Source organism: Mytilus californianus, unplaced genomic scaffold (genome assembly GCF_021869535.1).
Source record: "Mytilus californianus isolate M0D057914Y unplaced genomic scaffold, xbMytCali1.0.p SCAF_7, whole genome shotgun sequence".
NCBI lineage: Eukaryota > Metazoa > Mollusca > Bivalvia > Mytilida > Mytilidae > Mytilus > Mytilus californianus.
In genome coordinates, this window is record NW_026262723.1 from 95,100,650 (window position 1) to 95,161,597 (window position 60,948).

The window sequence follows — 60,948 nt, forward strand, 5'->3', positions numbered from 1 at the left end:
CTTAAGTCTCAACAAGAATGAAATTATTTTCCTATTGCCTTTTTGCCTATTAGAAACTCACAATTATAATTTATCAGGTGAAAATTTTATTGACTACATGTGTGTTTTAAAAGGTATTAAGTAATTATAAAAACTATTCATCTGGTCATTAACTGTACCAGAAAGGAAAAAAACACACTAACATGAATGAACAATAAAAAATGATGAAAATATTAATGAGGTTAATGACATGTGTTATAATAATAGAAACATATCTTTATTTTGCAAATTGTGTACAAGTTAAAACATATACGAGGTACTTTTGTACATGTTAAAACATATACGAGGTACTTTTGTACATGTTAATTATAACTTGTATTTTTGCATTGTGCAAGTTATAACATGTACAATATTTCTGTATATGTTATAACATGTAAAAAATCGCAACTTTTACACGACATATATACTCAATAATCAAATTTTCTCCTTACGCCAAAGGAAAAAAGTGAGTTGCATGTTTTCTAATTTTTTTCTAATACGGGAACCACAATTAAACACTTAAACAAAAAAGTTCTAACTTTAAATACTAAAAGTTATTCAGAAGAGTAAAAGAAATGCTGGGAAAATTTTATATCATCCTTTTTCATTCATTTATGCTTTGCATATTTTGTTCTTAACGATGACGCTTATATTCATAATAATAATAATAATAATAATAATAATAATAATTAATAAAATTATAATTATACTTTCCGTAAGAAAGGTCTTGATAATTATAATTCTTTGTTTTGGCATAGAGTTTTAAGACATCATTTTGGGTAAAACGTTCCAATGCATGATAGTCAGTACAGTTGTGGTAAAGTGGTAAATAGTTTACATTCAACCCGTAAATGAATAGTATGTTTACGTGTGTGGAGGGAGGTGAGCATAATGGTTGTTTGCATCCTCAGAGCGCTTTAATAAATACTTCCTGTGCAATTGGTAAAAAAGATACCCATTGTCGTTTGTATGAAGCACAAATGTAAAATGAATAATTTTTCCTTTAGTTATTGTAGAAATAATGGATATTTTGAGATAACTGTATAATGATTTGTTTAAAAGTTGACTGTCAGTGCGATTTTAAGAATAATTAATGCTGTGTTTAGCATTAAAAATACGAAATAGTAGACTCTGTTAAAGGCATATATTAAACAACAGTATTATATATAATGATAATAATAATTCCAAAGTATAGAGTAAAATAACAAAAATATCGAACTCCAAGGAAAATTCAAAACGGAAAGTCCCTTATCAAATTGCAAAATAAAAAGATCAAACACATCAAACGAATGGAAAACAACTGTTATATTCCTGACTTGGTACAGCCTTTTCCTTATGTAGAAAATGGTGGATTAAACCTGGTTGTATAGATAGCTAAACCTCTCATTTGTGTGACAGTCTCATACAATTCCATTATATTGACAAAAATGTGTGAGCAAAACAAACAGACATGATAGGTAAACATGTAAAAAATTTGGGTACATCAGTCAACATTGTGTTATAATCTTAATCACTATAAAAACAAACATCTATGTCAATAAAGAAAAACAAAATAGCATATTGACACTATATTAAATGCACATTAGCAAAAAGGAAAGACAAGAATACAAAAAAGACCATAGCACAATAACCCAAATGGCGGGATGTACAAATACCGATCCACGCCGAAAATGGACTAAACAGTAAAGGTTAAAAATATACGAAGAAAAATAAAAAGAACACTTCAACACGTAATTAAGATGATAAACAACGTCAATACCTAGAATCTATACTTCAAGACCTCTATTGTATTACCACTTTATGAAAAAAATTACAAATGAAGAAAAATTAAACGTTAAATCAGATACCAAGTATAGGAAAAGTCTTGATATAATTGATTTATGATAAACTCCAGGAAACTATTTTTGTGTTCAGACCTTGCAAGACAAAGTATGATGATTTCTCATAACTGTTTTAAGTATTATTTCTTTTGATCCCTAAAAAGTTAGTTAGATAAGCAAAAGAACAAAAAAAAAAATAACAAAGAACAAAGAACACAACAATGTATTACATTGTTCTTGTCTTTGGCTGACAGTTGATAGGATTTTTTTTCACAGATTTATAACAAATTGTGGATATTACTTCCTTTCAGCGAACTCAACTAATACACCTGTCGGGTTTTACACAACTTTAAGTTCCCACACAACTCTTGGACAGCTTCAGATTATAGACTTCGATAAAACTATTACTGATACTTCACACAGCTATAACAACAGCACAGGGGTGTTTACTATTCCAAGGACAGGGCTTTACCACTTCTCTCTTACCATGTTTTCAACTTCTGGAAATCTACATGCCCAGATAGTACAAAATCAACAAATTTTGGGTAGCAATTATGGAACTAGTTCAGGTGTATCAGGAACTATCAACACAGTAGTTCGGTGCATCAAAGGCGATGTCGTATTTGTCCGTCACACGAATGGACAGAGTCAACAGATAATCCACGGTTACGGATACTCGGCATTTTCTGGATTTTTAATTGGTCAATAAAATATAGTTGATGTCTTGTTTTCTACATAAAAAAAAACAAATGAAAGAAAAGAGGTAACTTTGAGAAAATTATGTACAGCGTTAAAAAAATACTGCTTAGTATATGAATGTCTCGCCTAGGAAAGTGTATCCACTAGTTGAACAGTTCTGCAAATGAACGATAAGTACAAAATTTACCATAAGAACTGTTCTAAGTGTACATTAACTTCGATTGGAATATGAAAACCAGGTCTTTATTAATGAAATTCGAAAACGTTATTCATAAATATATTTCTCAAAACCCAGACAGTGCACTCCGTTTGCTTACACCAGGTTATACTTGGTCAAACTGTTTTAGGTCAAGGAATTTTTAATTGGCATTAATATCAGCTGTTATGTCTTGACTTATGGGTATTTACTGTTCAAACGATCTTAATCGGTTTATGAGATTTGAACATCGGTAACTATTGTTGCCTTAAGTTATTGTACCCAGTTTCTAATTATTTAACGGTTGTTGGAAAAATGCTTTTTCACATACTAGAACCTGTAATTATGTCAGTTTAAAAAAAGAAACTATTTTCCGCGTTTCAAGGGAGCTAACTGTGAAAAGATATCAGGGAAATCGGCAAAATTCTTACTTGATCTGAATATAGTGGTTCGTTCATAACAGTACTAGTATTCCAAATTTCAATTATTTGGTTGAGGCTTTCCAAAGTTGTCCAAACAAGTTTTAAGCTATTTTTCCCTTTTATAGGGACAAAATTCGGGTGAGATAAAAGTGAAATCGGTCTAATATCTCCATACCTTTGTAATTTGGTTTATGAAAACAAATATATATAATTGGATCTGTGATCCCTTATAACATATCCTAATTTCAAATGATTTCGTGAAGGTATATTATCGTTCAAAAGAATTGGGCCATTGATAGCTCTATATTGGGGCATAGCTCCGGTAAAACCATCACAAAAATCGGTCAAATTCGTACAGGATCTGTGTTACTAGTGATCCCTTACAACATTTCCAAATCTCTAAAGATTTAATGTAGGCGTATTCAAGCAATCGTCTTTGAACCGAAAAGGAGAATGTATTGTAAAAAGGTTTGAAATAAAAATCATTAGTCCTTGAAATCGCTAAACCACTAAAATTCATCAAGCCTTTTAATATTATGTGAAATAAATCGATAATCGAATAAACCCCCAAGTGTGACTAGGGAATAGAAATGTGGTCACCAGAACTCTTGATTCATCTGTTTTGGGGGTCCGTAGGTGGCCAGTTGCTAGGCTAAATTTCTGTCCCCCAATTTCCTAGTGGCAGTTAAAATTTTTGCCTTTCATCGCGGTTGAGACCTACATCAGGACCAACCTATTGTATAGGTTGTTAATTTGTTCTCGTCCTGAACATGCATTGCCACTGGACGTAAATGGACACTTAAGGTAGATCATAAGTAAATATTTCATGAGATAAAATTTTCTTATACTTTGCCAAAATGAAGATTTTACTATGCTTTTTTCAAAAAATATAATAAAAAGTATGGGTCACCGTGCTATTTTCCAAGCTATGAGTCGTTGAAAATTGCCTAAATTTGGTTAGAATGTTCATGAAAAAACACATTTGTGTGCTTAAAAAAAATCTATGAGATAGAATTTTGAAATAAATTGTGAGAAGATAGGTTTTATAATATGTTTTAAGAAAATGAAAAGAAAAAATGGTGTCACCGAACTTGTTTTCTTACTACAAGTAAAAATAAAAACTTTCCCTATCAGTCCATAATATAATTTTTACTAAGAGTTATCTCGCCTTAAATGGCGTATTTGAAAAAATTGATTCTAAAAACACAAAATTTGACATTTGTTTAAATATTTTGAGTTATACAATAAATCACCAAGTTTTCTTTATATAAATAAACAGTCTAACCAATAAATTGCAAATCTGTCTCCAAATTTGCAGATTTGGGCAAATAACTAGACCGATTTTGTACTGGGATTGTACAATCCAAGATGGCGGTATACCATGAATCTACCTTAAGTCCCGAAAAGTCACATGTAATTTAACTATCATTTCAAAAACATATCGAAATTGACTTATTTGATCTGAACCAAATCCGTAACGAAAAATATATATTTACACACATTACCACATTTACTTTCTGCACTAGGAAATGAATTTTAGTCTAAAACGGTCATTTTGAACCTTAACATCATCTAGAAAGTGTGAACAATAAATAAGTCAGTCATGTTCAGTCTTTCGTTCAATTTTTAGACTTATCCACAGCGGTAAATTCAGTACTCATACAATTAGCAGTCAATTCAGTATGATGTTGATGTGCACATGTAAATAACAAATACTGAACATAGTGAACATAGACTGAACAGGTCTTTATTGACTGCATGCGAATTGTCTGAATAGTACTGAATTCACCGTTGTGGAAAAAATCTGAAAATTGACTGAAAGATTGAAAATGACTTAAGGTGTAATACCACCATTGATTTTCCCCTATTAGTCTTTGTTAAATTTGCACTTTTCAAAAAATTGTGCAGAATTTATCTTTGTTTCAAATAAAGAAATACTTGGCATGAGTGAAGTTTTATCCTGTCCAGTACTATAGACAAAATTTCACATGACATTTCATTGCATATAAGAAAATAACCATCACTGGAAGTTAACCAATCAAATTTTCCCCCTTTTTTAACCTGTGTACAAGCTTTAGTAACCATGTAATCTCAAGTTTCCAAAATATTCTATAGAAACCCCAAATAGAAAAATAATGGTGCTTTGAAATACCCAAGATATATGTTTATGACACAGAAATGTTTTACTGCAATGAAATGTAGGATCAATTACCTACAACTGTCAAATTCAAGGGAATATTTTTTTTCGACCTATTTTCGTATGCAACCGGATGTGACGTACTATGATTTGGTGGTATTACACCTAAAGAAGACTTTTTTGTTAAATAAACTGAATGTGACTTTTTTCCTTTGTAATACTGGTTATTTCAAGCATTCCTGTCAAGTTTTGTCATAATCAGTTCAATAGTTTGAGAAAAATCTAGTATAATGTAAGACGACATCTACAGCGATTCGAGCAATATTTCTTCGAAAAATCCAAACCAAGCCGCATCATGATAGAATATAGGGTGGACCAAAAAATGATCAAATATTTATCTCATCTGCCTACAAACAGCTAAATATGATACAAAAGATGACTTTAGGATGATAAATACTACTAATGGACCTCTTTGTCTTCCTTATAAGGTCTCTTTTTGGTCCATTTATACCTCTCATTTCCTCAAAATTTCTACTTTTTAGGCCAATAAATAAAATATTTTGGGGTAACTTTCACTCATTTATGATAGAAATGTTATGATAAATGATTAATTGAAGTATTCGAGCTGAATGACAACTATCCGTATAAAAGTTTACTGTCTCCATGGAGGTTTCAATAAGTCTTTACGTAAAACTTAAATTTACGCTGCGTTCCAGAGAGGGACATGAAAAGCTTCTCTTTTGGTGAATAATTTGTTGTTACTGCTTTAAAAATAATTTCATTTACTTAAAACTATATATTTATTAAAGTATTTTTTAGGAAAAATTTTCTAGTTTAGCAGAATATAAGAAATAAGGAGAAAAAGCTCCCCAAAACTCTAAGTATGGCTTGTTCTGTTGGCGAATATTCATGGTAAAGTCCTATTTCAAGGAAATTTTCTCACAAAATGTGTTTTGGAGACTCAATCCACTCAGAATATTTCATTATTTGTAATATTTCACTTAAATAGCAAGAAATGTTAACACATGAGAGTTCTCACAAGGTCAAAGGTGCATGTACAGCTTCCCATATTAGGTGTAATACCACCATTGATTTTCCCCTATTAGTCTTTGTTAAATTTGCACTTTTCAAAAAATTGTGCAGAATTTATCTTTGTTTCAAATAAAGAAATACTTGGCATGAGTGAAGTTTTATCCTGTCCAGTACTATAGAAAAAATTTCACATAACATTTCATTGCATATAAGAAAATAACCATCACTGGAAGTTAACCAATCACATTTTCCCCCTTTTTTAACCTGTGTACAAGCTTTAGTAACCATGTAATCTCAAGTTTCCAAAATATTCTATAGAAACCCCAAATAGAAAAATAATGGTGCTTTGAAATACCCAAGATATATGTTTATGACACAGAAATGTTTTACTGCAATGAAATGTATGATCAATTACCTACAACTGTCAAATTCAAGGGAATATTTTTTTCGACCTATTTTCGTATGCAACAGGATGTGACGTACTATGATTTGGTGGTATTACACCTAAATAATCTATTGTTCTGTCTTTTTAGAGCTGTTCAGATCAAAATGACTTTTTTGCATCAAATTTTGTTTACTAGTGTTGAGATAAAAATAAAATAACAAAAATACCGAAATCCAGGAAATTGCAAAAGCTCAAACACATCAATTAATGGAAACAACTGTCATATTCCTGACTTGGTACAGGCATTTCCTTATGTAGAAAATGGTGGACTAAACCTGGTTTTATAACTAGCTAAACCTCTCACTTGTATGACAGTCGCGTAAAAAACATCCTACCAAAATGGCTTCTTGTGTAAAGCATTGGCTCATATCTAAATATAAGTGACACGATATGAACTTGGTGCTTTTGGGGAAGTTTAACACTAAATGCAAGAAGCTTGAAGTTCTACAATTATGTACGACAAAATTCAAACACATACATTGCAATATCTGATTTCCATAATTATGAACATCTGAATGGTCTTTCTAATTCAAGGACCCCAAATAGTAACCTTATCATACTGTCTCCGTTCATTATTTTTGCCTTATCAAAGGACATGACCATGGAAATACAAAAGTCAGATTGACGAAATTCTTAATTTCTGTGCTTTAGTTTATCTCTAACAGCACACATAATCCCAGGGTAAGAATATCCGGTCCCACATGTGTTTATTGTCTTATCTAAATCAACTTAAAATGTATCGGAGTTAAATGGGGGATAAAAAATATAGCCAAATTCATCTTAGGTCAGCTTTGCTTGAGGGAGTTTGAACCTTAGTTTATTCGATGAAGAAATATGTTTGAATATACAACAAATGACGAAGAAAGGCGTCAAAGCAAAAACTTCAAATAGCCTTTCAAGACGTCATAATTATTTGGACTACAACGGACGTGGCTTTCCTGGATTATCTTCTTCAACATTTAGATATTTTATATTTTTCTATATAGTCTAGAGATATCTGCGATATATTTCCCCCCATTAATTCATGTCAACGCCGAAGTGCTAACTAAATTAAATTAAATTAAAATTAAAGAAAGGTATGTGATAAATCATGTAAATACCGAGAAACTGACTACTGGGATGATGATACCCTCGGGTACAAATAATCCACCAGCCAGCAGCGGTAATGACACAGTGCTATATAATATGAAATAACACTTTAAATTTTATGCGTCCGAATTAGCCAAATATTGAAAGCCAAGGGGGTATATAAACTAATCATAATTAACAGGCTTTAAATTTTGACGCGCGTTTCGTCTACAAAAGACTCATCGGTGATGCTCGAATAAAAAAGTTAAAATGGCCAAAATAAAGTAAAATTTTGAAGAGCATTAATGACCAAATTCCGAAAGGTTTTGCCAAAAAACAGCTACGTTAAACTGTTCCTGGGGTAGAAAATCCTTAGTAATTCGAAATGTATAAGTACCGTAAAATTTAAGAAAGTTTTTTTGTAAATCATGCCAGTACAAAATCGCTATAACTGAACTGATGATACCATCGGGAACTAATAGTCCACCACCAGCGGCGGTATCGAAACAGTCCTTTAAAAATGAAAATAACGCTTTATAAATTTTATGCGTCTGAAGCTTATTTTTAGGATAGACCTTCATCAGAAACGCAGAGAGCCAAATATGAGTTCTAGTGCAGATAACATTAGAATGCTGATTTTTCTTATGTTATGTCATACAATATCTCCGAATTGACCAGTACAGGTAAATCAATTTTCTACTAGTAAGTTTGTGGTATTCTTCACGAAGACCGTTTTTGGAAGGTTTTCTTGTTTTTTCTAATAATATCCATATAAGTAAGAAATATGGTAGATACTCGTTATTTTATCCACAAAGAAGACAGGTGGCAAATACATTACTTTTGAATTTTGATCTTTTTTCTTGAGAATGTAAATTCCACTTTATAATTTTAGCTCGAATTAGTATTCGATGAAGAAATATGTTTGAATATACAACAAATGACGAAGGAAGGCGTCACAGCAAAAACTTCAAATAGCCTTTCAAGACGTCAAAATTATTTGGACTACAAAGGACGTTGCTTTCCTGTATTATATTCTTCAACATTTAGATATTTTATATTTTTCTATATAGTCTGGAGATATCTGCGATATATTTCCCCCCATTAATTGCAAATGTTCTTTAACAATATATTTTCCAATTGGATATTTTGAATGTCAATTGTCCTCTGACTATTTTCATTTAGGTTGAGTCCTCTGAAAATAGACATTTAGTATACACGTCACTTATAATTTTAACATGTATAAGTCCTTCATTTGGAAGCATTCAAGATATAATGTATGGGACATCATCTTGACTGTTTTTCGATATGGACACTATCTGTTTAATGTTTAAGTAGATTTAAAAAAGATAGTTATTTTTTTTCTTTTCAGAATTTGCCTGGTATCAGTATTTCCATTCCATAAAGTAATGTTGATATAACATATGTTTCCATTATATAAATGCAGGCACTAGGATCCAAACCATTGTTTGTGTGAAATATAGCAGCCATGAGACTAAAGCTGTTCTTCTACCTTTTACAATATTAACATTGAGATTATCTGTAGTTTCTTTGTTTGACTTTGATCTTTCCAATATGAATTACTGTTTCTGCATTTGGTAATTTTGTGTGTTTTAGTATTAAATCTAATTGGTTAAACCGATTTTTCTTTTTGTTTTCCATCTCAAATAAACTACATTTTTTTGCGGTGGTAATTTATAATGCTCATTGCAACTGTATTCGTATGTCATGATTGATTGATTGATTGATTGATAATCCCTATGCCATGTTTGATAGTATTTGAATGATGGATCTGTACTGATTAAAGAAACATCATCTACACTGGTAATTAGCGCATCACGGTATTTGTTCTATTTGGATATCAAAGCTGGACTACCGCAAAAGATGAATCAATGGGTCGCTGTATAATTTATAAAGAGCGGCACTAAGAATTCCGCTTTGACATACACCCTATCATAGGCGCATCCGGGAGGGGGGCCTGAGGTGCCCGCCCCCCCGCCCCTTTCGTGGGAAAAATTTGGTTGATTATATAGGGAATCACTGAAGCATAACTGGAGAGGGCCCCCCTTACAAAAAGTTCTTGATCCGCCACTGCCTATGAAATTTGAAAATGCACTAGAACAGAGTTTATACGGAATTCTTAATGTATATCACGGTTGGTATAGTGTCCGGCGGAGATCATGTTTTTTTTCGAGTGAATCGGTTCACTTTTTTCGAGTGTACATCAGGTTTTTTTCGAGTGATATTACATGCGATCACCGATTTACTGCTATTTCGCGTATATAATAGTTTTATACATGACTGTTCCTCTTATTCTGAATACTAAACATGTTTTGAGCACAAACGACGCTCAATTTCCTTGAAGTTCACCTTGAATTCAGTGTTGTATATTGTCCGTGTTTTTTTCGAGAGCAACATTTAAAACGTCCGGGTTTTTAAACAAATGGTCCGGGTTTTTCATAGGAAATGTGAATAAGAAAGAAGGCATTCTTGGGCTTAAAAACTGACTTTTTCTAGTTTATAACTGTAATTTAACAAAAGACAATTATATATATTCCCAATAAGTAACAAAAAATATCACTATCTTGATCAAATTTACCCCTTTTCAATTTAATTTTAATTTCTGTTCTGAAAACATTTTACCATAACCTTGCAGTCTGAAGATTTATTAGAAATTACTGAATCCTTTGTAAAACTGTCTTTAGAACCGAGAACAGGGGACTCATGATCTTTTCAATATCATTTCATGCTACATTTTGTTTTTCAGTAAATAATATTTTATGATTTATATATATATTACAGTGGCGAAACGTGGAGTTTTAAAAATAGGGGACTAAAGGAATAAATTCAATGAAATGCAACATACCACAAACATTCTACTAAGGGAGGCCTGGGACCAGCCTAAGTCTTTTTTGTATACACGTAATCCGACCTCCGTATATGTAATTATTTTTGTCTATATGTAAATTGAATTATGTATATACCTAATAAGAATTTTTGACCTTGATTCCACGCCATACCTAGACCATTTGTGATTTAAAAAAATACTTGAGAGAAATGCAATCTAGCTACCATGTTGATATGGAAGAAATGAAGACCTTTGTACATGGCTTTTGAAATAATATTATCAAAATAAGATTACATTGAAAATAAGCACTGATGGCTTATCATCTTATTATATACCTACTCAATGATCTTAATCCATAGTGGGCTATATTGCATTCACCCTGCCTGTCTGTCCTTTTTGTCTAACAAATATTTCCGTCACACTTGTAGCAGGTACTGCTGAACAGAATGTCAATGACTTCCTATTTGGTCAGCAGCAGGTTGGCAGGGATGAACTGTAACGTGTGAACACTTATCAGATATGTTAGATACGCAATCCTGTTTGCAGTATCTTTATAATTTTTTCAATATGTTGGATGAACTTAAAAATATGAATTCAGATTTGACAAGCAGTTCACAAGTGATGAGTTGTAACATGCGTGCCCTTTACTGATCTGTCATACTTAAAGTGGGGATATGCCTAGCACGACAATGCAGACAATTTTGTTTGATCTCTGCCATCCTCAGTTATAGTCTATGGATTGAAAATTTTGCATAAATAATATGTTAAAAGATTGATTCAACATGACAACATTGAAAGTCAATGATATTTGGTACACATTTGTATGAGGTGGATGACACACTTTTAAGATGTGGTATGTAGGGATGTTGAATAAAAGGTGAGATCTGGGAAAAAGAATGGGAACAAAATACAAAACAAAGCAGAATATGGGAAATGAGCAGACTCTTAATACGAGTTATATCCATTTATTGAAAATTATTTGGCTTACAACCCCTCATTCCGTTTTTATTTAATCATTGTCCATTGTAACACTTTTTTCCAAGTTTAAATGTTTCTTGATTGGTCAAATTATCAGGACCAACTGACGATGAGTTAGCAATATGCTTTAGCATCTACACAATACAGATTATGATCAATTGGACTCTCTCGGTCATGGTCGATTGACACTAAAATGTAAAGGTTTGATAAAGTCAATTTACGATGGTCAGAAGTATTCATAATACACCTTAGATATTAGGTCAGTTGTAATCAACTGCTGAGCTTGTATTTTAACAATTTTGCTTTGTTCATATAAAAGCTATTGACTAATTTGTTTCAACTCAATTTAAATCTGATGGTACCAGTCTTGTAAGGGTATAACTTTGATGTGAGTTTGAAGCCTGGTCAGGGCGAGGGTTCGACTCAAATCTTGGTCAAGAAAAAGTGCCAGTTTTCATGCCGAGGGTTGGTGTTCTCTCCTGGTACTCCTTCCTCCATCAATAACAACTGGCCCTCATGATAAAGCCAAGGTTGCTGAAAAGGGGATGAAACACTTAACAAATTAAATAAAAATGTTCTAATATTTTTCTGCAGTATTTTTTTTCTGTTTGATTTAAAATTTATGCTGAAAATTGAATCTGAATGGAGAAAAATGTCTTTGTGTTTTTTTTTAAAGATTGGCAGTTATGCATATAGGCTTGGTAAAGAAGCTGTCAATTACAAGACTGAAACTACATTCTTGATTTTTGAAAAATGAAAATTATGTTGTATCAATAAGCTACTCCAAATTAACTGAAAGTATACCATAGTTATCAATTTTTATACAAAACACCATACAAAAGACATGTAGAGATAAAATGTTTTTCAAGTAGCGTTAAGTATGTGATCTTTAATTCAATGAAGAATGGAATGATTTTTCTTCTTTGTATACTTCTTATGTCAAAACAATATACTGAATATTGAAAACAGTGTTCAGTTGAATATGGAGCAACATATCAAAGTTTTTTTTTAGACTTAGGCTTACATACAAACTTAAATAAGAAAAGATTTTCACAAAAATTTTGAATTTTTCATGCTTCTTTGACCACTTTTTCCATATTCAATATTGCACCTTTAAGTCATAATCTTTGGCTAAAAAGTATAATAAATTCCATGCCTCAAGTAGAGTAAATGCCACACTTTCTGTACGCTAAAAAACCCGCACAAGTCTCTATCCAATATCCATCATTTTCAAGTGACATTCCCTGCTATTCTTCTTATTATAAATCTACTTACCATGCATACTTATACTTAGCTATGGTATGAATTATTCCCCATGCTATGAAGATTTTTACCTGCCTGTCAGTCCGACCGTCCATCTGTCTGTCTGTGTCAGTTAGTCAGTTTCTCTTCCAGAGGTTCACTTGATTTTTTATACCAGATTGCAACCTTACTGGGATATATATTCACAGATAATGAGAGAAAGATCCTTATTGGATTTGAGGTCTCCATGTCAAAAGGTCAAAGATCGTAGTTACTGAAAATTGATTGCACTTTGTGCAGAAAAGGGTTTTTCAGATGCTTTATCAAATATAACATATTGGATTGAAACCTTACATAGATCTCAGTTGATTTTGAGGCCACTTTATCTGAGGTCAAGGTCATGATAAGTTAATAATCTGAGCTTGCTTACTAAAGGTTCTTTAATTGTTAATTTGTTTTAGTCCTGAATATGCATGAAATATCTGCCACTGGAATTAAGCAAGACACAATCAATCAATAGTTATGAGAAATGTATTTTGAAAGTTTAACAATTCATCTAAAACAAGAGGCACACCTGAGTATTTTTCCTGGACAAAAGGGCGAGGGTTAAAATTGTGTAGGTGGTTATGATTAATTTGACACTTAATTAAATAATTTTTAAATTAGATCTTCTTCATTTGGGCTAAAATTTCTTGTAAATAATTATGTTTTGTGAAATCCATATTGTATATTTATTACTTTGTGTTAACACAGCATTTCATTTAATTTGAAATAAAACGAAAATTCTATATAAATTAATTGTTGTGTGTAATGTATGGTACTTCCAGATATTTGTTTTAATATAATGCTTTCTAAATTTTGGTTGCAATGAAAAAAATACATCATCATACATTACTAGATTTGTTATCATTATGACTGATATATTAGGGTTGGAACAGTTTTTTCCAGATTAAGGAAACTTTATTGGTTAATTTCAATGTTTATTAGATCTTTGTCAACACTTAATTACAAGGTTTTTTGTGTTATTAGCTGATGTCATATGAATCAGTTGACTTATTAAACTTTAAAAAAAAAGTGGCACAAATTATGCTGGAAGTTGATGGTCTGTCAAGTACTGGCCTATGATACCTTTACAATGGTCTTCATAATAATGTAGGAATAATAAATGTAACCAATAATTAAGGCGACATGAGTTTACCAATGTTCAAATCTCGCAAATCAATTAAGAAGAGACAAATCAATGTTTTGTTATAAATTAGGCCGTTGATTTTTCTCGTTTGAATTGTTTAACATTTGTAGTGTCAGGCCCTTTTACAGCCATCTATACGGTATGGGTTTTTCTCATTGTTCAGGGCCATCCAGTTGCAGGGCTCGACAATAACGCTTGTCCTGATTGTCCGGTACCAGAGGAAAAAAAGGTCGGACAAGTAAGAGCCATATCAAGCTTGTCCAACTGGACAAGTAAAATCATTCTTTAGAAAATAAATTAAATCCAACTTTGATGATCAAAGTAATAAACAAAAAACATGAAAAGTAGATAAAAACAAATATTAATTTAACAAGTTTACATGCTATCGATAATTTAAAACTGGTTCTTTGGTCAGATACTTTATAACAGATAAAAAGCATACTATTCTCGGAAACCAGTCTTACCAATTGGAATTAGCAGTGACTTTATATATAAGGTAACAAGACAGTTGGGCACCGGCATGGAAATGAATCGGCTCCATGTTTAACAGACAGTTCAGCACTGTTGGAGACATTTCGGGACCAAGACAACCAGTACCTCGTTAACCTAGTTATTCTGTTGCTTTATAATAAATATATGATAAATTTTTTTTAACAAAAATATTTTAAAAATAAAAATGAAGAAATTATTGACCATAGAATTCAGAAATCATATTTTGATCATATTTAGACAAACAATATTTGATTGTGTTTGAATAAACATTTTAATATATTAAAAACAAAGCTGATTGTAGTAAGGCATTAATCATAATTGTAGTGAGGCATTAATCATAATTTTAGTAAGGCATTAATCATAATAATCTGTATTTTATCAACATAAAAAACCATGATACAAACCAAATGAGTGTAGACTGACAGGCCTACTAGACTGTGCCTCATGTGCAGAGTCTGATGAGACTTTGGCATTGATTAAAACTAGAACCTAAGTCCTACATGTCCTATGACTAGGAATGACTAGATTCAGTTGTTCTCTGCTCATATTTTTGAAAAGGATATCTAGAGATTGAAATCAAATTCTGTTCTATAGTTTTAATTAATTTTGTTCATTGAATCAACCTAATATGCAAAAAAGGTTAATATAAAGGTTTATTTTTTGGACAAGTTACAAATCCATTCGGACAAGTAAGTTTTGATATGGACTTGTCCTATTGGGCAATTTGAAAAAAAAAGTTATTGTAGAGGCCTGAGTTGCCTATAATTGCTTACATCAACTTCATTTCTCTAGTTGATAGTGGTCTCATTGGCAATTGTATCACATCTCAAACAAACACTGAGGGAATCACATGGAATCCTAAAGGTGAAAGATAGTATGTGTTGACAGGGTAAGTGTCTCCTGCTATGGGTGCATCGCTTGTCATGAGAATCCACACTCAGTCAAAATATCAGGAATGGAAATAGGACAGGATCTGTAAAATTACAGATCAGACGACTTTTCTGTTATTCAAAGATCTGACTTCGAAAACATTTCATAAGTGAGTGGAAACACAGACACATCATATCAGTCAACTAATTTGGGATGGTGTCAGTAAAACTTATGTAGTGTCCATTTCAGTTGTTCATCCTCATAATCTGTTGAAACAGTTTTTGTGTAAGGAGCATATGAAAATGTAAGAATAATTCTTTAATTTATTTTGTAAATTTTTCTTGTCAGCTGCAATAATTTATAGTCTTTGACCCATTTTAACTAGCTCATCTTGATCAGCATTTCTTTATCTGTCCTTCAAAGGAAACATGGCAAACCTATATTATTTTGTAAAAATTTCATCATTTTCCTATATTGATGTATCTTAAAACTTAAAGTCTACTTGGTCCAACTTGACTTCTCTGTAGAATTTCTTGAAAATTGAATAGAGTTTATTTAATTTAAAAAAGACAATCTTAAGCAAAATTTAACACGTTCCTTTGGTATCTTCTACCTCTTTTAATTTTTTTTTAATTTGCATATTCAGTATTTTATTGGGATCAGCACCTTTTTTTCTGACACACATACAGGTTAATTCTTATAATAGCCCAAGCTTTCAGTGTGTTTTTTTATACATTGAAAGGGGAATAAATCTTGCTGTTAATGCAAGCACTAAAGAAGTTATTTATGCTGTTTATAGACCAAGTTATCTAGTGGAATCTAAATTAACATATAGCTTTTACACAACCAATAAATCATCTCTTTAGTGTATGTAAATGACTCTTCCATGTTTAAATAGACAAGGAACTACAAGTATGATATTTGATGTACTTTACTTTATAGTACAAAGCACAGATGTAAATATTTCAATAAAATTACAAAATAAAAGTCAATTCAAGTCTTGAAAACAAGAAAATTGTTTTCGATCACACATGAAGAATATATAATGTCACTGAGGAAAGTACTTTTCCTTAGACTAGAATGTATACTATTTATATGGAACACCAGGACACACCTATAAATATCTGAACACATTTATAAATATCAATTGGTCAGTTATAGTTTAAATAAGGTCTTGAACTCGAACATTCCTTCGGACTGCATTGGAAAACCCTCCTTTAAAGTGGAACCATATATCAGTGTTGAGCACATTTTTCTTCTTTTCTTCTGCAAAAATATTAATTAATGTATTACTTGTTTTAAAAAAAAGTAGCTTGGTTTTATAAATAAAAAGGAACATTCTGGGTTAAAATCTATAAGACCACAACTTAGCAACAAAAGTTTAACAAAAATAAAAAATCAACAAGTCACCATACTGTCTCACAATCAGGTTTGTTGATCCTTTTTCGTAATATATTTGTAATATTACATGAAAAAAAAAACTATTATTTTGAAACAAAACTTTTTGTGATTTCCATATCTAATCCTACACTCTATTTTTGATCTTATGAATATTGAAAGAAGGTTGTTTCATTATGGGTTTTATTTTATCAGCCAATTAATGATTTTTGCTCTATATAAATTTTGAATCCCATATTTCTCTAAAATAAGTATGGTGAATTTTTTTTAAAACAGAATTTTAACTCTATATACTATTAACTCTTTAAGGAAATTATTTTTAATCTAAGTGCACCTAAACTGATATACTCAATAAAAGTGTAATCTATATTATACTTTTCAAATTTACCTTTCTGTGTTGAATTCTGTGAATCTTGTGTCTTCTGTTTTATAATCCTACCGAAGAAATCCTTTTGCACCTGCATGAAATAATAAAAACTATTGGCTAGATTGAGGATCTAATGTTGTGCAATTTCCATTTTCTTACACATGTACAATGTGTTAACATAGAACTGTTCTATCTGCTTGCTTGCAAAGTGAAAGAAAAACACACAAAACGCAATATAATGGATGTTTTAAGTGAAGAGTACTTATGTTCTATGTCACTTGTTTTTTACTCCTTAATTTACTATCAAAATTCTTTAATACATATTTCTACCAAGAACTCTGACATGCAAAAGATATGCAGATTTCAAGTCAATGAACCATGACTGAGGGGCAGGGATACATATAAAACTTTAATGAAATGAGATGTTATAATGCTATTGACCATTGAATAACAATTATCATTCATAAAAGTAACATTCACATACAACATACTATCAACACATCATGTATAATTCCTGGGGTTAAGTTCTCAGCAAAATCTTAAACATGTCCAATGAAACAACAAAAATGAGGTCAAGGCCAATTCATATGTCAGACAGACATATATCCCTAACTAGATGTGTCAGAATGACACGAATGGCCCTGCTCGCAAAAACAGCTTGAAGCCATTTTTAGGAGTGAAAATTTGAGAAAGAAAGTCTGTTTAACTGTTATTTTCACGAAATTTTTAAAGTCCAAAGCCCGTAATTTCAGCAAAAAATCAATGGAGCAGAACCATACGTAAACTAGATTTGTAACTCATCATAATAGACTCATATACTAAAATTCAGCTCAATATGTGAATGTGTTTAGAAAAAAAAGTCTGTATAACTGCTATTTTCACAAAATGTTCAAAGTCCAAAGCTCATTATTTCAGCAAAAATCAGCAGAGCGGGACTAAACGTAAACTTGACAACTTTGTTGTGGGGCCATAAAAACAAATCCACTTATCTAATATTGTTCACCTGTCATATACAGTTGGTAAGGAATAGACTGAATTCTGAAAACTTAACATAACCACTAGAGTGTGAAAATAAAGTAAGGGCCAAATGATTTACATTTGACAGACATAAACTCCTTACACTCATACATAAATGTACCGAATATTGTTGACTGATCAGATGTAGTTACTGAGAAACAGACCAGATCCTGGAGATGTATTGAGATCACTTAAGCGTGAAAAGGAGGTTATTGCCATTTGATATAAGTCACACAGACATATAGTCCTCAAAACATATCCACATATAAAAATATTGACTTTTCATGTATAGTTACAAAGGAACAAATCAAACCCTGAACCATGAACTGGAGTGTGAAAATGAGGTCAAGATCAGCTGACATGGTTTCACTAGGAACAATCAGGTACACACTTTTGTAAGCTTGGATAACAATTGGGATTGAGGAGGTAAATATTTCAGTAACTGAAATTTGTTAACCTGGTCAAAACCCAAGTCTCAAATACCTTGCAGATGAGACACAAATTATCCTATTCATATTGATCTCTTCTACAGAAATTATAAAGTGAATATTACCATTTGATCTGGGTTTAAAGAGATAGCCTGTAGTTTCTGTTTATGATTAGGAATTACTGGTCCTTTCTTCTCATCAGCATTACTTTTATTCTCTACTTTTTTAGCTGGTGTTGAACTGAAAATAGTCAACACAAATTTGAGAAATAAATTTAAAATCTAACCACCATCAATAAACAAATAATTACAAAAGTAATTTTATATGAAAGTGTTTGTAAGATTAGAGTTTTAAAGTATCAATATTTAACATTATTTCAGCAAAAATTTACTGCTTTTCTCAGATAAATATCCCTCTGTCATTCATTTTGTGACAAAACTTTCCCACTATTCCTTTTAAAGGTATGCAAGCACATAAGATGTACAGAGGTAAACTAGTATACCTCACTCCTTTGGAGGCAGGGTAAAATACTTACACTTTAGAAGATACCCAGTGAAAATCAACCTAGCAGGACATATTTTTGTTTCAGTGTTTTGTGGTTTAAGGCTTTTTAACATTACTTTAATTGCTAATTAATGAGGAAATTTTTTTTTGTTTGAATAAAAACCACGTTTTAGTTTATGCATAGTTATGAACAAATGAAAATAATAGTGTCTCTATGCTCACAGAGATCTGAGGCCTAGTTTTGCACTAAACTTTGGTAGAAGACACTGCATAATTAATCATTATTCTGTCTTTGAAGTGATGTCTTCTTTAAATATGGTAACATGGTATAAGATGTACTTAAGTGATGTGACATAATCCAGACATAAAAAGAAAGTCAAAAGAAATTAAAATGGTAAGTTCCACTGAAAATTGATCATCTGAAAATGCTTTGCATTTTACCGCTTAAACTTAACTTGAACATACTATAAGAATGATTGAATGAATGAAAAGCTAAATCCCCTTCCTAGATTCATTTGTTGAGGGGATAATGAAACCAATCAGGGTAAATAGACAGAAAAGAAGAAAACTATATTTCCTTTCCATATTCCTGGTTATGCAAAAAAAAGATCAAGCAAAAAGAATTGTTTTGAATTGAAAATTAGCTTACTAGTAACTTAACCAAATCTTTCACTCCGGTTCCTTCCAAAAATACATGGGACCAAGGGAAGACACTTTAAAATATCAACTAGGGGTGGGTGTCAAGTACAGTGAAATTTTATGGGAAATTATAAATTTTTTTTTATCTTTTATTTTTTTTTAAAAAGTCAGGATCTTACATACCCCCTAAATTACCACCTGACAGGGGTATTTAGGGGTTAAATTTAGAAAATAATGTAGTATACAATATATCGCTGACTAACGCTATAGTTTGGGGCCTAAAAGGGGTCTTAATGGGCCTACTCCTTTTATTAGATAAATCTCTCTCTCTAACTTTCTCTTATACAATACAAATACTTTTCACTCATCTGTCTTGCTACAATATGTATCTTGACTTACTTTTTAAAGACAAGCATAAATTTGCTCATAGTATACATCTATTTTGTTTTCACTTAACTAAACACGAGGCTCATGAGAGCCTGACATCGCTCACCTGTAATTTCAGTTTCAGGCATTGGACTTATTTGCAGATCTTACTTTGCTAAACAATTTTGTCATTTACACTTTCTCTCTTTCTATAATAATATTAAAGATAATACATAACCCAAAACTGTAAAATTTCTGAAAAATTAACTATTTCTGGACAGTAACCCAGTAATAAGTTGTCCTATTGGTATGAAGATTACTTGACAGGTAGATCTAAACCTGTTTAACACTTTCACCTATGTCAGTTTTGCTCTTACTGCTTTAGTTTTTGAGATGAAAGCCAAAAACTTCATTTGACCCCATGTTCTATTTTGAGAAACTGCTGCCATGTTTTTGAATGGATCATATCCTCGAATATACAATCTATAAACTAGATACCCTAAAAACATTCAATTAAAGTTTTTAAGTATTTGACCAAGTAGTTTCAGAGAAGAAGATTTTTATAAAAGTAATTAGACCTTCACAAAAAATATAAAAAAAAAAACGTTTTAAGGGCAATAACTCCTTAAGGGGTGAAATGACTATTTTGATCATGTTGACTTATTTGTAGATCCTACTTAGCTGAACTTTTTTAACATTTACACTTTTTCTCTATCTATTATAATATTAAAGATAATAACCAAAAACAGTAAAATTTCATAAAAATAAACTATTTCGGACAGTAACCCTACAATGGGTGGTCCAATTAGTCTGAAAATTTCATAGCAGATAGATTTTGACTTATTCATCACTTTAACTCCATGTCACTTTTACTCTAACTGCTATAGTTTTTGAGATAAAAGCCAAAAACTGCATTTAACACCTATGTTCTATTTTTAGTCATGGCGGCCATGTTTGTTTATGGATAAAACTTCGGATACAAGTTATAAACGAGTTACCCTAAGGAACATTCAGTTAAAGTTTAGAAGTATTAGGCCCAGTAGTTTCAAAGGAGAAGATTTTTAAATGTTAGCAAACATGATGAACAAATTGTGTAAAATTGTCTTTAAAGGGCAATAACTCCTTAAGGGGTCAATTGACAATTTTGGTCATATAAAAACTTTTTTGTAGATCTTACTTTGCTGAACATTTTTGCCGTTTACAGTTTATCTTTATCTTCAATAATATTCAAGATAATAACCAAAAACTGCAAAATTTCCTTAAAATTACCAATTTAGTGGCAGCAACCCAATAATGGGTTGTTCGTTTCATCTGCAAATTTCAGGGCTGATAGATCTTGGCCTATTGAACATTTTTCCCTGTCAGATTAGCTCTAAATGCTTTAGTTTTTGAGATATTGGCCAAAAATTGCATTTGACCCCTATGTTCTATTTTTAGCCATGGCGGCCATGTTTGTTGATGGATCAAAACTTCTGATACAATTTATAAACTAGATACCCTCAGGAACATTCAGTTTGAAGGTATTTGGCCAAGTAGTTTCAGAGGAGAAGATTCTTGAAATAGTTTACCATGACTGACGCCAAGTGATGGCATAAGCTCACATGGGTCCCTTCGGGCCCTGTGAGCTAAAAATAGATAATATGAAACAATATTTAGTTAAATATTACATGTAAAGGAGACCAAAATTTTAAACAAATTTGAACTTATTTTTCTTTGCAATATGATGTTCAAAAATTGGTATTTTTTTATTTCTTCTTTAACTCAACCATATTTGGTTTTGTTTCATTTAATGTACATTTATATATATAATTCTTTGTAATTATGACCAACAGATTCATTCATAAACTTTCATGTTTACACATTCTCTTTGTTGAGAACAAAGTTTACAATAAAGATTTGCAATATTTGAAAAAGACTGCCACAATTGAAAAGTTATTGGCATGGGCATTCAAAAAAAAGGTGTTCAATGGTTTCATCGCCAAGTTTACAAAAAAAGTACATAACTTGGTATTTTTTTATTTAATTTTGTACCAGAAAGTATTAGTTGCTATGATTCTATGCAAAAATTTGTATTGAAAGGTTCTTAAATAAACATCTCTACAGGAATTATTGGTTATCATGAAATATTCTGACCATTCTGTTGTATCAATAACCAATAAATAAACAACATTAACAATTATATATTTGCCTCTATAGGTGGTTACTCTGTTTGGCAAATGCCTTCCCTGAGTAAAATGTATGTTTAAATGGAACAGCCTTCAGAAATAAACCGTACTTTATACCGGATATTTCTAAATGAAAAAGATTTATCAATCCTACCTGGTAGTAAAATTTTTGTCATTTCTTCTCATTTTTTCCATTTCAATCTGTAAATATAAATAAATAAACTATTGACACAGAGCTATGTCTCACCTGTATATAATTTTGATTGTAAAATGCATATCTTGAGATTATAAAATGCCATCATTTTAATATGTATAAACTAAGCAAAACATTCAAAATTCAAAGTTAATGAACCATGACTGAAGATGTCAGGCAAAATAATTTCCTTGGAAATAAGATATGCCAACGCTAATATTTGATTTTTGATTTTTGGTGTTTTAACGCCACTTTTAAGCACCGCTTTTGGGCTATTTCGTAGCGGCCAGATTTTATTGGTGGAGGAAGCCAGAGTGCCCAGAGAAAACCACCGACCTTGGATAGGAAAACTGACAATCTTAGTCAACTAAGATTGGAGTAGAGTGCACCCGCACGAGCGAGGTTCGAACTCACAACCTCGATGTTGACTGGCTAGTGATTACAGTAGTAACTACTTAGACCACTCGGCCACCAAGGCCCCGCCAATACTAATACAACTGTATACTAAATATCCTTATTTTAATTTAACCTGTAAAGTATGTAAAACATGAAAGTCAATGATCCATGACTGAGGGTGTGGGGCCAAAAAATCTCCATAGATATGAGATGTGCCAATGCTAATACAACATGAAAGTCAATGATCATGACTGAGGGTGTGGGGCCAAAAAATCTCCATAGATATGAGATGTGCCAATGCTAATACATCTTCATACCAAATACCATTGACTTACAGTTGGTAGTTACTCTTTAACTGACATTTAAACTAAGTAAAATTAGAATCACTTTAAATGGTTCTCTTAAAACTGACTTAACCACAAACTGACAGTTCAAATGTTGGCCAAATCAAAATAAATACTTTAAAATATTATGATCTGCTTCTAAGATGGCAAAATTTAGAAGAAAGCAAAGACAGCTTTGCTCTGAGGCAGAAAAGTGTGTCCTAGATTAATGGAATGTTACTTAATGAGCAGGCACTATAAATCTTGCTCAAAAGTTTAAACAAAGCTGGGTATATTCCTATGCCATTAACATATAATTAACCTGTTATAATTGTTGTTTGATCTCAAGGAGCAACTAACCAATCAAAATCAGACAGTATGCTCATGAAAGATGAATGGACAAAATCTGAGGATAATATTATTATTATAATCCACATAAAATGAATTATGCATTTCTAAACACACTTTGATATATATAAAACAATAGTTACCTCTCTTGCAACCAACTGTTTAGCAGCATATGTCAACTGTTTGTGTTGTTTCATACCAGTGAAACGTACAACTTCATCTACATGGCTGAAAGTAGAAGTCAACATCCTTAAATACTCATTGTCAGCTTCATGTATTAAGAAAATTTCTGAAAGGATTTAAAAAATTCATTTTTGTTTTTTAATTCATTAGGAATGTTTTCATGTTTCAGACTACCTTTTTACTGCCTTGGTAATCTCATGGCAGCCTATTCACTTCCAGTGTGGAAGGTTACAACTAGTTCAACTCATATACTTTAAAACTGATGTTTGCTGCTTCTCCTCTAATGAGTGAAGCATGCAGAGCAAAGACTGATAAGATTTGAGTCACAATAATGCTTTGGATTTGGCTGATATGCCTATTTGCTGAAAGTTACCTTAAAGCTAGCCTGTCAAAAATGATCCACTACTTCAATGTGATAATAGGCTCAGCCTGCCAGATATTTTCCTTTTTTCAGCTGTTTATCTCTCTTAAATACCCCAAAAATGTATGGAATACCTAAATTCAATTTTACAGACCATTGTTGAACATCAAATCATGAAAATAAAAAACCTTTTAGACAACTTATCCTTCTTACAGCAATGCAAATACATAACTTTGATGAAGTCCTTTAAAAGCAACCTCAACTTTCATACAATATTTCAGATTTTACCCTATACTGTGACTTATAAAAATAATTTCTCAGAAACAACCTCTTGAAAGAAATTACTGGTCAATCTTTACAGCAGACGTAAGACAAATCAAATATCACTTCAAAGTTACACATTCCTTTAAAATATTTGTTCAAACAAATGAATTTATAATGTATATTTTCATTAACAGGTACTCAGCAAATTAATAAAACTTACGGATCTAATACATAAGAGAACTGTCCATCAATTGTCTTCTCCTGATGATATGTCATATTGTAGGCAATCATTATACGAATCAACTGAGCCATTTCCTCCTTCTCTCGTGTACTGTACAACTGTGTGTTTACAGGCCGGAAGTTTGGCTGTATAATGTCCATCAGAGGAGGTAACACTTCCATTGTCACTGAGGCTGTATTAAGATATTTTCGTACTGAAGGTGACATATCTGACATCAAGGAGCTTATCAGATTGGTAAACTTGTTATGTTTGGTCAAGGCCTACAATAAAGATATATCATAAATTATTATCCACTGAAACTACTAGCACACTTTTCTAGGTCCACATTTCTTAATACATTTTGTTTATTTCATTGTTTTTTAGAACCTCAACCCTTTTTGATGCTGAAGCCAAATTCATATATTAATACTCACTTATAGAACTTTAGATAACATTATACAATTAACCTGTTCTAAATCTAATAGATATAAAATATCTTTTTTAATGATCACTGATTCACAGTAGTTTATACGAAAAATTATACTGGAATATATTGATGCCCGTTGAGTAACCTCTGTTGTTAGTGTATTTGATGGGTTTCCAAATTTTCCGTCTATGTACATCATTTACAAATATGCTATACCAAAATTATACATAATACATGTTTCTAGTAAACAATGAAGGTTCTTTGAAATAAATATAAGCAATACACATTCTCTAATTTCCACATATTTGCCTTTCATTTTTTTTAAAGTGAAAAGCTACTTTGTGCAAGGTTACTTCCTAGCATTTTGCAGGTAATGAAAGCTTTTATGATTTGACCCTTTAATTTTACTTAAATTTATTTTTCAGAACTTTATTTGATGAGTATATCCTCTTTTTTAAATCTTTTCTGTTGTTAAAAATGTACAAGAACTTACTTCATACTGACTGTGGGGATATTGAATTCGAGGAGGCTGATTGGCAGCAAATATAAGATGAAATGTCACAGCTATATACGGTACATATCCCATTAAGCTATAGTCTTGTATATGCATGGTATACTGGTTTACTGAATCAACAAACGTTAACCAATCCATAGCAAAATTTAACTGAAAAATAATAATAATACAAAATTAAATACACAAAAATTAATGACATTCCTTAAAAACCTGAAAATTAAAATGTTTTGGAGCTGTATAATATATAAAATACTGATCAAACATTCATGTACATCACATAAAGAGACGGATAGGTTGACACACAGTCTGTAGATATAAGAAGATGTGGTATGAGTGCCAATGAGACAACTCTCCATCCAAGTAAAAATTTATAAAAGTAAACCATTATAGGTCACAGTACGGTCTTCAACTTGGCATACTGCAATATATATATGTATTAGTTTATATGTCAATGAACTCTTAACTGAGTACAAATGAAGACAATGCACTTTCTATAATGATTTCAAAACTTAAATAGTATTTTTTTCTATAAAGAAACTGACTTTATCAAACACTGTAATGTAACATTGAGAGATGAACCACACAAATGAGGTCAAGGTCAGGTGTTATTTGATAGACACATGTACAATAATTCTAGACCAAATATACTTGACTTACTTAAAATAGGTATAAACTCATAAGGTAAAAACAAGCATGATGACATGTCATCATTTCTTAACACATTATTCTGACTCAGATCTGACAGATGTTTCCTCTTACTCTTAAAAACCTGCCATCAAAGAAGCAATAAGCTTGGGATCAAACCCACACTTGCTCTTATAAATGCTACCTTAAGACAAACAAAGTGATTTTTCTCTTTTTTTTAAGTAGCGGCCTTATACATTTGATAACATTATTAGTTCTTTACTATTTGTAAACCTTTAGGTGGAGATTTTCATAATTTCACACTAATTTTTTATTCATGTCTTCAATGTACTTACTCCATCCATTTTAGGATCTTTATATTTACATTCACAATAGTTTTCAAACAATCCTTGTATTACTCTGTCATATTCTCCAGCAGCATATGTTGAATGTAAAATATTATTAAATCTGAAAAGTAATCATCTTAGAATTAGACAAGATTAATGTGTATATGTAAATAGGTATGGTAAAAACTTTTGTGAAAGGTAGACTCTTATTTTGAAGTGTAAAAAATATAATCATCTTTCAGCTAAAAACATATTAAGGTGATACCATAAATTATTATACCTCAGTTTGTATTTTCTTTATAAAATTATCGACAAATAAATTTACTATTTTCACGAAATTGTCTGAAAGACTATTTATTATTGGTTAATAGCTTTGAAAACTATTTACTGGGTATGAACTATTTACTGGATGCAAAAATTTTCCTGTACTTTTTGTATAATAAAACACTTATTAACTGGCTATTTAATTGTCCCCCTGGACACCAACTATTTACCTCCGCTTTGCCTCGGTGGGACAATATTATCCTCATAGCCAGTAAAGGAGGAGAGGAGGTGATAATGATTGGCAGACTAATATGAAGATCCCCCATGCATATTTGTTTATAATCTTTTCCAGCCTAAAAGAAGAAATACCCTTCAAACCATAATAATAATAAAGTCCCCCCCTCCAAGCCTTAAATACTCTATGAAGTTGTCAAGAGAGGTCCTTTCTCTTATTTATTAAAGCAGTATCTTCTAATAAGATCATAATTATTTGCTGATTGGTTAGTCTTATGCAATCAGGATTATTGAATAACCTGTTAAGAGAAGGGTTCTTGGATGACCCATAAAAGATCAAAGTTATTGAAAAAAAGTCAAATGACAATTTTTGGTGTGTTTCTTAAAATTCTACAAATCCCTTTGAGCATCATCAAAGTGAAGAATCTATTTCTATTCAACGTTTTCCTACAACTCGAAGGCCCTTGACACTCAGGGACTTATTGTACGTAATCATATAATATATACTTACCTTGCAGGTAATGATTGATTATTTACTTGAACTTCATTATTCTTTATATCTTGTATAGTTATAAATTTGTTTCTGAAAAAAAAAACATTTCACTATTTTTGTAACATTACAGGAATGCTAAATGCAAAAGATTTGATATTCAACAAGTACATCATATAATATTTTTGTTTCATGTAATGATATTGCTACATTGTTGTTTACAGAGCTCTGTATTTCTGTCTAAATAGTAGCATTATAGAAAGAAAGTAAAAACTTGCCTTTTCTCTTCTATGATTAATTTTACCAATTATGCATGTCTTTTATGTATTGATTTTTGAGTTTATAGTTGAGATTTATTTTTTGAAGTTTTTTTTTTTTCAATGGTTTTTATTTTTCAAGAATCTATTTATTCTAAATAAGAATATTCTCACAAGAATAACTAAAAACCAGATATCTCAAAGATATGTTTTTTTTTAAATAAAAATAAAAATTGAAGTAACATTTTTTTTCAATATTCAATGTACACTAACTTATTCATAGGTGTCAACCTTCCAAACTTCTCAAGTGGAAAGTCTCCTTGGGGGTTTCAAAAGAAAGATTTGTCATAAAGCCTACTTCACATTGTTTTTATTAACATTTTATAGTACTTTTTGCAGTTAAATTATTAATGTGTAAAATATTTTTACAATCAACATTCAAATGACTCAAATGATTAAAAGTTAAAAGAACAGGTAGCTTAGGCACTTCATATTGTGCAAATTAACAATGTTTTGACAATAATTTGTCAAGTTTTACAGGATTAACATTTGTTTACATTGAAAAAGGTTGGGAGATTTTTTTCTCAAAAGTTGGAGATTTGACACCCTGTCAAGAGACCAGGGCTTCCAAAATTATTTATAGCCAGCCGGACATTTTATATATTATCCCGATTTTAATCCCTTAAGACTAAACAAACAAAAGGCATTATGGTAATCAGTTGCAGAGTTGGCCATCCCAATGATATTGACATTAAAAAAAAAACGATATTAAACTTTCTTTGATTCAAATTCGAAGTTCTGACGTAAACTGTTAAATTGGCAGTGCATCATTTGAAGAATGCAACATCAGCGTACTTATATCTGCCTTAGACTTTATTTGTGCAAAATAAAGTTGTCAAAAACTTTACTTTCGTTTTTAAATCTAATATACCGGATGTTATCTTGACAATGGTAAAACATGGACCAGAGACGGATACGTAAATTCCGCGTGAATGAGTGGAAGTAGCTCTTTCTACGTTATTTCTTGAAGAAAATATTTGAAATAAACGTGAGATAAATGTATCAATGACAATTTAAGCATTTTTTGAAGAAATTAGGATGCATAATTAAATTTCACACCTGCGCACATGCGCACACGTGTACTAGTTCTAACAGAGACATGTCTCTAGTTCAAACAACGTGGTTATGATGATTTTTCATTTTCACCTTTTTTAATTTTTTGATCAAATCATATTAGTTAACGTATTTCTGATAATTTAAATCTTTTTGACTAAATTAATTAGATGCAAACCGCTGAAATGTAAGAAAATAACTTTGAATAGACTGATCAATGTCCGGTTCAAAATAGTTTACCTGTCACCTGAACAGGTAAATTTCAGCTGTTCGACAACTAATTAGCCTTGATTAAAATGAGAATGTATTAAAGTAGGGGTTGTTTTGATAGTACTTAATGATCATGTCACTTTTATGACCGGAAATGTGTGACTGTTAAAGGCAAAACGTTGGGTAAAAAAGATTGCGAATTATGTTTAAAATGACCGTCTCTTAAAGCCTTGAAAACTAAAAAGTAGATGACCGTTTCATGCTTTGCCCAGCCGGACTTTTACCGGACATTATACAAATGTCCGGCATATATGACCGTTTTGGAAGCCTTGCAAGAGACTGGTCTTCAGATGGACATTTGCAAATTCTTGAAAAAATAATGGGAGGCTCCTAACATTATATGTAGAGTTGACTATGTTATTGAAATTTTGAAACATCGGTATATACTTACTTTTTAGCTCTTGGCAATGAAAATATTTCATACCATAAAGAAAACAAACTTTTATTTGTGTCTTTCTGTCCAACTGTTACATGCTGCACCATTTTCACTGTTAATTCTTTGCATTTTCTTTGAATAAACTATGATGAAATGTAAATCTATTGACATCAGATATACCTTATTTATGCAACACAAAAATCAAAACATCATTTAATCAACAATGACATACAATGTATTACTGTAGGTAATAATATGATGAGTTTATTTACTGTAGGTAACACACCTACATATCTTTTATATATAAATCAGAAACCTCTTTTGATAGTGAGGCTACTTTGAAAATCAAACTTTTCTTTATGTATTCAATTATGTAATTACTATAGCAAAGGTATATGACAGAAGGTATACCTCAAATACAGTTTCCAAAAATCAATTATGAAAGTAAATATATTCAGCATCCTTAAACATTAAAACTTGTATCAGTTGAAATCACATGACACATACAAAATACTATGACACTATTTAAAGCATTGCTCTCCATGGAATTTTGTAGAGGATTTTGGCAAGCACTTGATATTTAACTGATTTTCCTTTCGTATTGCACTGTTATGTTATGTTTGTTAATAACGTGGGTTTTTTTGCAGATAAATATAAGTAAGATTGAAATTTGATTGGCACAGCTGTTTTAAAGAAGACTTTTGACAAGAATATGTGTCCATAGGACACCATGCGCAGCTCAAAGTATCACATTTCCTTGTTCAGTGAACTCAACACTTGGTCAAAATCCTAATTTGGCATATATTTCAAAAAGTTCACTTCATAATGAAAATATTTGCACTAGTTTCAAGTTGATGTGACCACAACTTCATGGTTAACTATATTTAAACCAAAACTTTAACCTGATACATTTTTGTCTTCAGTGAACAATGAAATCTGTGTCATAGCCTTAATTTGGCATACATTTTCAAAAGTTTTCATCATAATGAACATATGTACAAAGTTTCAAATTGATCTGAACACAACTTCATGGTAAAATATCTAAAACCAAAACTTTAACCTGTTGACTAAATCAAAGTGAAATAAGCTTACACTGGCCATGTAGGCCATATCAGATACAAAGTGCCTTCTGACAGCCTAGTACATTTCTTATAGCCCTGATCATATTCTTACCTGTAAGGTATTCAGACAAGACCTAATATCATTATCTGTCTTTTCACATAAAGCTAATAATGTTGTCATGTCAGACTTCATATGCTCTTGTTTAATGACCTGAAATAGCATTCAACTTCAGTAGTTAAAACAGAAAAGAACAAATATCAAGCTATGTACAACACTGGTACGAGTAACCTAAACTGGCTACACACTGTAAGTTTACATCTACAATAAACTATCAACAAATATCAAGTCCTTAATAAAGTTATTTAAATCTTTTAAAAACAGTTAGTTCTTACTATCTTAATAATTCAAGTTTCTACACAAACCTCACATTCTCTTTCAAGACTTTATATAATCCATGTAACTATACTGAAGAATTCTGAAACAAAATGTAAACATCTACCCTTGCTACTTTGTCGCTTTTTTCTGAAACAAAATATTCTGTGTTGCTCTACATAAATAATTTTATAAGCAGTGTAATAGGTTTATATAAAAAAAATGCCAAAATATTATAAGTAGAACATAAGGACCCTTCGTCCAATAACTGCCTTCAATAAGTTTAATGATTCTCAAGAAATTTACTGAATATTCAGACAATATAAGGGCTCTATTTCTTGCCATGGAAGCAATGGCTAATTTTTCTATCAGAACTATAAAATCATTTTATACATCACAGTCCGGGATCATATCTTATTTGCTTCTAAAAATAATATGCGAGTGACTGGTCAATGTTAAAATATGAAAAATATCTTTTGACACCGTTGGCCATTCTTAATATTACCTCATACAATCTAGCAGCAAGCCTGGCTGGTTCTGTAGGAGGGAAGTTCATTATCAATGCAGTTTGTCTTAGTTGTCGTAATGCTGGAACATATCTGAAAAGATAATTGTAAAAACTTGAAACATTTCACAAGAAACAGAATACTTCATCTTAAAAGTTTTACTATAAAATTGGTAAATCACAGCAATGTTACATATTTTATTATCAATATTTGAATAAACTTATATGAAGTATGCCTCCACACAACAGGTTGTTAATGCAAACAAAAAATTGGTTCCATCATATTTCCGCAGGAACATAAAAGCACAATGTTGGTGTATGTTCAAATAACTTTAAAATGTTATGATTATAGCTGATGGACTGTAAGAAGAGGTAGGTGGACAAACCAGAAGTTTTAACAGTCTATCTAAGACTAGTCACCACTAAGAAATAATAAAAAATAATAAGCTATAATTCATGTTGATGTTTCATTTAGTGAGTGAGAGAGAGGTCTTTGACAAGTCCTTTTCTTTCAATATACTTCAATTCATTCCTTGACACTTGTCTTAACTTACTGATCATTACAAATACAGATGATTGGTCGTAACAATACTCCACCATCCTTTTTCTTTTTCTTTGTTGCTTGTTCTTCAATTTTCTTGGTAAGATTAATCAACATATTGATGGCAGGCTGACAAAATAAAATATTAAAATCAAAATATGAGCACTGAAACAAATATAGCTTACCTTTAGGGCAAATGCAATCAAGTTTTGATTTTGGGGCTGATATTCTAAATTCAGTTGTGTGAATTATCAATAATAAAATCTCCTCCATGTGGTTAAATCAATTAAGTAATAGAGTGGACATAAATATCTTCAGAAAGAAGACTTTTGCACTGTACTTAAGTATACCAAATAAAATGTCAAGGAAAGTTCTTACTAACATATTATTAGTAGTTATAAAGAAAGGTAAAACGTTTTAATGTCTGTACACATTGCCTAGCAGTTTTTAGTGTTTTGCCTTCCATTTATAATTCTGTAGAAATCAATGCATGAACAATTCTCATGCATTATACCTGTTTCTCTTATGGTAAAAATTCTCTTTGTGTGGCCTAGTTTATAAAGTCTCATTGAGATTGTTTGGAAAAATTTATTGTTTTGCCAATTAGAACTCCCTTTGTTCTGATGACATTGCAAAAACTGAAAGTAAACAAATAGTTGCCATGGAGAAAAGGTAGACTTTTGTGACCTTTGCTAGTCATTGTTGACCCTACGAACAGACAATGCAAATGCCTCAATTTCATATCACATTGCAGCATAGGCCAAATTGGTGTATTTGTGGTATCCCTTACTCATATTGCACTCCTTTCTGTGTAATACGGGTAAAACTTATTCATGGCAGTAAAATATAAGGCAACAAATATTGTGAAACTTTTTTTACATCTGTTACCAACTTCAAATACCTGATCAATACCATCAACCATGATACTTGGATAAGCCAATATCTGTTAATATTGTATTAGATTATGTTATTGGTTTCTCCTTTTGTATTTCATATAAACCTTAGAGCTATAATATTGCTAATATTAGTCTAAAGCTGATAGGTAATGCATTATATAAACATGAGAATTAGGATTCTTAGCAAAGAGTATCTTCACTTTTGCAATTAGAATCTGGCAAACAAAATATAGTTATGTTTCTACCTCAATACCTACCCTAAACTTCTATGTCTTTACCTTAAATTTTAATGCCTACCTAAATTTATTTTTATGAAAATTTTTGGTTAAAATACCTTCAAAGTTAAGTCATTTTTGAAAATTTTTCCCAGAAGGCAGGAAGCAAGTATATATATATATGTTTGGCTTTGTATGAAATCTGAAAAGCATTGAGCGTCTATAAAAGATTAACAATTTACTTGTGGAGCACCATCAATTTCATCAATAATCAGACAATTAGGTCTGGGCTCGGCTCCCATTACAGCTTTCATCTGAGTGGCTGCTTCAATTTTGTTCTTAAACACCTCTGCACTTCTGTCATCACTAAGGAAATAAAAATAAACATGACATAAAACAGTTCACTTATAGTCACAATCAGCTGCAGCTAATTTCTACTGATGATATGTCATTCGCAGGTAATGGACTTGGAAATTTGTTTTGTTTTATGATCATTAAACCTTATGTAGGTGAATTATTAATTTTTTCCAAGTGTCTTCATAGGTAAAACGCACTAGGCGTGTTCTAAAAGGATATCAAGTAGGGAAAGTTCCGTGAGTTTTACACAAACAGACATGTCCAACTCATCCAACAAGATAAACAGATTCATTTGTATTCTTTACTTATTGCTTGAGCTTAATATTTCTTTTTTCAAAAGCAATGCTACAACAACTGAACTTCCTCCCTAGCTCTATCACTTACAAAACAAATAGAAATGCCCATACCTTGCATTGATTTCCACCACATTATAACCAGCATGTTTAGCTACTGTGTGAGCTAATGTTGTTTTACCTAACCCTGGAGGTCCATTCAATAGGACTAACTGTAATAAAAGAACAGAGTTCCAATGTCCCCATCATAGCACATATTTTATCTGTCCAAGGGCAAATTAAAAAAAAATGTTTTCGTTCTTTAAAACTTTTCATAAATATGTTAGAGAAATGAGAGCAAATGCATGCAATTTCCCATATAATTAATATTTCCAAGGGGCATAACTCATTTTAAAAATATTTGATCACAACTTATTTCTGAACTTGTCTAGCACATTACTGATATAAACTTTTGATATGAATTTATAATATTTTCACTTTTCTACGGAATATTGTCTCAGATAAATTGAAGCGTACCTTTCTTTTTTTGTTGTTAATAAAAAAAAACAAGATTTTTAGATTCTGATTTATATCTTACGGTTTGCTTTGGCCTGTTAAGTTTATCCAACTCATCTAGCACTTCAATTTGGTTTTTCTTCTTTTTCACTTCCTTGACTGGTTTCTTCTTTTCTTTAGTTTTTATAGGCATGTCTTTACCAAAAACAACAAAGTCCCACAGTTTTATCCAGTGTAATAATGTTCTATTTATAGACTGTAACAAAATCAAGAAGCAAAAGCATGAATATGTATATAAGAGTGAAAACTCCTTTTAGGGTGCTTGGAATTTCTTATGCAGCCATTATTCTTTAAAACATTACCCATATTGAATAAAACACACATACATGTATTTCAAAACTTCAAAATGAGGATAGCAGAGGAATTTAACTAATTTACAAAAAAAGGATAAAGCAAGCTTTTGTTGTGCATTTTTTTCTTCAGAATTTCAAATAAATATAAATCTTGTTGTCTATAAAGATTGAAGATGATACATGTCATGCTACTGTAGATTCAGAAATTATTGCATGCATTTATTTTTATGGTGGTTTAACAATTGATAAAAATGTGATATCAATTATTGCAATTTCAGGAAATGCTGGATAAAAAGAATGTTGTCAAATTTAAAATGTGAGTTTTTACTTATGCTAAACATATTCTGTCACAATAAGTGCAATGATAAAAACATGGCAATGAATCTGAATTTACATCGATTACTGCACAAATCACAACACAGAAATAGGAACATTACTTATCAACATACTTTATACGAGTGACACAATGAGTGTCACATGTGGAGCAGGATCTGCTTACCCTTCTAGAGCACATGATATCACCCCAAGTATATTGGTGTGATTCATGTTGCTCAGTCTTAGTTCTTCTATGTAGGGTTTTGCAGACTTCTTTGTCTTTTCATCTTTTTTTTTTGCAATGACAATGTCAGTTTCCCTTAGACATTTTGTTTTGTATGTCCCCTAGATATCTTCAGTCTCTTTTTAACTGAAACTACACATATTACTTACTTCTTCACTGAGTAAATCAGTATATTTAAATGGAGCATACTTTTCCACCCACAATAACTTTTTACTTTCAGATGTTTCTTCATGTGTTTCTATTGTTACATCATCATCACTAAGATCACCACCATCTAAATTTCTGGAAGATAAATGAGTGTTGATGTGATAAAATGGGTCACAGACTCAAATGACCACATTATGCAATGTTTTTTTTCATGAATTAACAAGTCATTAAAAATTTGTCAAACTGTTTGCAATGAAACATGTAAATCTTTGATATATATACAAGGTATCATAACATTTTCTTTACTTGTTGTAAACCATTTAAGGTATATCTGCCCTCTTTGAGAAGTGAGAGGGTTTAAGCAGTATGATTTTTGTATACCTGATAAGAATTAGGAACTTCACCTCCCTTACTTATTTCCAGGAGACAACTGCTAAGCTGTACAATTACAAGTTTGTCCTCCTCATAAGAGGTTTTAATGAAGTGAATTATTTTTGGAAATAAGTTCATGCAAGGAGTTGATGACAGAAGGCAAAATGATAAATAGTAAGAAACTATTTATATTACTGTTAAAATTACTTACATAGTACAATTCATCATAATACAATTTTAGACCAAATGTCAAATCATTCCTTAATATAGAAGCTGTGAAATATGTGACAAAAAATTCCATGCTCAGTATTATAAAAAAGTATTGTTCAATAGGAAGTTGCTGCCTAGCAAATCTGAAATAGCTTGCACAGTACAACATCATCATAAAGTTCCAAACGAAATATAAAATAATTCCTTAATACAAATACAATTGTACCGAGTTATATCTAACAAAAAGTTTTGGACAGACAAATGAATGCACAAGCAGCACAAGGCCAATGCAGTATACCATGAGTATGATGGGTTATATTAATATTTGAACATACTACATGACCTTTTCCCTGTAAAAAAAACTCTATATTTTTCTCATTTCTCCATATATGCCTCATCTTAGTCTTACCGAGGCAGATAATAACATTTAGATGAGCAAATTTATCACTCAAATATTCCTCTCAACATATGTGACCATATGTCTAAGTCTGGTTCCAATACCAAGTAATGTTCTTCAGTGTTCATAAAGAAGACCTTCTACTGCACTATTCAGTCAATTTTTTTGTATCTATGACCTTCACCTTAGAGGTTTTTAACCTTAAAATTAATATGGACTTTTAATTACATGTTCCCATATTTCTAAGCCTCATGTAACATTTGATATTTTTTAGGTTTACCATTTGGAGACCCCTATGCTGCACTCATTTCTATCTATTTTCAGTAGCTGTGACCTTGATCTGGAATGTATTAGCCTCAAAATCAACAAGTCTACTGCTCTAATCAAATGTGACCATCTATCAAACTTCATTCAGTTACATGTAACATTTATCAAAACCAACCTACAAACATATCAAAAACTATCTACTTTCTGCTTCTTTGTAGCATTGGATATAAATATCATTATTGAAGCACCTTGATCTGTGTGAAATATCATATACATGAATATAAATACATTACCTTCTCATTTGTTGTGTCAGGTTTGTGGCTTCTTCTAAAAGTCTGTTCTGTCTCTATATAATAAAATAACAACACATTCACAGTCATAAATCATGTCAAAGTTTAAAATACTTCAAAAACACTCCCTTATTAAATTGCTGCACCCTAAAAAGTCTCACCTGCTGCAATATTTAATCTATTTTAAGGATGTACTTAGGTCAGGTTTAAGACTTCAACAGCTCGCAAAAGGTCATTTACCAAATTTTAAGCAGATTCTAGATTTCTTGTCTTTCAATTTGAGACCCAAATAATACCAATGCATATATAAGGTAAAAGTCCGAGTCAGCCTTTTCCCACAATTTAAAAAAAATTTAAATATCTTAAAACTAATGCTCTTTTGACTTATGGTATTAATTTTAGATTCTAGATTTTTTTAATTTCACTTAGGTACATCCTTAAAGACCAATGCACTTTGAAACATAGTTTAAGGCCACAATTAAAAATATTTCAGTTTGCCCAAACCCGACCCATGAGGCCGCAATTAAAAATATCTTTGTTTCCCCTTACCCTACCCACCATTTTGGAAGTGGGTAGGTAGGTAGGCTTTTTTTTTTTTTTTTAGAGAAAATCCCTGAAATATATCTAACACACAGGAAAACACAGAAAAACAACAAATTGAACTTTATTGATACTAAAACAACATACTGTATAACGTAATATGCATGACTAGAAGACCTTACAATTTCAGACTAGAAAATGTTTGTAAATATCAATGTCTTTGTGACTTAGAGTAGACCACATATAAATTGAGACACGGTTCTATATTTTTCTTATAGTTTTATTAATTCAATTGAAAATATAAAACCCCAACGAGACTGCTACCTAGTAACATTCGATGCAAAAAATATGTACACTTGTTTTTCATTTAAGGAAATACTAGAAGCCACAAACCGTGATCCAAGCGAGTATGACTAAGCCTATTAAGGCTTATTCTAGAAAACTATGAATTTATTTTTAACAATAAATTTTACCATGAAACCTTGGGCGTGTCTATGTGCGGATCAGTATTCCCTGAGTTAGCAGACCTTAGGGGAAAATCGCCTAATTGCGGACAGCGCCGATATGCGGACGGAAAACGAATATCTCACTTTTCAATAAAATTATGAAAAATTGAAATAAAATAGATATAAGAAATAAGGTGTTTTGTTTACTATTGAATCTCTATTTTGTTGCAATAAGGTTATCATGTCCATTACTTACGATTTACTTTTGTGTCATGTGATTGAAATTGCATGCTATAAATAGCTTATGTCAACAAGTTTGAAACCGGAAAATTTTGAAAAATTCCAAAGTAAGCGTGTCACATTCAATACACAGTTGTTCAAGTAAGAATGGCAATTTATGTGCTGAAAAGCAATAGGCATTGCGTATTTTATGCAAGGAAACATTTCTTTTAATTATTTTTACTGATTTGTCTTAATTTGGATTACAAAATAGGAATAAGCAAGTTTCCGCATTTTCACCACCGAAAATAATATGATAGCCGAAATGCGGACACACAATATTTTGAACAACTAACACGTGCAGTGGTGCATATGTCAATACCATGATGACGGAAATAAACTTAACTCTCTTATAATCTAGCATTATTAGTTTCAATCCGATACATTTATATCAATAAAGCGTTGATTTGGGTTTATTTGTTTTGCTTTCATTTTGCATATTACGAACATAATGCGTTTACAAGTCTGATTTTCACTCCAGTTGGCAACTTGCACACATCTTCAATAGGTCAAAAACTGAAAACGTCATCCCCGGGATGGCAAGCCAATCTATTTCTCTTTCTTTACAGAATGTCTACATGTTAAGGACTTTTTGCGAAAGCAAACTGAATGCAATAAAATGTATAGAAAACAATCGCCCGAATGCAACAATGTCTCGTAGACGAGTGGCTATTTGACAATGATGTAAAAACTTATTGGCTATTTATCTATGAAATTAATGCGTTTATCAAAACATGAATATGTATCAACACTACTATGCAAAATTATTGAAAGTGATAAGGAAAATGAATTCAGCAGCATTGTGTTTATTGCTAGAAAATCAAGTAGAAGAGGTAAAGAGTTGGACATTCTTACTGCGGAAGAGGCAGATGAACTTATTGATATCACGAATATTCTTTTGAAAGAAATGTTTTTTATAAAACTTTTCAAAACATGATAGAAATAATGTAACTAATTACACCTTATGTAAGAATCCTGGGTTTTGATTGGTTGATAGCCAGTGTATTTTTCACCAATTTACTGTTATCAAATGAATATCGTTCATTTTTTAATGCCGCCGGGGTATATGCAAAAAGGATATGCCTTTTTTACCCTCTCTGCCGTAGTATTTGCCAAAAATACTTTATCCGACTGGACGTTTGTAACGTCACGATCATCAATGCGTTTTTGAACGTTAACATTCGGTGTAAATAAACAGATATAGCATGTTTTTGAGGGGTATCTGCGAAAAATACCAGTCTTGAGAATGAATTTCCCTCGCCTTACGGCTCGCGAAATTTAACATTCTCTCGACTGGTATTTTTCGCAAATACCCCTCCTTAACATGATATATCTGTTCACAATACTTTGGTTTTAAAGACCTCTTTAGACTTTTAGCAACGACTTTGTGCATCCAGTCGTCTGTCTGTCTGTTTGTCCATCCGTCTGTGAATAATCGAAAAACAAACGAGGCCCCTCATGGGGAGGTACCAGTAATTGCCTAATCACCAAATTTTTGCCAACATAATCACATAATCATTAAATATTTCCTTTGGTAATCAAACACTTATTTTCTTTAGTTATCAAAAAATCATAAACTAAAAGCTTTGTTATCATATAACAATTCAATTGTAAACTATTTAATAACTAAACAGTTTTTAATAAGCTCTTCCTCGTCCTCATCCTTCTCGTCGGGTGAAACTGTTACACTGTTTCACCTGCATCTTCCATATTTGTTTCGGTAATTTTCTCATGTGAACGACGTATGCCTCACGTTTTTTTTTAACCTGCATGGACGAATGAATGTTAGTAATTAATCATCCTTTGCAGCTATCGTTAACCTGTTGTGTTTTAGACATTTCCTCTAAGGCACAGAACTAGGTATGCATGTTCTGCACACGCGCTGGTATCCTTCGCCATTCGGATAAAATCCGATATAGAAAAAAGTATATATGTGACGAAATGCAACTAACGCCAATAGCGTATCATCATGCGTGACCACAATCTCCAGCACTACGTCTTTATTATGGCCTGTCGACTTTTGGCGGGTGCCCTATTATAGTAATCACTCTGCACGTCTATTCATCCGTCCATCTACACTTTCTATGTCGTAGGATAACTAAAATTTACTCCGACAGATTTTAAAATTTTTTTTAGCACAACATTTAGTAACATTAGGGGAAGCTCCCTTTAATTTTTTTTTAATTTTCATTTTCGAGGTATTGGACTTATGCCAGCAAGACCCTTCATTGAGGAGTGACATGGGTCAGTATTCATAAGAGAAAATAAAAGGATGTGAAGTAAATGTACATGGGACAAAATCGCACACAATACATAGAAAAAATAAAAAAATATCAATGAACAGGGCTTTTATTCCTGTTCTTCATCTTGACAGTTGATGTAGGGTCTTCAACAATGAACGCATCATTCATATCCTACAAGGTCAAGACGGTACTATTGATAAAAATAAACCAAAGTTCACCTTCTTGCTCCCTACCCGCCTCGGAGTGCCAACTTGTGCGATGCTTGTGTACGACGGTTCTCCAGTCGAAAGCACCAGGGATACAAGAAAAGTGCAGTAATTTTGAAAGACATCGATCGCCGCTAAAATATGCTTGAAGTTACACATGTCGGGAGCGGTCAATGAATTACATAATTTATAAATACGGACTAGGTTTTTCAACATATATTTGTCATACATTGCCCAACAAAAGACCAATACATTAGAAACAACAAATGATAGACAATACATATAAAACTAAACATAATCCTGACTTTTCCATAATTCCCTAAAATTTTTGGTGTCCATTTTCCATATTCTTATTTTTTTTTTTTTTAACATTCCAATTTACAAAATTTGCATGGTTCCTCACACCTTGCGTTTTCCCATTTTTGATTTCCTAATTCTTACAAATGAAGCCTTTTTACACATTCCATAAACTGTTTTCAGATGTTCATGGTGTTGGATGGGCCGCAAAAAATCATGTTTGTCAAAGAGTACATAGAAACCAGACGATAAATAAAATTATCTTATAAGTATCGAAAAGTGAAAAAAAAATATCTCGCCTCAAGGCATCTTATGCTCTTGAGTGAGGGCTACGGATTTTTAAGTGATTAGGACATAAAAACACATTGCAATGAATGCCATACGATTTGAAATTGAAAATTATCACAACTATATCTCGTATATATGCATGCATACATCTTGGAAGACAATTTCCCGATGGAAGTTGTCAGAACAAAAAAGTTTCTGCATCTTATATCATTTAATAATTGGTGTGGTATACGATATTTAATGAACTTTTTTAATCTTATTTTATCACCTTCCCACATGTATTACCAATTCATGCGAGAAAACCATTCTCAAACATTCTTTAAGATGCACTGAAAGGGTATTCCTTAGGGGTATTCATGAGAGATAATATTATATATGCATAATACCGGCGTTTTGAATAGCAAGAACTGTTCAAAAATAAGTGTCCGCAATTTGACGACAAGGTGTCCGTATTTTAACTCCTCCTGTCCGCATTTACGCGACTCGGCATTTCCGCGGGTTTTAAGAGTTTGCAATCTACTAATCACGAGAGGAGACCTGAAAACGCGGGAAATAGTCCATTTGATACCCCTCTATCCTCTCCTGTCAAATGCAACCACCAGTATGTCCGCAATTGGCCTTAATGGTATCCAAACTTCCGGATTTGAAAAAGTGTCCGCAATTAGGCGAATTTCCCCTACAATGTTTGTTAATTCTTGAACACATTTTACAACGCTTTCAACATAGAGAAACAAAATGATGATAGTTGAAGTTCACCTACGAATTTTCCTGTAATGAAACAATATTCTTAGACACTGTCATAATTATACAAAGGAGAAAGATTCTTTAACGAAGGCATAGTATGATACAAGACATTAAAACCAACATCAAACCAACTGAAACATATCAATATCTGCACAGACACTGCTCACACCCAAAAAGTGTTTTCATTGAAAGGATTTATCAAGGGTGAAGTATTGAGGTATCTCAGAAACACAAGCAGCAAAACTGATCTTAAACAAGAAATGATTGTAACAGGATGCTGTTACGAAGTCTCCCAAACGAAGCTCCCATAATTCGTAATTCCCAGGGTCGCCTGACATTGGGCAACGTCCAGTGAAAATTGGTTTGGTCCAGTCAAGTTATATGCATTAATGATGCCTGGGGACTTACCTTGTATATCATTCAAATCATCTGGGCATGACAAACCAGAATATATATGGTTTAGGGGTGGGGATCTCGACCATTTACAAGATACTAGAACATATGGGGTGGGGGGAACCCCTGGGGACTGACCCTATACGTCATTCAAATGTTCGTTACATGACGAACAGGAATATATATGGTTTAGGGGTGGAGATCTCAACCATTTACAAGATATTAGAACATTGGGGGTGGGGGGAACCCCTGGGGACTGACCTCATACGTCATTCAAATGTTCGAGACATGACAAATAGGAATATATATGGTTTAGGGGTGGGGATCTTGACCACTTACAAGATATTAGAACTTTCTTAAATGGCAGGGGGTGGGGGTGACCCCTGGGGACTAACCCTGTATTTAATTTGATGTGCTTTATCATGACAAACCAGAATATATATGGTTTAGGGGTGGGGATCTCGACCATTTACAAGATATTAGAACTTTCTCAAATGGCAGGGGGTCAGGATGACCCCTGGGGACTAACCCCGTATATCATTCAAACCATCTTAGCATGACAAACCAGAATATATATGGTTTAGGGGTGGGGATCTTGACCACTTACAAGATATTAGAACTTTCTTAAATGACAAGGGGTGTGGGTGACCCCTGGGGACTAATGCTGTATTTCATTTGATGTGCTTTATCATGACAAACCAGAATATATATGGTTTAGGGGTGGGGATCTCGACCATTTACAAGATATTAGAACTTTCTCAAATGGCAGGGGGTCGGGATGACCCCTGGGGACTAACCCTGTATTTCATTTAATGGGCTTTATCATTTAGAACATTTTCAATTTGAAAGATTGTGTCTATCACAAACGGTTTTCAATTTATAATCATTTGAAAATTTAAAAAAATAAAATCCCATAGGGTTCTATAGTAAAACCCTCTTTTCTTTTTGCCCCTCAAAGTACCCCTTTATAAACCCCATTGCACAAACAAAACCCTGATTGCACCACTAGACATGTTAGTCTAACATATTGTGAAACCCTAAGTTGATCTGACAAGCGGTTTTGGAGAACGGGTGCGGACAAGTTCAAATTTAAAAGCGGCGGAAGAAGAAGAAGAATAATAATAATAATAAGAACTGAGCAAAAACAATAAGTCTTCCCAAACTTCGTTTGGGAGACTTAAAAACAGTCAGAAGCTCAAACGAGGATATCGAATATCTGAAATCAATGATTTTTTTTATCAAACACAAAATAAAGAAAGGGAAAACTTGCTAACACATCGCCCAGCGAAATGGGAGCAACCGCTAGTAATGTTAACAAAATTAAACCCATTTATACAGAAACTAAAAATATAATAATGAAACACTGGCATCTTATTTCACAAAACCCTGAATGTGTGACCATATTTAATCATCGGCCCATTATAGCTTATAAAAGACATAAGAACTTACAAGAACTTTTATCAAAGCATTAGCTGGTATAGTCATCTCGACTTTTCACAACACAATATGATACTGAGCTCGAAAAAAATCAACTACTATTTTATCCAAAGACAACTAGTGTATGGTCCAATATCACATACGAAATGAAACAAAATAGCATAAATAGCATAAATAGCACGCCAATATACAACTTATTGAGTCAACCACTGATAAAGGCGAACTCAAGGATTTACCACAAACACGACAGAAACACCAGGCCTAACATTTAAGCTCAAGGGTGAGCTCGGATGCGCAATCGTAACTACTCAGCCATTCTGGCTACGCATTTTGTTATTGGAGGCGTAGCTAGAATGGAAGAGTAGTTAAGATTGCTCGGATGCTTAGTCTTTAGAAGTGTCAACTTGACACTATAATCTCTCTGTACTTTCGATCACTCTGGTAATTTTATGTCACTTTTGTATAAAACTCATTAGTACATTTGTATTTATGATGTGGCACTGCAGAGAAAAATAAATAAATAAATAAATAATTAAATAATTAATTAATTAAAAAAAAAAAAAAAAAAGTGAATAAATAATTAACCCTTATAAAACCTTAACTATCTATTTTGTGAACCTTCCAGTATCTTTAATAAAGACCCCTAACAAATGTTGAATATCTTCTATGTGATGTTTGTAATTTTCATTTTCTGTTGTTGCTAATAATACTTCTGATTCAAGTGTTAGTTTTGATGTTATGAAGTAGAGTGCAGAGCGGAGTTTCTCTCTAGCCTCCTCATAATTTTCACAATACAATAGATAATGGTCAACTGTTTCTATTTGTCCACAGCTGCATTTGTCAGTGAGTGCTGGGCATATCATTGATTTGTAAGAGTTTAAATTACAATATCCTGTTCTTAAACTAGTGGTTATCCGATATATTTCAGTTGACGGTTTGTCTTTTGGAATTGTATTTTTTACATTTTGTTGAAAGGAATAATATCTTCTTCCTTTATCACTGGTGTCCCATCGGTTTTGCCATTTTAACATTACACTGTCTTTAGCTCCTTTTTGTATATCTTGTTTTGTAAAAATTGGAATGCTTTGTATTTTTTCTGCCTCCTGTGCTGCTTTTTTAGCTAGTTGGTCTGCTAGTTCATTACCTTGTATATCAGCGTGTCCAGGGGTCCATTCAATGGAAACAATGATTCCTTCAGATTTTAGTGCCAATATACCAATTTTAATATCATGAATAGTTTTGCTGTAATTATCTGATTTCCCATTTAAAGTTAAAATTCCAATTGCTGATTGGCTGTCTGAGAAAATTTTGATGGATTCAGTGTTTTTTCTGTTGTTTGGAATTATTAGAAAATCTATTACCAGCTTGATAGCTACTAATTCCCCTAATAAAATAGATCCTCTATTGGAAACTGGCTGTGTTAACTCCACATGTTCTGTGCTGTTTGATATTAAAATAGCTGCCCCAGCCCCGCATGGACCTGGGTTTCCTTTACAGGAGCCATCAGTGAAAGCTAATGTTGTATTCTTTTTTAGTTGATGTATTTTTTCCAAAATAATAGTCTTTCCCTGAAATGCTTGTTCCTCTGATCTAGACTTTGAACTTCCGAGATTTTTCCAGTACTCTGGTGGTGATTTTGAGGCTGCTAACCCTCGGAATTCAATTATTTAAAACATTATTCCATTCCAATTTCAGTATCCTTGCATACGTTGTTTACCCTTTGCTGCAAACACACGGGCAACAATGATTTCGCGGAATGTTGAAAATACGGACCATTCAAGGAAAAGAAATTAAAAAAACGAACTTTTGAGCGAAACGAAAAAAAAAAAAAAAACACAACGTGATTTTCGAAAAAAATTATTTCAGTCGGCGGATTTTTAGAGGGTCGGTCGGGTAAGGGGAAACAAACTTAATTTTAATTTTGGCCTGATGACTGGGTGTGGGTAGGTAGGTAGGCAAATTCTTTTTTTTTTATTAGAATTTGCATGAAAATATTAAATAAAAAATAAAGTTTTAAAACAGTTTCTTTCATGTTTATATGATCAAACTGATGATGGAGTTTTACTTTAGGTACCAGTCTTGTATTACAACTCCAGTTTCCGGTGCATGTCAAAACATGGAGGTAAATAAAATAGCCCATTTTTTTCTGAATTTTTTTCTGGACTCAATTTTTTCTGTTTGATTAAAAGTTTATGCTGAATTGAAACATATATATAGATTTAAAAAAAATGTTGCATCTTTTTGGGGATATCAATCAAAGAAAGTGGAAGGATATCATGTTTACTGGAAGTGGTGTGGCCTAGTAAAAACAGCAAACAGAAAGTAGAAAAAAATTGTTTTGACTTCAGGGTTACGTAACTTTTTATTCTTCGTGGCATGGCCCACTTTTTTTTCTCAATTAAATCACAATTTCACATTAGTACATACATGATATGAACATGAAAATTTTTTTCTATGTAGCATTTTTTATTTTTTTATTTTCGAAGACCAGCTGTTTTGTATGTAAGCCTATGGAGCAGTCAATTACAAGACTGCAACCTTTAAATAACCCTAGATGTGTACACAGGTGAAGTTTCCCATGTTCTATTTTAAGCCTCGAGGTGATAAAATGTCAAACAGGTAATTGTTGTAAAAACATGACCATTCTATCCCAAAAGGTGTTAATTATTGATTGGATTTTAAGCATTGTCCATAGATAACATTTGGGGTGAATTTTAAAAACAATAACGCCTGCTAATTTACTTTGAAAGACCATCCAATGTGTACTCTCGCAATTCGGCTTGGGGTGATTTGCATTTATGTTAAACAGTAAATGGGCATTTATATATGGTTGAAGAATTTTATTCATCAATCTTTTATTTTTATTATTTTTGGAAAAGAGCATTCACTTCTAATTATTATATTTTCACACTTTCAACACTCGTGTCCAGCAAAAAACCCGTACAGGGCCCCTTTACTGCTTTGCATATACGAAACTAACGAGGTTAAAGAAACAGTGTTACATCACTGTGCAAGCAGTAAATACTGCATATCAAAGGCAGTTCATTACACATTTATTGTTAAAAATGATAATAAACTGTGTAGTATAGTTGAACAGTTTATTTTAATCAAAGCGTAATGATGTACATTGTACATACGGGTCATAGAAACAAATCTATTTTTAGAACAATTTGTTCTAATTTTGTATCCCAGGTAAAGGAAACGTCGGCACGCAAATAAACTAAAACATAATGATTGTGTTTATAAACTTTATTAAAAGAATACAAAATACCAGAACATGAATAACACTAGACTTATAACTTTTATTAGAATAAATCAACATTCAACATGCTGTAAGTGGATTATGGCCGTTCATCTTTCTTCAGGGATTTCCTTTACTGTCGATGTTATTTGACTCCGTAATTTGGCATTTCGGATATAAGCATACTCTGCTTAATTGCATAATTTTGTCTGACAAATAGACTATGCAAATAACCGGAATCGACTGTATCTTTTTTTTTCTGTCAAACCTTTGTAGAGACAATCAAAAGCCATGAAAAACTGTCTGCCATTTTCACATGTTTTACTTCTTTACGTTCCTTAAATCAGAAGATAAAAACCGAGAACATTGAATATCGATTAACTGTGTCTCTTACACTCTTTCTTTTAATCTTATTCACAGTTACTTTCAAACGCAAAGACGACGAACATTAAGCTTTATAGGATGACGGAGCGGACACGAAAAAAACCAGAAAAAAAAAATTCTTAAAAAAAACGGCAAAAAAAGAATTTGAGTCGGCAGTTTTTTTTTGGGTCAGTCGTGTTTGGGTAAACATACAATATTTTTATTTTGGCCCAATGTCAAATGAACATACATACAAAAAATTACTCTGAAAAGGTAAAATCAGGAAGAACCTCCATACAATTCTTTTAATCCTAAATTGTTATTGAACCTGAAGAGCTATACTTATAAAGATTTGTCTACTGTCTCTTTTCCTGGCAAGGCAAAAACTTTCCATTTCACTTTGACTCTTTATTTCAAATGTATATAATTGAACTATTTTACAGTATAATAATTCAGATAAAGTTTAAACTTACTTCAGTTTCTAACTCATCTTTCATTTGTTCCACCGATACTGGCAGTAATCTAGTAGACTTGGCATGTTTACCAACTTTATCATACTGTAAATACAAAAGATGAAAATAGATTACCGGTATGAAACATTTTTAAAACATCTTAAATTGAAATTTTATTTCCTACTTATCTACATTTCCTCTCTTATTTAAGATTTTGTGTTAATCAATATTATTTTTACTACTATTTCCATGCTATTAGTTTGCAATTTCAACTAACTTAAAACTCCAACAGATCATTAAGATAAATTGTGCATGGCTAAAATGAGTCAACGGCTTCAACATAAGTTTTAATGTATTCATGTGGCCCTTTGCAAAACAGTAATTAATTAATCTCATATATAATCTGAACCAAATCTTAACAACTGAAAATATCTATTACACAACATTGGAAGTTTTAAATGCTACCATACCATTGATGTTAAATTGTCCTTACTGAAAGTTTACCAAGAAACTGTTTTATGACAATGTATAGATAATGTTTAAACAATGTAGAACTTGCTCATATCTTAAAATTAAAGTATAAATTACTTCTGAATATAATTCCATTTCATCCTTCACATTTAGATAGACAACCTTTCCTTCTGTTCCTCGAGTACTTATAAAATTTCCTTGAGGGACCCGAGTGTGGACCCTTTTTCTTTCAAAATCATATCCTGTATAAATAAATAATTAGAAAATAAGAGGTATTTTGTACGTAACATTTTCTTCACCTTTATCATGTTCATGACTTCATACCCATTACAGTCTTAGTTTCTAATTAAAAATGCTTTATAAACAACCCTCCTCTGCACTTCAGTCGCTTATTTCCTAACAACCTTTTACCACTTACAACAATGACTGCCCCTTTCATTCAACAGTAGGTTTTTCTTTTGGGGTAGTTTAATATTGCACTTATAATATTTCATAAATTAGTAACATTTACATTACATTTAATTTTCTCCCCATCTGCATCAAATAAGACATTTACACTTTATGTATGATTGAATAAAAAAAAGTTCCAAAAATGCTTTAAAATGATTCAATATTATATCAAAGTCTTGAAGAATGCCACTTTATAGAAGGGTACTTTTGGCAAAAATATAGCAACGTATTCCAAACTTAGAAACATCCTACAAAATCAATCTTGTTAAATTTTGACAAAGTCAAATTACTACTGATACCCCCACTTTGAGATCGGTAAACAGGAAGTTGATGAATGATGAATTTGAAAACGCATCACATTGTAAAGCATGTTCACATGAAGCCTGATAACAAATTTCAGGAAGCTCTTATTTTAGTTCCTAAGAAAAATGCTATGAAAATTACATACATGGTAATTAAGTGTTATAATATATAAGTATTAGGTAAACAGGAAGCTGAGAATGGATGAATCTGCAACTGCATTACACAATAAAGCATTATCACATGAAGATTGTTAACAATTTTATGAAGCACTTATTTGTAGTTCCCTAGAATTTAGAAAAATGTGATGAAAAATTCATACATGGAAATCAAGTATTAGAATATATAAGTATTCAGTGAACAGAAAGTTTACGATCATGGAATCTTAAAGTAAATTACACAGTAAAGCATGTTCACATGAAGACTGATAACAAATTTCAGAAAGCTCTTGATTTGTAGTTCCTGAGAAAAATGAGTCAGAATTTCATAGGCCAGACAGACGGGGGTAAAACAGTTTTCTCCCTCCTTCGGAGTGCATTTTCATTCAAAGCCATCAACAGAACTTGTTTTGAGGCTTGCCTGTAGAAAACAACACTTGCTACCCTAAACAATTCAGCAGTATAAGGATAAAGGCTTGCTGAACTATCTGTTTCTACTTATCACACAAGAACACTAAGGCCAGGAGGATTTTGAAAATGAATAACTTGGCCTGGTAAGAATTGAAAATAAATTACTTTGCACAAGATGACCAAAATGAATATTCTGCAACATAAAATGCAGGAGAGACGAGGAAACAATAGGTACAAAAGTGAATAAATAAAAATTTGGAGCGGGAAATCTTGGTAAAAAAAATAAGCCTGCTCCCCCTAATATCTAATGGTCGTCTTCTTATAGAGTTTTTTTCAAATTTGACAGCTGTCTTTTGTACTGTAAAGTCATCTTTAGCAACCATATCACAATGTTTATTTCTGTTTATACCGGTCTGTTTCTTAACTCATTACATACATTTCTTCTGTAAAATTATAACCAAAAACTACATCTCTAAATCAGTTGCTATTGTCTATATTCAGATTTTAATTTAAGAACAACAACACAGCAATCAATGTTTAATCCTTTCTGTTTATGTATAAAATAATACATAATTTGAATGTAGATGCTACTATGCAGATATTTTTCATTTATATATCAGGGATAATGTATTTTGTAGAATCAACAGCAATAAATAAACTGTTAACACAGAGATATGTCTCGCCTTTTTGTTATTTTGATAATGCAAATGTTGAAATTAAAATAGCAATACTTTAACATGTAAGTTATGCAAATATTCAAAGTCATTGAATCATGACTGAAGGTACAGGGCTAAACAATCTCCATGGAAATGAGATGTGCCAGTGCTTATACAACTGTATACCAAATATCATTGACCTACCACTAGTGGTTCCCCATAAACTGACCTAATCACAAACTAATACATGTAAACTAAGCAAGTTTCAAACTCAATAGACCATGACTAAGGGGGTTGGGCCAAATGATATCAATGGAAATGAGATGTGCCAATGCTAATACAACTGCATACCAAATATCATTGACCTACCACTAGTGGTTCACCATAAACTAGACCTAATCACAAACTAAAACATTGTTGATGCTGCCGCCGCCGCCACTGCCAGAAACAGCATACCTATGTCTCGCTTTTTGACTCCTACAAGGCGAGACAAGAAGCACATATTACAATTTCTTCTTCTTCTGAAAATCAGGTCTACAGATTAGTAAGCCAACAATCTAAAAACCTTCACCTACATTGCAATATTTTCAGTTCTAAATTCACTGTCATTAATGCATTCTTTTTGTGTGTGTGTGTGCTAAGTTACAATTTGATAAGTATAGCCCCTTGACAACTGATTTTTTACAATTTTTATTGTTGTTTTGTTACACAGTATGGTTTTTGCTCATTGTTTGCAGGCAATATAGGCAGGCAATACAAACAGTTTTCTTTCAACAATCAAATTGGACCAGAACTGCATTGCTAAGAATGTGGCATTTAGGAATAAGAGCAAAGACTGGTTAGTTTGGAGACAGAATAATGTATCTGGTGGGTTGACATATTTCACTGTAAACAATTACCTTGTGAACTAGCACATTTATATTTGGCTTAGCTTGTTGTTCTACTAAAAGTGTTATCACATTAACATGTTCTCATCCTGATATGCATGTTTATCATGTTTATGTTTGTTTGTTTTGCAATGTTCAATTCAGGGTTTGAAAGGGGCATTTTAGGACTTGTATGTAAACACTGATTTGGAAGAGGGGCACTCTAAGGTGATTGGCATATAAAAGAGATGAAAACATCATTCAATCCTTGTTGGTTTGTCCAATTGACATTTCTATATATTTTGTTCATGCAAAATATTAATTAGTAATCTATTGTATATATATATTGCTTGCTTTTTTATCAGTATTCTTTGTCAGTTGTTCATCTCAGTCTTCGAAGTTAGCCACAAGTCCGACGGTCCTGGCCAGTAAAATCGGCCGCGGACTTGTCAAATTTGTTGTTCAAAAGTCCGACTGGGCTTGTAGATTTTTCGGTAGTTGGTACGCTCTTTGCGTCTTTGGTAATTAGTGATACCAATAAATCGGTTTCTATTTTGCGCTTTTTCACATGAATTAAACGTATTGCGATTAATACTGGATCGAGACATTGTATGAAATGACAGATCATTGGTTTCCTTCCCCCTAACTTATATTCCCAAAATGTTTCTTCGGCAATGTACTGGCGGAGCTCGTCCGGGGAAGCCGTTTTAGCCCCCCGCCGATGAAAATGTAAGGAAGAGAAAGTACGACGCTACATGGTCGTGTCAGTTCCTTTCCAGTTGGTTAGAAGGAAGTCCGTGGTTGATGTATGAGTTGAAAAACAAAATGTTCTGTTCATGGTGCACAGAACATAAAATGGATTCACAGTTTGTGACCCCAGGTAGTGACAACTTTAAACTGGATACTATTAAAATTCACGAGAAGAATAAGAGTCACAAATTTATTGCTCTAAATATGAGAAGCCTGCAGCTGAACCATCAGAGGCTAAAAAATGTTACAGCATTCTAGAGAAGGCACCTTCTTTCTTAATTTTTAAGAGAATAAAATTATTATAACAGCTACTTTTTACTTTTTTCTCCAATTGTCAATGTTATTCCTATTAAATTTATCTTCAAAACATGACACTCAAAGCTCTCAGAATGCAGGATTTTGCATCTAATTTTTCAAAATTTTTCGGGGGGGCATGCCCCCAGACCCTCCTAGCTGGTTCGCAGCGCTTCGCGCTGCTCAGCGGTGATAATAATTTGTGTGGTCTTGTAGAATTTTCTGGGGACTTGTAAAAATTTATGAACCACAAGTCCTACTGACTTGTAGGTTGAAAAGTTAAGTGTGAAGACTGTGGACATCTATTGCATAATCACAACATGATTCCTTATCCCCAAAATGTAATATGAAATGATTGATCCTGGTGTAAGTATTATTCATTTGTTTGTAAGTACTCTTGCAACTAGTGCATAAAGTGAGATGTGGAATCAATTGTATCTATGAGACATTTTACACCATTATTACTGCTTTAACTTAGATTTGTAGTTTTTATAGTCATCATCGACATTATCAGAAATATGCTAAGATGCTGAAGTCTTGTGAAACTGCTCATTAGTTGCATTAGTTAATGCATTATTAGGATTCCTTCCTATAAATTATAGATAGCAGTTATAAAAACTGATATATTTGTGAGAAGCTTTTGTAGAAATCCTCGTAAAACATAAGGTACCGTTGGAATGGCCAAACAAATCAAAGTGCTGGATAGCACCTGTGGAAAGTTTGCAATGGTAGATGTGTAATATTTCAAATAGGTTGTAAATGTGTAGATTGGGTGTTTAACTTTTTTTCCGACTTTAAAAAAAAATTACTTAATACAAGAAATAATTGTAACATGATGCTGTTGAGAAGTCTCCCAAACAAAGCTCCCATAATTAGTCATTCCCAGGAAAGGGGTGGGAGTGACCCCAGGGGATTCACCTTTTATTTCATTTGATTTGTTTTATTGTCCCGTACAAGAATATATATGGTTTCGGGGTGGGGATCTTCACCGTTTAAAAGTTCTCAAAACAGGATGGGGTGGGGGTGACACCCAGGGACTCCCCCTATATTTCATTCAGTGTTCTCCCCAGGCCCTTAAAGGACCACTGGCCCTCGACATATATTTTTTTACCATGGTGGTATCGTTCTTACGATGTATAATTTTTCTCCGTGGTGCTAAAATTTTCAGTTAAAAAATCGTAAATCAGTAAAGTTTTAAACAACTTGTTGAATCTTTTCTGTGCGGTATAAAATTCCAGGTGAAATTTGACCAGTTCAAACCAGTTCAACACAGATTGTTTACACCACGTGATCGATTTACCTTATGAGGTTAACCTTGTTGATTGGATTAAATCGATTGTTGATTGGATTTAATCGATGTAATTTACACTTGTAACATGATTCTTTTGTGTTTTAATTAAGAGTTCATAACTTTATGATCACAGATAACTATTTTATGGCTTCACTCTCCACCCAAGCATTGACCTGTGACAAGTCGGCAAATACTTTGTACACAAACAGTGTCTTGACCCCGATAGGTACATTTTTTGTACATCATAATGGTGGCTCATTACGTATAATGGACAACTATACATTTTCCAATTCTTATATTATAGTATTATATGTCTCTGATTAAACCATGGCCAATATTATCTTTAATTATGACATAGTTATTTCATGATAGTCGGGTTTCAAACTGTAGTATCTGTCTGTACATATCACATGACCCAGTTAGTTCACGTAAAATGTTCAAGTTTATTTAAGATTAATTGCAATCTATTATATTTTATAAATAAAATGCATGACTGTACCTTCAAACTGGATATCTATATCCATAATTAATGAATAACAGAAGTAATCTTGCAAATTTTATCCATAAGCACATGTTAAATCTATTTATATCTACTTCCTGTCATTTAGGCGGGAAAATAGGGAAACTTAGTTGTTGACATTGGATATGGTTACTTATAGATCTATAGACCAAAGATAAATTTATAGATTTAGGAATTCTTTTTAAATGGTTCATGAAAAATAAAGATTTAGATTTTAGGGCAGTATTAAGTCTGTATCTATGTTTGATTATCACCAAAGACAAGAAAGGTTAATATTTACATGAAATCTATGGCAAAATTTCTTTTTACTAAAAATCTAAGATAGAAACTGGTTCAAATAATGAAACAATATTTGCAATTGTTCTTGTTAATTTTATATCTTCTTATGACAGGAATCCTTTCACATACAACAACTTTTTTTCTAGAAACTAGAAACTTTTTTAAATTGAACATTTTTGTTCTCTTTTGAATGATATTTTATTTTTATTGATTTTGGATTTTATAAAAGATTTAATTACTTTAAATTCAGATGAATATTTTATTATGAATCATAATTTATTTATTTTAAAAAAATATTAAAGTATACAAACTGTTTTTTTATTTACTTGTAACACAGTACCACAGTGTTAAAACAAAACAAGAGACATAAAAACTACAGTAACTAGAGCTAAGCGACGCGACACAACTGATTGCATGAAATATTTCACCAAGAAGTCCACACGTGTTACCCTGGTGCTATCCAAAAATCCTGGGGAGAACACTGTTTCATTTGATTTGTTTTATTGTCCCATACAAGAATATATATGGTTTAGGGGTGGGGATCTCGACTGTTTACAAGTTTTCAAAAAGAAGGGGGTGGGGTGACCCCTGTGGACTTCCTCTATATTTCATTTGATTTGTTTTATTGTCCAATACAAGAATATATATGGTTTATGGGTGGGGATCTTGACCGTTTAAAAGTTCTTAAACAGGAAGGGGGTGGGAGTGACCCCAGGGGACTCGCCTTTTATTTCATTTGATTTGTTTTATTGTCCCGTACAAGAATATATATTTGGTTTCGGGGAGGGGGGGGGGGGGGGGGGGATCTTGACCGTTTACAAGTTCTCAAAACAGGATGGGGTGGGGTTGACACCCAGGGACTCCCCCTATATTTCATTTGACTTGTTTTATTGTCCCATACAAGAGTATATATGGTTAAGGGGTGGGGATCTCAACCGTTTACAAGTTCTCAAAAAGGAGGGGGTGGGGCTGATCCAGAGGATTTGTTTTATGATCCTGTGATCATTACTGAAAACTGTTATCAAGTTATGGTCATTTGAAAATAAAAAAAAAATAAATCCCATAGGGTTCTATAGTAAATCCCACCCTTCTGTTGTCCCCTCAAAATACCCCTAAATAGGCCTCAAGAAGAAAAATAATAAGAACTGAGCAAAACAATAAGTCTCCAAACTTTGTTTGGGAGACTTATAATAGCAAGTAGTATAATTACGAATTTTGTTATAGTCCGATTTTCTGATGCCGATTATGTAATAGGCCGAGTTTTTTATAGTCCGAGTTTGTTGTGGGCCGAGATGAGATATCGGGATTCTTTCGATACACTCTGGCTTTTACGTCTTTAATAAACATTGTAAAAATCATAGTAAGCGTCGAAAAATGTTCATTCATGAAATATTTTAAACACGGTATTTATTTTCTCTTCAACTGGAGGATGGGAGGAAACCCCTGAAACAGGGAGTATAGTACTCTCGTTGATATGGATCTCACGCATGTCTGGGGAATACCGATAAAAGTATAACGTAGAAACTGCTGTTTCGTGTAGATGTGTATTGATTTTACTTTCTGCGCAGCGCAGATCCGCGAAGTAGTGTTTGTGATAGCCATTTTCAAAATGGAGTTGAATTATTTGAATTATCGATGAACATTCAGTACATTTTAATTCAAACTGTAAGCTAATCAAAATAGAAGTAACTCAAAATTTCAAAAGCATCTTCCTAGAATTAGTTGTCAAACACCAGTACTACATTATCTAGGAGTAGAACACACATCCTAAAGTAAGATAGTCTGTCATTTCCGGTTTGAGGCAGATGCCTTAGGAAAGTTTTTGCTATAGCAAGCTATAGCAAACTTTCCAAAAACCACACACATTTTTTGGGACAATTTTTTACAATAGTCTGACAGACTCCTGATTTATTTTGAATTTATTACAAGCATGAATATGATTTTCTAAGTCTTAGGTGTTGGATAATGGGCTGATCAGGACGACTGGTATAGTTCCATGTAGGTGTTCACATCCTTTTCCTTTGGTCTTATAAAGATAGCTGTTGCATTGGTGATCATACCACATCTCCTTATTCTTACATAGAAATCGGTATCAAATTCTAAACCTTTCAATGAAAACATTAGATTTCAGTTTAAACATGGTGAGTTAAGCTCTCCATCAAACTTTTTATTTTCTAGTTAATGTCATACTAATATGATTAACTTAATAACCATCGTCCACTTGGTCATGTACATCATCTAGGTGACTGTGAAGTGTTCTGTTTCTTAAGTTCACAATTTTATCAGCTGTAGTTGGTGAAGATGGTGGTGTTATGTCATCAGCATCCATATCTGGGAGTCTGGAAAATCCATTCACTCTCTGGCGCTTATTCTGTGGACCTATCAATTATAAATAGAATACTTTCTATTTTCAAAATAAGTTTTCTGTTTCAATGAGCCCTCAATATTATATCAAAGTCCAATAAAAAACAGAAATATGACCCACCTGGTTAGTAGCTAAACAAAGAATAACAATTTGATGCACTAAGTGATATCCTAATTATGCATGTGTTTGGTAGTAAATATCACTTTGAATCAATTATTATTGGGCATGCAACCGGTAATAAACCTTTTTTTTTGGCCCTAAGAAGAAACTCAATGGACTGAAAAATCTTTTACCAAATTAGCACAATAAGATCAATAATATCACAGTTTAGCAATGATACATGTATAATTAATGATGGAAGAGAATTGTAAGGTCAAGTTAAAGCTTTCTACAGAAGGCATGTAATTCATATATAATGTCATTAACAAAGCCAAAAAGCTGAAGAGTTTTGTCATTTGATTCTTTATATTTTTGAATCTTTTTCCATATAAAGCACTCTTAACTTCCTAAAAGTACTTAAGTGCATTCTTCTTAACCCCCTTATATACATGTAGTATCATTTAGGTACTGTAAATCAACTAATTTTCTTAAAAAATTGTCCGAAAACATAAATCGTCAAAAATTGGTCTGGACTTGTTTGAATTGGTCCAGAAAGTAAGAAAATCTTGACAATTAAATCTAAGCCAAGTGTATTTTATGCAGAATGTGCTAATCATGAAAATAATTTGGTTACAGTAACAGTGTTTTGGTCTTCTTTAATACTAATAAAATTGACTGAAAGTCTGTGCTTTTATTCTTGTATTTTTAATATTTTAGTATCAGAACTCAAATCAGGACACTTGTCAGTTTTTGATGCTGTCTCTTTATATGTTTACATTATCAATTTTAAGTTTAATGTTTATGAGAGATTTTTGTCATCTCTTTGGAACAGTCAACAGAAATGACAGCTTTAAAGGACTTTGGGTGATAGTTTTTTATACTGCGAGTTCTTCAACATCACTGAAGAAGATATTATACCTTACTGAAGACCTTTTTTTGCAGGTTAGCTGCCTCAATGAAGTTTCTGACATATTTTCTTTCAAACGTAGGCAAATAAAAGTTTGCTAACATAATTGAAGTTTATTTATATAAAATACCTATATCTAGCATTTCAGTAGTATGGTTATTGTCTTCTTCTGTGTATCCATTTTCATTGCTGCGTATTCTTTTGTCCCTCCTACCTGTTTTGCATGGTGTTTCAGAATCAGTTCGCACCCTTTGCTTTATCACAGAGCCATCAGACAAATCAAGAGGACTATCTAATGGAGTCATAAGACTGTCATTCAACTCATCTAAAAGACTACTTTTGCGAACAGGTGTGCAGAAATTAAGAGAGCGTTTTGGCTTTGGTGGTGAAGGTTCTGGTCCAGCTAAAAAATAGTAAACAGCAAATTCATCATTCCTGAATCTTTGATACGGTTTACAATTAATTCCTGAACAAAATAACTTACAATTCTTGTATTATTAAATTATGAGGTGGGGGGTGGATGAAATTTGAAAAAATAGGCAGGACAGGAGTTTTGAGTAAAAAAAAAAGGCAGGATGAGACACTTTGCAAAAAAAAAAAGGCAGGATGACAATTTATGTAAAAAAAAGTCAGGATAATCTAAAAGAAAAAAGAAGGGCAGGACCGAATAGAGTGAAAAATAAATAGGCAGGACAGAGATTACAACTAAAAAAAAATGCAGGACAAAATTTTTCATCCTAGCCCCCCCATAAAAATCAAATGGCAGCTCCCTTAACAGCATGTTTCAATAATATGAGATTACAACACACTTTATACTATACAGGATGATTTTCCTAAATCATGTTAAAGTTCTTTTTTTTTAATGTTACCAGTTATCATGGTTATCATTTCTATGTTTTCTATACCATCGATGTTTTCTTATAGGGTAAATCAGAAAAATAGGGTAGTGACAAGAAAACTTTATTGTCTGTTGAAGTTTTACTAGTTAATAGTTCGACATGTGCTGTACATACAGAAATAATATGTATGTATATACCAACACTGGGTTCAATGTACTGTTGCTTGTACATGTTGTAGATCTGCACAGTAAGTAGCTGTGTTTAGGTATTAACATGATGGGAAGGATAAAATATAATCTGTAGTTATTGGTATATGCTAAAAATTAAAGTAACTTCTTCTCTTCTCACAACTTCTCCCCGTTTCAAAAAGAGAAGTTATTTCTACCTAAGATTTAGAAGTGTGAGCCCTGCATATGTTGAGCGATCCCAAACATGAGGGGGGGCGAGACCATTTTTGGGACGCCAGGATCGGCCGAATTTAGCAACGGGAAATCAGGATTGCCTTGTTTAAAGTTCGGGAATTCGGGATAGAAAAACATCGGGATACGGGAAAGCCACGTTTTTATCCACGGGAAATCAGGATTTTTATGTTGAAATATAACGGGATTGACAAAAAACTGTACCTTGTGCAGATAAAAGTGCCATTTTCATTAAACTTCAATCAGAATCGCATCTAGAAACAGAGTAGATCCAGATCAGAGTACATGTAACAATAAGTTTAGAGATAAGCTTTGAGCTCGGATCAGGTCCTCAATTATACCGTTAAACGATTTTGGTTTAATTTATATGCAGCTTGACGTCACGGTAATATTGATAATACATATTACGCTGAAAGACTTTGAACATCAATCATACCTGAGACGTTTAAATCGTAAGCATTGAAACTTTAAACTTTAAATTTGGGGAACAAATTTATCGGGATGGGGATTTTTAACAAAATATGTCCGGGATTTCGGGATTTTCTGATATTAAAACCGGGAAATCGGGATGAGACCCCCTCTTGCCCCCCCCCCCCCCCCCCCAAACATGTTAAACTCCACTACTTCTTTCAGTGCCTGTACACACTCAAGAACCTGTAATCCAGTGGTTATTGTTGGTCTCAGACTGTCTGTTAGGAATGAAAATTTGATGTCTGTTTTCCATTCATTTTGAAGTATTAATCAGTCCATTGTTCTATTTTGAATAGTTTCCAAATTTGTCATACTGTTATAGCTTACTAATGGTACGATTTCTTCTCATTGTTCAAGGCCATATGTAAACACGACACTGTTCACATTCTTCATGCAACTTAGTACTGTGATTTACACCTGTATCTAAATTTAAAACTGTATTCATAATGCATACATTTGAACATTTTAACCTGTTTAAACATACTATTTTGTGATATGCATGATATAGGGTCATGTCTGATACATTATAGATTATTTTATCTAATTATTTTTTGGGTATTAAAATACATTAATTTGCTTACGCCCATCAAAATTATCCATGGCATCAAGTTCATCTGCATATTGCAGATCGAATTCTTCTTCCTCCATTTTATTCGCTCAATTCAGATTGAGATTATTCATTGATTACGACATAACTAATTATTTTTGATAAACAAAAAACATTTCTTTATACTTTCCCGCGTAATTTTCGAAGTTCATTGTAAACATAACTTTACATGAGAAATATCAGGTCTTAAAAGCGCATAAATGACCTACACGTTTTTTTAAAAGTCTAGTCCGGACACACACGACACTGTTTCCGAACAGTTTCATGTTAGGATCTTTTAGGTCCACAACATTTATGACATTAACGCTCATTTAATTAGAAAATAAAGTAGATCAAGGATCAAGACAGATTTTTTCCATGACTTATAGGCCATGCGTTGCTTTGAAGCAAGCGAAAATCGTGGTCCGAATAGAAATAGATGTAAAGTCAATCAAATATTAAATCATTTTAAAAGACTGAAAAAAAGACAGTTTCCTTGTAAACATTGCTTAACTATCATTATTCACTGGTTAAGGAGAAATATAGCTAAAATGCCTTCTTTGCAAATCAGAATAATAATAATTTGGTGTTAGAAACATTTAAGATAGCAGTAATAAATTACTTCCTCCAGGCCGGACTTTCTATACCAACTAGTATAGACTGTCCCTGCTTCCTCCAATGATTTCAGTGTATAGACGGTATATTAAAAGCATACTATGTAAATCCTTAGTTCCTTATGTTCACAAGATTTTGGACATAATAACAATTCTATATATCCATTTTGATACGGAGTGCATTTTTAAAACAATAAAAAGAAAACAAGCACAACTGAGATCATTTCAAAGTTCAGAGACCGATCCTTGGTCCCAGGAAAGGGGTCATAATTTGTCCGTAATAGTAAAAAAGTACATAAAGATATTGTCAAGAGTAACTATAGGCGAATTTTGGACGGTTTGATGCCCCCATTTTTTTCGATAAATATGATTGCGGAGCATGACAATTATATAACTAGCAT

General features: G+C 32.3%; 1 protein-coding gene across 1 annotated transcript; it reads right to left on the reverse strand.

The window, feature by feature from the left end:
* Positions 1-16,366: 16,366 nt before the first annotated feature.
* On the reverse strand, positions 16,367-60,092 carry LOC127707871 (chromosome transmission fidelity protein 18 homolog). Its single transcript, XM_052212618.1, has 23 exons — positions 59,929-60,092; positions 57,749-58,021; positions 56,459-56,626; positions 48,390-48,514; positions 47,823-47,906; positions 36,876-36,928; positions 35,339-35,471; positions 34,360-34,533; positions 33,897-33,994; positions 33,375-33,498; positions 32,035-32,150; positions 31,481-31,574; positions 30,715-30,813; positions 29,557-29,684; positions 27,547-27,618; positions 26,547-26,658; positions 25,546-25,716; positions 24,626-24,906; positions 23,741-23,825; positions 22,492-22,538; positions 18,789-18,903; positions 17,240-17,309; positions 16,367-16,719 (listed from the first exon to the last, which is right to left on the reverse strand). The coding sequence occupies exons 1-23, from the start codon at positions 59,993-59,995 to the stop codon at positions 16,616-16,618; spliced, it is 2,793 nt and encodes a 930-aa protein (XP_052068578.1). The 5' UTR covers positions 59,996-60,092; the 3' UTR covers positions 16,367-16,615.
* Positions 60,093-60,948: the final 856 nt, after the last annotated feature.

Coding starts and splice junctions, on each gene's coding strand:
- LOC127707871 (XM_052212618.1), bottom strand. CDS start 59,995: ATGGAGGAAGAAGAATTCGATCTGCAATATGCAGATGAACTTGATGCC. Junction 35,472..36,875: donor CTGACACAACAAATGAGAAG/GTAATGTATTTA, acceptor TTTATCTTCCAG/AAATTTAGATGGTGGTGATC. Junction 33,499..33,896: donor GTGGTGGAAATCAATGCAAG/GTATGGGCATTT, acceptor TTATTTCCTTAG/TGATGACAGAAGTGCAGAGG.